General features: G+C 36.1%; 3 protein-coding genes across 3 annotated transcripts; 1 reads left to right on the forward strand and 2 right to left on the reverse strand.

Annotated features, from left to right (window-relative positions):
• Positions 1-4,790: 4,790 nt before the first annotated feature.
• LOC144449367 (uncharacterized) lies at positions 4,791-28,090 on the forward strand. Its single transcript, XM_078139895.1, has 33 exons — positions 4,791-4,830; positions 5,027-5,245; positions 5,889-5,982; positions 6,420-6,683; positions 6,837-6,973; positions 7,647-7,907; positions 8,508-8,793; positions 8,935-9,064; positions 9,555-9,812; positions 10,312-10,515; positions 10,923-11,097; positions 11,609-11,763; positions 12,048-12,170; positions 12,296-12,479; positions 12,916-13,134; positions 13,573-13,730; positions 14,725-14,906; positions 15,687-15,816; positions 16,067-16,262; positions 16,456-16,631; positions 17,368-17,557; positions 18,117-18,275; positions 19,203-19,425; positions 19,607-19,686; positions 19,864-20,028; positions 20,552-20,696; positions 21,824-21,975; positions 22,731-22,822; positions 23,539-24,630; positions 24,792-24,958; positions 25,463-25,589; positions 26,553-26,636; positions 26,845-28,090. The coding sequence occupies exons 1-33, from the start codon at positions 4,791-4,793 to the stop codon at positions 26,935-26,937; spliced, it is 6,360 nt and encodes a 2,119-aa protein (XP_077996021.1). The 3' UTR covers positions 26,938-28,090.
• A 550-nt stretch (positions 28,091-28,640) lies between these two features.
• LOC144449084 (uncharacterized) lies at positions 28,641-43,575 on the reverse strand. Its single transcript, XM_078139506.1, has 25 exons — positions 43,471-43,575; positions 43,111-43,259; positions 42,854-42,982; positions 42,384-42,522; positions 40,769-40,955; positions 40,396-40,601; positions 40,050-40,162; positions 39,622-39,741; positions 39,353-39,481; positions 38,679-38,900; positions 38,363-38,500; positions 38,051-38,228; positions 37,640-37,771; positions 37,183-37,320; positions 36,735-36,865; positions 36,318-36,462; positions 35,639-35,799; positions 34,690-34,933; positions 33,690-34,262; positions 32,637-32,840; positions 32,074-32,264; positions 31,735-31,843; positions 31,192-31,520; positions 30,795-31,002; positions 28,641-30,159 (listed from the first exon to the last, which is right to left on the reverse strand). The coding sequence occupies exons 1-25, from the start codon at positions 43,568-43,570 to the stop codon at positions 29,894-29,896; spliced, it is 4,641 nt and encodes a 1,546-aa protein (XP_077995632.1). The 5' UTR covers positions 43,571-43,575; the 3' UTR covers positions 28,641-29,893.
• Positions 43,576-43,823: 248 nt separating this feature from the next.
• LOC144449368 (uncharacterized) lies at positions 43,824-56,097 on the reverse strand. The gene is made up of 20 exons (XM_078139896.1): positions 56,080-56,097; positions 55,380-55,640; positions 53,872-54,080; positions 53,090-53,210; positions 52,644-52,835; positions 51,661-51,870; positions 51,054-51,328; positions 50,605-50,749; positions 50,224-50,442; positions 49,793-49,961; positions 48,817-49,103; positions 48,121-48,259; positions 47,829-48,012; positions 47,295-47,513; positions 46,974-47,163; positions 46,208-46,404; positions 45,425-45,656; positions 44,886-45,092; positions 44,238-44,343; positions 43,824-44,044 (listed from the first exon to the last, which is right to left on the reverse strand). Exons 1-20 carry the CDS (start codon positions 56,095-56,097, stop codon positions 43,824-43,826), a joined length of 3,801 nt encoding a protein of 1,266 aa, XP_077996022.1.
• Positions 56,098-72,089: the final 15,992 nt, after the last annotated feature.

Raw genomic sequence — 72,089 nt, forward strand, 5'->3', positions numbered from 1 at the left:
AGAAGAAAATCAAGTCGGGGTTTTCGTCTCTACAAGCCTGTTTCGTGAGTAAATCACTCGTCAGGAGATGTTGATGACGAGTGATTTACTCACGGAACAGGCTGACGAGTGATTTACTCACGAAACAGGCTTGTAGAGACGAAAAACCCGACTTGATTTTCTTCTACCCTCAACATATACTCCGCTCTGCGTGCAGACGTATCGAGCACTGTACTACGGACAAATCTTACCACTGACTTCCTATATATATATATATATATATATATATATATATATATATATATATATATATATATATATATATATATATATATATATATATATATATATATATATTTATATATAATCCCATGAAATCAATGTTAGTTTTACGTCATAATGCTCCGAGTATGATTCCGCGGACTAATACAAATTCGAGCCGGTAGGCGAGAATTTGTAGTTCGCGGAATCATACGAGGAGCATTATGACGTAAAACTAACATTGGTTTCATGGAATTATATATTTATCACATAACTAAGTATTTCCCCTTATTATTCTAAAATTTTAAATCGTATTTTACGAATACTGTATCTTTTCATCGCACTATATTCTTCATCGCGTATTAAAAATTGGAGCCCGACGGCTATGCAAATTACATAATCGCGTGACCTGTCGCGAGGTCAAGCTTACCATGGTATCGGTCGGGCCGGTCGCGGTTCTGTGGTTTCTCAACCAAAATTATCGGTTATAACCTTGCGATGTACATGTAATATCGAATTTAGTTTAAAACGTAAGTAGAATTTGTCTGAATACGACTTTTGTGCCGTCATTTTAATCATATTTTCTCGGGTTGTGTAAGTTCGGAGATCTGAGCGACGGAAAATCGTAAGTAAGCTTGCCGGCTGCTACATCGATAATCTACGTGATTTTTAAATATAATAAAATGTATCAAATAAAAATAAAAGGACTTCTACGTATCAAACTCATGCCATCCAAGGATATATGTAACGTAATGTATGCATTTACGTTTTGAAAGCACGTAATTATTACGATAAACTTGATCGTAGCGTAGGATTGACTCGAACAGTACGGAGAAAAAATAGTTCGGTAGAACAGGGGTGATATGCTCTGAAATCACCCCTGTTTGACGTCACACAGTAGAAGATATGCACGTATTTATGTGATAAATATATATATATATATATATATATATATATATATATATATATATATATATATATATATATATATATATATATATATATATATATATGACATGACTGAAGCAATTCAATGTCATTTTTGCATTACAGTGAAGACTTCGAGTCATTGGCTGGAACTCTGTTCACGTGGGCTTCACCTGACACATTGTCATTGGAAACAGGACGTCATTACAGTTTTAGGATTGCTGCCACCAACGGTGCAGGACTGACCAATGTTCAGGACACAGATGGAGTGACTGTTGATTCTTCACCGCCGATAGTGAGTATCCTAGATTAATATGATACGTGGATTTGTTTGAATACATACATTTTGTATTCTAAAATGATGTATAAAGGTATTAACATGCTGACGAATATATACCATCGCATCCACCACACGAAATGAGTAAGTACATTGATTCATATATTAAAATTAATTTACATATGAGAAGTACATGAAGTTTGACATGAATGATTGTAATCAGTTATGTATTGTATTTGCTACACACCTAATACTACTACAAATCGTGACGTCATAATGATTTTATAACCTATTCAGATGCGGGTATTAGCAGTAGGAAAACTTACACCAGGATCTGAAGAACTTTTTGATGGATTTGTTGTTGATTCTAATAAGGAAGGAATTAAAGCCTATTGGAAAGCTACGGACTTTGAGAGTGGAATAGACGCCTACTTTGTTGCTGTTGGTACTGCGATTGGTAAATAACTGTTATTTAACTACAGTGCAAAGCAACCCCTTTGGTTGTGATTCCATGGTTGTAATGAAACACAATGTTTCGTTGTATTGACTGATACATTGTATGCTATCATTTCCTAAGTTCACTTGTTCAGTTAGATATCATGTGTACTTAATTCCTGGGGCTTGTTATGTTTTTTCGTGACTGTACAGTTGAATGAAGTGCAAAAGTATTAAAACACAGGACTCGGGGTGTCAAAGTACTGCTGTTTTTGATTTTGGCGAATCATATAAATTTACCTTTGGCACTTGGATATTACGGTCCCTTTCAACGTTTTTGATATTGTGATATTTTAGTTGAATACTTTTAAATGACTTTAAGCTACTATCTTAGGCTCGACTGACATACTGGATTTCACCGATATGGGAACATCAACCGGTGGATACATTTGGAATCTTGATTTGTCACTGTTCGAGGAAGCTTCTGCTGGTCCAGTGTATTACGTGTCAGTGAAAGCTATGAATGGTGCAGGCTCCTATTCCAATGTCAAAGTTTCAAGGTATGCACACATTTTGAAAGCTTAATAAGTACATTAAAGTTGCGTTGATATCACTAGAGAACTGTTCGCACTATTCTGAGGTGGCACTGAAGCACATGTCATGCAATGTGATATTACACAGAAGAGAAACTGATATTTCTAATATGAATGTTTCAAATTACCTGAATATTTTTCTTGGCTATGCCAAGTGATATGATTTTTTTACATAGTCGCGCACGTTTTATCTATGGTACCGGATTAGGACAATAAATGCGCATCATGCTATTACTTCATTACACCTTTACCTCTATTGTTTATACGTGTAACTTCATTTGCAGTCCAATAAAAATTGTGTCTGGTGACAAAGTTGGTTTTGTTATTGATGGTCCTAATGATGATGACGATGAAGATAGTTATTCTACAATTGACGTGGACTATCAAATAGAGAGTGGAACTGTAACAGCTCAGTTTACTGGATTTGAAAGTGATCAACATGGAATTGTTCACTACGAATGGGCTGTAGGCACCGAACCTGAACTTGACGATGTCCAACCGTACATAAATGCCGGCATACTTGTATCTGATAAGCAAGATATCAAGGGAGAAGGTAAATGACTGGTGTATATATACTTGTTTTTAGCTGAACAGGTAGCTTTCATTTTACAGCACTATTTTAAACATGTCAGTAAACCGTGCATTTCTGACCTACACAAATCCGTGGTAGCGTTCATGGTTGCGATATTTTTATTTCAGCTGGCACTATTTATTCTCGCTATAATACATATAATTTTTCACAGGGCTCCATGGCTCAGGCAGTACACAGTCGCTGCTTCCTTTGGAATCTGGAATGCAATATTACACTACTATTCGTGCGTTAACCGGAGCTGGGAACGTCCTGGAAGCTTCTTCCGATGGGTTTACTGTCGATATCACCCCACCATCTATACATATTGAAACTATTGGAGTAACTGTTGATAATGACACGACAGTCTTGAACACAGAGACCGACCATTATCAAGTAAGCAATAAACGAAGGTTACAAAAATTGTAGTCACTTTGGTGCAAGTTGTGGTGATGGTGTCAAGATTGTTGGGACTAGATTCTGTTCTGACTGTTGTCCCTTGCTGAATGAAGAGACAACAGTCAGAATCGAGTACTAGTACGTACCTTATTACACTCGGTCAGAGAGCTGGACATGTGATCAATAGTATTGATTGTTCTGGATTTGACGGTTGTAGTAGAAGTAGTAATAACTTTATTATAAGTATATATTTTTAAAAAGCAACTCGCATTGTGATAAAGTCGGAGGGGCGATGGAGATTTCTTGAGTTTAGTACTGTGTACACTATTTACTGGCCTTGTTAAAGTATAACTTTGGTGTATTTTTCATTTGCATCTATTTGTGTATACAATCTTTATAATGTTTCTGTTGTTAAAAGCGTTGCTGTCTATACATATTGCATAAATCAGAGTTACCTGTAAGATTATCTGGTGCACTTTATCTTATCCGGTACTTTGCCAATATAAAGAAGTTACACTTATTTCCTTCAGAAATCACTTGATTCACTTATCGCATCCTGGACTATACTTGAGGAGGAAAGTGAAGTCACGTACACAGAATTTTGCTATGGAAGTTATCCGAGAGCTGCAGATATATTCAATTGTACGGAGATGACGCTTCAGAATAATGTACCAAATGCACTCGTGCAGCCATCCGAAAATTATCCAAATATACTGACGTTGAAGTCTATCAACAAGGTAGTGTGCAAATATAAATAATTACGCAAGTATACATACGTGCATGCACACACACACACACACACACACACACACACACACACACATACACGCACGCACGCACACACACACACATACATACATACATACATACATACATACATACAAACATACATAGAACATACATACATATACATACATACATACATACATACATACACACACACACACATACATACATACATACATACATACATACATACATACATACATACATACATACACTAGTTGTGAATGCTATAAGTGTGGCAAATAGAGAAAGTGCTTTAGTTCAATGCACATGGACATGCATATGTCTTACATTTGTTATATGGTCTTTAAATAAGGTTGGACTGTACGGAACGGTAACATCACGATCAATCACAGTGGATACAACTCCCCCAGTAGCAGGAAATATCACTTGCCCAAGGTATTCAAGAAGTGTAGACTATATAACCTGTACCTGGACTGATTATTCAGATAAGGAGAGTGGAATTGCTTACTATGAATTTGCGGTTGGACTGTCTGAAGGAGATGACTCAGTTTTCCCCTTTGCACAGGTTGACTCTTCAGTGAATGGATACAGTGCACAAGGTATGAAAAACAATACAAGCTGCCTTGACGTTGATTTCATTGGTAGAAACATGCTTCCTTTAACTGATTTCATGAATATCAAAGCTATTTTTTAAAGAACATTATGTACTGTAATTATATTATACGCATTAACTACTCTGTGTTTGGCTTTCCTTTCCTGTCTGTCTGCCTGTCTGTCTGTCTGTCCGTCCGTCCGTCTGTCTATCTGTCTGTCTGTCTGTCACCCTCTATTCTCTAGGATTTACAGGCGGCGCTTTGCAACATCGATCATATTACGTCACTGTGTCTGCAACGAATCATGTCGGCGAGACAACAAGAGCATACTCATCTGAGATCATTGTGGATGAAACAGGTCCTATTACTGGAAAGGTAATTCAACTCAGTGGAGTTGATGTAGTTGATGTTAATAATGCAAATCAAAATGGTCTAAATCTGAACGAATGTTTGACTACAGCAGGTAAGAAAGGAGTGTCATTTCTTCACTTAGCTAAATCTAGTGATTTGCTCTTTTAGAGTGGCCCTATATGATCCAATTTTTCAACCAGAAAAAAACATTTTGAAAAAAACATACACTGTCTGTTCTTGTACCTCAATAATTGCAAAAAGAAAACGTTTTAAAATGTGTGAAAGTTTGTTATTGTACACAAGGAAGTGATTTATAATTTATATGAATAATGGATGAGTATGACAGTGTATTTTGATATATTAGTTGATCTGAAAAGGTTAAACCACAATTACAGTAGAAAAGATGTTGACTTGCTGTTCACTGTGCTGCATAATGTTTTTAACACAAAGTTAGACACATTTGAACTCCAGACTAACATTAACACAGACACAACAAACAGAGCAGGACATTGAAAATTGATAAACATTGCTAATATCTCTGCTGAATACATTATTAGACATGGATTTGATGATTTTAATGGCTTCAATTGTTTACTTGTTTACTTTCCAAGTGATAATCAACATAATAAATTGTCTGCTGCTACATCCCCTACTGTGCACGACACCTATGTATTGGGGGTTGTTTTTGTCATGTGACATCAGTGAAACGCCAATGAAACATCGTTTGTACTGTAATACTCATGTCTGTACTTTAGATTGTGAAATTGTAGATGCAGTTTGTCAAACATCGGTGGACAGGATACATGTAGCATGGGAGCCTTTTATTGACCCCGACTCACCGATTGTAAGGTAAGTGTAATGGATGATAAAGCGCTCAATTTCCTTGGCAAGTGTTAAAGAATTTGCACTGTAGATTTGTGGCTTCTTCATTATATAACAGAGTGCTATGAAGCGACTGAATAAAAGAAATGCTATAAATGTTTAATAATTTTTTACCACTTTCAATTATATTGTGATTTGTTAGAGAGACCGCTGATATCACTGTTTTATTGTTTAACTTTATGATGACTAAGCAATAAAGTTAACATATTTCAACCGAAGCATGTTTATATCTTCCTTCGCCTCAGATTATTAATGTGTATTCATCAAGTCTTATTTGGCGATTCACGACATTTCATTGTATAGCTCCAACACAGTCTTGTCATGACTTGTATAGACAATTATCTCGTCTGACTAAAGTGTGAACGAGATGATTTCATTACTTTTTCATCAATTTTGCTTTATAGATACCAATTGGCCGTTGGTACAAATCCTGGGGGTACCCAAATAAAGAATTTCTATGATGTTGACACAAACAATGGTTTGGTTGCTGTGATTACAAACATTGATCTGTACAATGTAAGAGAGGCCTATGTGTCTGTCCGTGGGTTTAATGCTGCTGGTCTCTACTCAACGGCAACATCGAACGGCGTCTACATCAGTCGAGTTAGTGCTGGCCTACCATCGATAGGAAACAGCTATGTTTGGGAAGGAAATGAGGATAAAGACATGTAAGTGCATACGCAATATTATGATTATTTTGCTTGGAATTTCCGTAGACATTGCTATCAACAGTATTTGTCATAGTCTTGATCTTTTCGTGGTAAAAGAAAAATGATTTAAAACTGTGACTGTTAAATAAAGGTTTCATTCTTTCGATTTAGAAATTACCAGGACAACAGCGACGAATTGTCAGGACAGTGGAATTTCGATGGAGATCCTTGCCCGATTGTAAAGTATCAGTGGTCAATTATAAGATTCGACGGTTTAATTGTCCAGCCAATGGTGGAAGTACCTGATGGTAAGACACAACATAATAGTGACTTTATCCACCCAGATGTAAACTGAAAACCATGGATTTTTGTTCCTGCACATATTGTTCGAATGTAATATTCCGAGCTATATCTATTATACATGATGTACCCCTTTAATTGGAATATTGATTATATTAAACTATATTTAATTTGAAGCTTGCATACTTCAAATGTTACCTAAGTATTGAAAAAATAATACTTATACAAATGACAATTAGGATTATTGACAACATTAACCAGTTTTAAAGGACACGTGTACTTTTTTTACCATCAATGAATGTACAAAATCATCTTGCTTTAATTTATTCAAAGCTTGCATTATAAAGATATTGCCAAAATATTAAAAAATGATTATTTATGATAATTAAACACCACGGTTACAAAAGTACAGGCGCGGTTTGTTATGGTTGATGTATGTACCAAATTATATGAAATTTGAATTTTGCATTCTCAACTACCTAAAATCTGCAAATTAGTCATTTAACACTAAAAGCTACATGAACAATCTTTAAAGTACATGTTCAGTTTGTTATGTTTGATGTATGATGTACCGACCAAATTATATGAAATTTGAAGCTTGCATTCTGAAGATGCCGAAAATCATTATTTTTTGTCAATTATTCATTAAAACTAAAATCTTGGGCCTGTCGTTTTCTTCAGGTATGACGCGAGGGGTAAATGATGAACTCGACATGAGCGATGGAGAATCGTATTACCTTGTTGTCAGGGCAACCAACAAACTAGGATACTCTTACTCGCTACGTTCCGATGGGATCACTATTCAGAAAGAACCCCTTTTACCAGGTCATGTCAGGGATGGAGACATTCAAGGCTATGATATCAATTACCAGGAGTCGATTACGTCACTATCTGGTAACTGGGATAATTTTGGTGTCAACAGACAAAAGTACATGGATGAAGGTAATTGACTCCAAACATTACTTCTGATTTGTGATAATAAAAGGAATTGATCACAGATCATAAAATGTCTTGTTTCGTGCAAAAAAGATTTGGGTCTATAAGAGTATTTTTATTATTCATAACGGTATTTAGTAAAATAAATCATACATATTTAAAAAAGAAAGAAACAACCAGGTATTTCCCAAGCTGAAAATTATGACGTTAAACGTTTTATAACCGATTTTATATTTCGTTCTGATTTTATACTTCAAATTGTGAATGATGGTTTGTCGCAACCACACGATATGATATTTTACTTTGAAACACAAGTTTAATTGACATTGATATAAAATTTGCCCGTTGCACATTGTCACTCAAAAACATATTGTTTGAGTTTTAAAACAAAATAAGGACATGAAATATTACGCAATAATTCTATATAGCATAACTTCATTGGGTACGCAGCGATATCTCCATTATTGCACTGCTGTGCAAATATCAACAGTATACGAAGAGTTGCGAAACGATGCAAAAAATCATCGATATACATGTAATACTAACCATGACGGAAGTTTCAAAATGTCGAATACAGCGTAATGAGTTACACAAGTCTATTTTCAGCTTCCATGGAAATGGGATCACATCAGATCATTGATCACTATGAAGTAGCTGCTGGTACTGACAGACGGTACCCCTATACACGAGATGATGTCCATCCATTCGTGAATGTTGGATTGAATACCTCGCACACATTCTATGATCTTCATCTCGTGCCTCGAAAACTGACGTACTACATTACAGTGAGAGCATACAGTGTTTCCACAGCGACTGCCGAAATAACATCAAATGGACTTATGGTTGGTTATGGTGGCAAAATTGTATCTGTTGGAGACGCAAAAGTATCTAGGTATGTATGTAACTTCCAAAAATAAAATATACATTGGCATTTATCTTAAAAACTAGGGAAACATCTCCATAAACCGTAGACAGTCAAATGTGTTTCCATTAATTTTTACATTACAATATATTATCTATATTTCTTATTTAGGTATATTACATCAGCAACGTCCATGGCTATCTCTTGGACCAATTTTGTGTTTGGAATGCCAATCCTGTTCTATCAAGTTGGAATTGGAGAAAATCAAATGCATTCAAAAATACCGTCATGTCTTGAATTGGTAAGTCATGTTTGAGGGCCATCTACTTCTGTCTCGCTTTATCTATCTATCTATCTATCTATCTATCTATCTATCTATATATATATCTATCTATCTATCTGTCTGTCTGTCTATCTATCTATATGTCTGTATGTATGTATGTATGTATGTATGTATGTATGTCTGTCTGTCTGTCTGTCTGTCTGTCTTTGGCTTTCTCGATGGATGGCTGGAGATAGATAGATCGATAAATAGATATTAGATAGATAGATAGATAGATAGATAGATAGATAGATAGATAGATAGACGTTGTTCGTCCACCAAGTTCAATCTAAGTATACTGAAAACATTACAGATTATTATTAAATATCTATATCATAGACTTATCCTCTCACTGTCGAGAACACAGTTTACCAATCTTTTTTGATGAGCAACTAATGATCATTACTTGAATTTATGTAACTGGTAAATTGCTGTGAATAAATAAGTCATTTTTTTCCTTATTGCTTAGCAACACTTCGAGGAAGATGGAGAAGTGGAGCATATACTTGAATATGCACATCTATTTGACAAGTACCCATTGACAAATGTTGGTAAAAACACAATGTTGGAAGCGACTGGTCTAACTCTGGTTGATAAGGAGACGTACTTGGTTACAGTTATTGCAACTGACCAATCAGCACAATGCTCCCTGGCAACAGCAAATGTTACGGTTGACTTAACGCCACCAGTCGAAGGAAGTCTTTCTATTGGTGCCTTCGATGATGAGGTAGGAACTTTTTTCAGTTACTTGGCGAAGAATGAAATAGTAAATACCTTTGACTCGAGGTCTGTCCTCGAAAGTTATATTCGCAGTTCAATTACATACCCATTTGCAATCAAATTGAAATGTCACCAAGGAAGTCATGTTTATTAAATGATTTGTCTGAAGGCCTTTAGGTAATAAAGTTAAGGTAATAAGGTGGATTTAAGAATTAAGATATTCAAGTTTGATTTGATTGCTACGGCTGGAAAACATATTGTGAAGTTATAGGAAGTATATGATCCACGAAGAAGTGTTTGCTTTTAAAACTATATAATTTATACAGACTGAGTGTATATGGGCACAGCCTTTCAAATATGTTTAGTGTATGCTCATTTCAGTAATATAATTTATGCAGGTTGTACTTCACTGTCAAGATTGTACAGAATTACTGTACGAATTTGGACGTACTTTTCACTACAGTGTAATATTTCATCTGTAAAAAGTTTAACATTTTTGCTTTCAGGACATAACATACAATCATCGTGAAGATATGCTGTCTGTGTCTTGGAAGGGTTACCATGACGATGAAAGTGGGATTAAAGCTTACACCCTATCGATATATGACGGATTATTTTGTGGAAACGTAGATGGAACTGTTGTCTTGCAAGATGACATCGAAGTGTTAGCTAATGATACTGAATATACCTTCGTCGACTTGAGATTACAGGTGTGTTTCAATAGTATAATTTAACAAACATCATGACTTATTTTCTTTTCTATATTATCTGTAGTTTTGACTCCAATTGTCTAGAAAGTCGTCTTACTATATCATATGAAACTATAGTCCTTGCCATTTGTGAACATTGTCATCATCATCCATCATGTCCCCAGCAGTGGATTTGTTCACCAGTTTGATATGCTGCGTTGATCACATAACTCATCGTTGGAATCATGTGACGTATTAAGATGGAATCCCATTTTGTTAAAGTTCAAATCAATCAATATATCCTAACTTTCTTCCTGCATACTTCGTTCAAACGAGTTTTACTCCTTCCCTATAATGCACTTATACACTGTCACGAACTTGGATCAACATTCTTACCTTACATGTTCATTTCGTATAATGTATTCCAGCCGGATCATCCATATTTTGTTCGTTTGGTATGTATAAACGCAGCTGGGCTCACAACAGCAACTACATCAAAAGCGATTCTGGTAGATCTGACAGACCCAGTCGGAGGCGTAATAAAAGATGGCCAGACGTTTACAAATGACATTGAATACCAGAGTGTAACATCTAAACTTGAAGGTAAGTAACTACGTGATGTAAGAAGAATGACTTGCCACTCTACAATTGCAGATCAAATTTGCTTTGCCGCAAAATGCAAATATTGATTCCTCCCGCCCCAACCCACCACGACTCAAAACGATCTTGGAGCGATGAATTAGGAAAGTATGAAAGCTAGAGTTGATAATGCTCCAATTACATACTATACTTTACAGGGGAAGTGGTCCTGGCTAGCTTTTTAGATGTGGGCTTAAATCGACAGTATGACACAGTGATCATATGATGCACACTTCCGAACTGTTTTAAGGATTTACCCACCACTTACTGTAAAGATGCAGCGCGAGTCATCGAAGTAGTATCAATCTTAGAATTAACAAATTTAATACGAAATACTTCATAATCCCCAACAGAAAAATGCATATAATACACACTCATATAAACGCTTGACCACAAATACATAACATTACAAACATGACAAAGGGTTATGTAACAGAAAGTTAATTGCTTTTTCACAATATTTCTATTCGTACAGGTGTCTTCTTGCATTTACCGAATCCACGAGGTGCTTCTTGCACAAGACGTCAGATTTTATTCCAAGAGCCTTCTTCGGACAATGCATGGACTTCAGTCAGTTCAGAAGGAGTTTGGGATGTTTCTGAAAAATCTGTCATGTTTAGACCCCAGCAGGTAAATTCAAAGTACACACATATAAAATGTGTAAAACAAATTGTTAGTCACGAGTAATTAACATTGATTAATTACTAAAGAATGTTACATATAATAAACAAAGTTAGCGACAGTCGAATACCACAATTAATTAACAACCTAGCTAACAAGCAATCAATAGTTTGTCAGTTCGTAAGCAAGACTTTATGTATTGATCAGTTAATCAGTGGACAATAAAGTCAATCTATCAATTATATACATAACACAATATCATGTACATAATTCTTTATTTATGTCATACACAGCTTACCTTTGATGATAATGATATTTTATCATTAAACATGATTCGTGACGTCAAACGAGAGAGGATCTATTCTGCCGCATACTCCAACAGAAATCCAGATGTACGAGAAGGTGGTAAATATGAGGTAAGATTTTAAGTTGATGATAAGAGAAGATTGATGATTAATGAATTATAATATATAGGTTTGTGTCAATTTTGAGTTAGAACGTTTATAAATGTAAATCAACGACTCTCCTTCATCTCACATAGGTGGAAATACTTGCAGCTGCAGGTGGCATACCTGCTGTAACAAGTGTTGTCTTTTGGGGTGGTCCTGAAGGCGTTGTTGGTGATTTCGATGCCCCACTGAAGGAAAGGGATTGGGGAGCAGAAGACAGGGTTTACAATGAGTGTGAATTATGCTGCAAAGCAAACGACGACGATGTTGGTACTAGTGAGTACATTTATGGATATATCACTGTATATTTCCCCGGGTGATATGTTCCTGTCTACCCGGTTGTCAAGCTAACTTTCTAAGTGTATATCATTCTTTGGTGGTATATCTTTCTGAACTGATATCACTTACTTAGTTTTATAGTTCATTTTCATTGTATGAATTAACATATTGTACTAAGGTATATTCGTGTTAATCAGTATAATGTCACAATCTAGTCAAACACACTTCGACAACAACCATATTTTGTTGAATTTGTCCCAGCTGTCGACTGTCGCTGTCGTATTGTCAATATAATGATATTGATGATATGAATAATTACATGTTACATGAATACTTATAATAAAGTACAGATTAGTTCCTGTTTAATAGTCCATTATATGAGTATTTTGTAGGTAATATAGTAACATATTGTGGCATATTTCCTTACCTCCAGATGACACCTGCCAATGCAATTGCACGGAATATTTCCTGTCACCTACAGTTCCAGTGACAACAACAGCAACAACACCTAAACAACACCAACCATTGTTAAGCACAACACCCCCGTCGCCATGGAAAGTTATGGAAGATCCTGATCCTGATGAAACTTTCTCAGGAAACGACAGTCTAAAGTTGATTTCGTATCAGTCCATGGGATTCCAATTACATCCAGGTAATACGGAAATAACACCATATATCACCCCTTCTTGTACAACTGCTACGGCGACGGTGAAGAAGACGCCTTCTTCCTATATATATATACTAGGCATGAAACGTCTTCTATTAAAAATGAGCATTAATGAAACCACGTAAAAAAGCTTCAGTTAATTGTGACATCAAGTAGTTCCGTGATACTTTTTATATCAACGAAAAATATCAAACGTTTTCTCAATGACAATAGAGAAATTCATGTGAACGTTGAAAATACATAATTGTTTGAGGTTAGAACAAAACTCGAAGTTGCTGATGTGCGATTGATTATGTGTATGGCATAGTTGACAATTCTACCATAAAGTCTATCTTGCAAATTCACTGACATAAATTTCAACTCCAAAGTTTGAAATAATCCATCATATTGTATTCATAAAGTGTTAATATTTCATAATTGTAGGGGTAGAAGTGGAAGGACACATCAAGAACTATGCTGTATTGTGGTTCCGATTTAAAGACAGTCCCGAATCTGAATCCGTCAAATACGATATTGCAGAGTTAAACTTCAACCCTACCGAAGCTTGGCACTCGTACACTTTGAATGTTATTCCTGAAAAGGTAATAACATTATAATTATATCAAGAGATTGCAAATTAATGATGGAATACGTAAAACAGTCCAATTAGATGTTCTTTGCATGGAATGTTGATGGCAATTCAACAAAGAAAGGAAAATGCTTTCGCAATTGCAACAAATGTTTTACTACTAACCAACTGTGCTCTCAATTTCAGGGAAACCTTTACAGATAACGGGACACTTTGTACTCGAAGGAAGTGTCTGCATGCCGTTAATCCATGAATGAAATTGTCCACAGATTGTTAACCATTTCTATGGCACTGTCCCCACCTTGTCAACTGTTACAATGCCACCAACATGTACTGCCCTGCCTACCACACCGTGTACTACCGAGCCTAAATCTGCACCTGTCGTTCTATCAGTGTGCACAAATCGCTTACCTTCGTCAGGTCTCGAACACAGTACCTAGCTTTTGATAGTGCTGTACCCATCTATCCAAAGACATGCTCTATAACCACATCACTACAAAGTGATTTGCAAAGACTCGAGTTGTTTTCATATAGAATGTGTTCATTAACGTGACAATGCAACAGGGTTAGTAACAGAGCTAAGGGAGAAAATGCCGACGTTCACGAAAGGTACAATGCTCGAATTGGGATTGTAACTTTGTTACAGAATGTGTCCTTGCCAGGTTCATGGATTTCACATTGAACTTTTGGGTGGGATTTCATTAGTGAATTTTATCATGAACATCATAATGGATAGAGGACTCGGTTATGTATCAGACGGTAGATAACAAAGTTGACTTCTGGCGAAACACCTAAAATCACGTCGAATTCGAAAGATAACTTCGTTATACTACAAGTCCTATAACTAGCAGTTATTTGCAATAGTATTGTAGAGATTGTATTGTATTGTATTGTATTGTATTGTATTGTATTGTATTGTATTGTATTGTATTGTATTGTAAATATATAGTATAGTGTTGTGTTATGTAATAACAATATATCTATCATTTTGTTCTTCTCCCTTGAAGGGTCACGAACTTTCCATCGAACTGTCTGTCGACGGTGCGGCGAAAATGTACATGTCTGGTCTGACAATTTTTGATGCCGATGTAAAGTTCATCCTATCGGCTTGGAACAGAGGTGAACGGGTACCGAGCTTTAAGAACGTGTTTGATGTTCCCAAGGCAGTAGCGAAATTCAGAAATCTCAGGTAATATGCTGTGAAAAATTATTTTAAAATAATTATGCAATAATTCGTACATTGATGTTAGGTTGCCATAATTCTCTTAAATGTTTACCTTTTTCATACACTGCATTACAGTAACTATTCCATCCGTAATTTTGTAACGCAACAGGCCACCAAGACTCTTGTCTGTGTTCTTTCTCGCTTGGATTACTGCACTGTAATAGTCTGCTTTCTGGTTGTCCTAAAAATCTTATTAACAAGCTCCAGCACGTACAGAACGCAGCTGCACGCCTTGTGTGTAAAGCAACAAAGTTCGACCACGCTGAACCACTAGTACTTCTACACTCTTTGCATCTCTCTCACCCTCTTTATCTTTATGGTCCCCATAGACAACTTGGGTCTTCTTCCGACTCCCGCATACTAAAGAAACCATTTTTAATTAAGAAGCTCGGCGAGTGTCCTTCGCCTACACGGAAACTTCAGTTTGGAACAGTCTCCCCCACAGTCTTCGACACACTCACTCTAAGTCCTCCTTACACTCTGCCTTTAAAACTCACCTATTTCAGTCTTAAATCTCACTCACTTGCACACTTCTCTCTGCATCCTTCTTATGTTTTCAATTGTTTTTTTTTTCTGTTTCCTCTCGTTTTAGTTAATTAATAGTTCTGTGTCTGCGCCTAGAGCACTTCGGAGGACAGGGCATTAAACATTCGCTTTATTATTATTATCATTATTCACGAAAATTATGGAGGTCTTTCTGACTTGATAATAAGATTCAATTCAAATTATTATTGTATTTTCAAGGTTCCCACCAACATCAGACGCACTTTGCCGCTTTGGAAATCCATTCCGCAATGGGGACCACGGGATAGTCGCCTTTTTTGCTGGAGTTGGGTCAGAGAAACTGGCAGATGATGTTGTTCCTTTTAAAGAGGTATACATGTAACTTTTAAGTGTTTAAAGCGCAATCTATAAATAAATAATACATAAAGCTTTGCAGGCATTCATTCTCAGAAGTTCAGACCACTTTTTGGTGGTCTGAGTCTGAAGTGACTGAAACGGTGTCCACACATTTATGTTAAAGTCATCACGAATTGTGGTAACTACTATCAAATAGAAATACTACACTTTGCCAGAAAGGAATGTGATTGGGTGATTCGTGTGTTATGCGTTATGTGTTTCAGATTACACGTCCCTGCCTTGCTTGTATAACGCCATGTGATCAACTTAATTGCGACAATAGCTGCCACATGAATGATGTCAAAGCTTATCACGTTGAACTCGATGGTTTAGAATTGTCTCCGAATAGATCAGTGATAAAGAACGGTCAGGAGGAGATCGTACCAGCTGTGTATCATCTTACCGTAAAAGCAGTAGCAGGTACATGACAAAATTTTGGTACATTTACATCATTAATAAATGCATTAAGTGAGCTTAAATTCTATTCTTAAACAATATAAAACAAGTTACGAAAACCTAAAATCTTAGAACATTTTATATAATATTCATATGATATCTTTATGGCTAACAATTTATAATTAATTGAGATGTTTATTTTCCCAATTGTGTTAAGGTTCTGGGCGACACGTTGTGGCATCATCCGACGGAGTGTACGTTGATGACACTCCTCCAAAGTTCGACTATCTATACCACTTAGACTTAGAATATTCAGAGGATGAACCTGTCGAGTACCAACGAAGCAACTCAACTATAGCAATTAGATTCAGTGCCTTTGATATTGGAAGTCAGGTAATGTTAAAATTCTTTGAACATACACTATTTAATATAATTACAATCAAACTTTGCATTTGATATTACAGATAATTATGATGGTTAGGTTCAGCTATTCCAACAGAATCACAGCTACGTTTGATTCATTAAGTTCATTGTAAGTGTGGTTTTGCGCATGTAAGAAGGTGAAGGCGTTTTTACTATTACTGATAACACTGTTCACTATAAAGGAATAAACAGCGAATTGAAATTGACAAGAACGATGAAAGTCTTAGAGTATAATATAGTAGCGGAGAACAGTTACATAAACGCCATATTTGCTTTTGCGACTCTAGGCTCTTATACCTCTTTGTGCAAGAGGTCCTATGCACTTTCGATTTGCTTAAACACAAGCAATAAAAGTAAACACAGTTAATCATACTATTTATGCATGCAGTATTGTGATGTTTCAATATTATTGGGAGGAGACATACGTATACACTGACTGGAAGTGGCATAGTGAGTTAATACATAAATTTACTCAATTCGTTTACACGTCATTTCTTGTGTACAACAATAACACACATTCTTCACATTTCTAGTTTTTTGTAAGTATTTTGGTTGAAAACACGGACTTGATGTACGAGGGTTCACATTGTAGAAAAACGTAGTTGTCATATTAATGAGACATCCAAATCTGTATTTCTCATCAACGCTATCACATTAATAAACACTGTATATGTGTTATATTATAATTATACATATTACTTTATAGGTACGTGAGTTTAGATGGGCCATTGGAACACAACCATCATTGGCAGACATTCAAGACTTTGTATCAGTTGGTCTTGAAAAATTTCTCATCAATGATAATCTACTTGGAGTGATTAAAAACCGACAGACTTACTACGTCACCGTTGAAGCTATCAATAATGCTGGTCTTATTACTAAGCTGACAACAACAGGTAAATAACAAGTACCATCATGATATATCTTGAAAATAACTCATATCTTGAAAATAACTCGACCGAGTAGTACATGGGTACATGGTCAAATAAGGAAATCCAAAGCAAGGCCGAGGTATGCAGGATATGTAAATGAGGTAGCTCCTTTCGGACTGTAATTACACACTGATCTCTGCTCTCTGTATCATTTGGAACACTGTAACAGTAGCGACATGGAATTCCGTGGAAATCGAATCGACCCATGGCCACTCTGGAGGTGTAATCAGACAACGCCATGATCTTGGAAAAATCCTCATCTATTTTTCTAAGCGACTACTATAGTTATATATTAGGAACCCCCCCCCCCCCCCACCAATAATACTGCGATGAACGGTCAAAATTGGCTCAGTAAAACGATTAAAATAGAACCTGACATAATAGTCTTTCGTGAAATAAAAGAAAACGAATTTCCATTTACATACAGAGTTTGTTAAAATACGTATGTTGTTGTGTTTATAACAAACTAGCGAATTGTATTGTTGAATAATCTTTATGTTATGTACATTTTCGGCCTGTCCAGGAATCACCCTAATCTTGACAGCTCCAGATGCATCGCAAAGCAATACTACAACGGAATGTGGTGACACTAAAACATTAGATGGTGTAACATTGTGTGGCGATCAGTCATCAGTTGGAATGACGTGGACAAGAATCGACGACGACACCGTGGATGGCTATTGTAAGTCGATTCATTCATTCATTCATTCATTCATTTATTCATTAAATCACATCTTGTATATTATAATTAAACACCAAAGTACCTCAATTAATGATCACACGGTGTTATGGGTAGGTGGATTTCGATTGAGTATATTCATAAAAATAAAAGATCGACCGATCACCTTCTAAGGCAAAATATAAATAAAAAATGTTTGTTACCAATAACATGACTTAAGAAAATAGGGTAGATAGGTCGGAATTTTAATTCATTTTGCTTTTAAATTATGATAAAATCCTTCGAACCAAAGATAATATACTCGTCAGTCACAATACATTCCAGAAAGTTTGATGAGGTGTAAAAGAATTAAATGAAGACAGTTGAGGCTAAGTAGACGAACACGTTATGCAGTCTGCACTGCTATAGTCAAAACAGACCTTTCTCCCTAGAATAAGATTTTTTTTTAAATGACAATAGACAATAGACAATGATGAGGAAAAGACATGAAGGAGTACACGGAAATAGAAGTACATTTGTACCATTTTACCTTTTTGCATGCAAACAAATGTTTAGGGTCAGGGGCTTACACTAAGGTCGGTCAGGTTATCGGAAACAGGCTTTTTATTTGGCCTAAGTGAAGACATGGAAATACTCACGTATAGTGCAATGTACACAAAGGTACACACGTACGTATGAATGAACTTGTAAACGCACTTGGTGTACATACATGTACCTCCCTAAAACTACCTTGTATGACGCAGATATTCAAGTTAGTTTTAAAATTTTAAAGAAATTAACGTGTTACTTTAATTTACTACGGGTTACTACGGTTACTTTAATTAAACACTATTACTTGTATGTTATCAACCACTTTATGGGACATGTTATTTGAATAAACATTTTTTGACTATCAAAGAACTAATACATCATATTCATTGTAAAATAAAGTTTTTAGGATTGGTAGCTCAAAAGATTCTCAAGATATTTTTCCCGAGCTCCGAGTCGGTTACAACACGTCTGGCAATGTGTTAATCAAAGATGGATATGTATACATAGGAGATGAACCTCTAGTCAATATATCAGGCATGAGGCAAATTGCTGAAGGACAAGCTGGTACAGCAGGTCATGAAGACATAGTTTATCAGAATAGATTCAAAATGGAACCAGGGAGGTGAGTATTAATTATTGATGGACAGTTGTCAATTTATTCGTTCCATCACTCATCACTGTTTTTACACAAATTAAGTAATTTGAAAACATCTCGCTACCGATAGGTATATGTAATAGGTGTTACACAAATCTGATTACACATTTTGTTCATAACCTTTATGTTTTTGTTTTCTTTATTCCAGGACGTTGTATTCCGAACTAATTGCCTGCAATCGAGGACACAAATGTGATAAGCTCACCACAACGAAAGCAACAATTACACGTAAGTTTACGTCCTTTCATCTGACGAATATTGTATACACAGACATACATACAGACAGACAGACAGACAGACAGACAGGCAGACAGGCAAGCAGATTTAAAGCTTAAATAAAGTTAATGGCAAATCATTGCTGTTTACTAACAATTTCCATTTTGTACATGCTTATATATGTTTTAGGTGAACAGGATGTTCTGCAATCACAGGTGAACGACTCGGAAGTCGTCATACTGTTAAAAGACTCAGATGGTGGTTCAAACGGCAATTCTGGTTGGTTCGTAAAGATAGAAACAGACGAAGATTCAGAAGAAGCGATCACTAAACGCCAGGTTGAAGATGAACAAGGTCATAGTTCATGTATATTGTCAGCTATTGAACTACAGTTAACCAAGGGAACAAACTAGTTGTATATATTGTCCATGTCGAGTTGATTATACTTGATTCTTTTGTTCAGGACAGACATTTTCTATAGCTCTTCTAGACAACTGTTTTGTCACATAAAGAGTAATTCTAATATGACTAGGGCATGGCCTTTAATCATTAGCGACTTGTATCATGTAGGCGTCATGTTACTATCAGAGACTAAATTTGAGAAATTTCCCAATCTTTATAGAAGTTACTGATTTTAATATTAGATGATAAATACTACTTGTAGTTCACTATGTAGTCTGCTCCCAACCAGGTTATTGCATGCCTTGAAAGAAATATTTTGAAAAGTGTATCATGGTTTCTTATAGTTAACTACATTGTCATGATATCTAACGTAAATAATATATTTTGCTTCGAACTTCCTACCTTGCCGTTGAACTTAATATTTACACGGTTTCTGTTGTTTCACTGGACATGTTTTATATACTTCTTTTTATAGATGGAAAGCTTACATTATTGGCTGGCCTTTTGAGTGGCAGTGAGTTGGAGGAAGACTATGTTTCGGACGCTTCTCCACAATTCAAACCATATATCGTCAACCCAGAAACAAAACGTGACAAAACTGACAGATTTCTACGTCAAAGGCAAGTTATTCTTTGAACTTTGTTGTCACAGCTGCAGTTTGAAATATTTCCTTCCAATATTATAGTAACTATATGTATAATTTAAAATTTGTCAAGTATTTTTTTTTACGAGTGGGTATATAAATATATACAATGTAGATGAGTACATTACATTAATAGTAATTTAATTTAAATTGTATAATTATATATATGATTATATACCAGTTTATTAATGGTGCAAATCGAGAGATTTAGACATCATTCAAACTTGTCTAAAATATTGATATATGAACAGTTGGCACGCATCCAAGTTGTGATGTTTACAAATAGTACGTGTAGTTCACTGTGTAGTCTGCTCCGAACGTCGTCGTCTGCAGTCACGTGGCAGCAAACTCTACGATTTGTCAGAATAAGATTGTCCTATGTACATGAAACAGAGCAGTTTATCGGAAATTATGAAGGAAATTTCGACGGCATGAGTTATCGCAATCGCGGCATGCACATTACTCGACGAGGTGGGAGTCAAAACATGTACGTGTCCGGTCATAAAAATGAAGCAAGTGTAAGATCTTACACTGACAGACTTACCACAAATGAAAAATCTTAGGTTCATTCACAGCGTCATGAATTTTTTTGAGAAAGAAAAGGGGGATGGGTGCTGAAAACATTTTAACCAAAACATTTTTCTCCTCCCTGCCATTAATTCTGACCGCAGCTGAACTTGTATGTACGAAACACGGCGTTCGTGTTCAGAGTTGATTCGCGTCAGATCTGCTTTCAAAGTTCCTCTTGCTATGTAATTTATTCATATATGGGTAGGGCAAACAACACCATAAAACCTTAATTGTAATAATCTTGTTTTTCAATTTTTTAATATATCGGTATAGTGTAATAGCGATAAACCATCCCTGGGGCTGGTATACCACTCGGTTTTGACCATTGAACTCAATATATGCACTCGTTATAGCTCGGGCATATATTTCGATCAATGGTCAAAATGGACTGGTATACAATATCCTGGGGGGGGGGTATTGCTTAAGTGTGTGTTTTCTGTGTGTGTGTGTGTGTGTGTGTGTGTGTGTGTGTGTGTGTGTGTGTGTGTGTGTGTGATATTCGTATGACTAAATCAATTTCATTACACATTCCAGGATCAAAGACATTATAGGACCCTCTTTTTACTTGACAAGTATTGGAGAAAAACCCTTATCTGGACCTGTCTACGTTACTTTACATTTCAACGCAACATTATTCAATGATTCAAATGTTGAAAGATTTCCTACAATAATGTATTGGCACACAGGTATGTTTACGGAATTGTTAAAGTCATTCATATGAATCCTAGACTCTGGTTTAAGATATTTTGTACATAAACAATCTGGTCTGACTTTATAGGCAATATGCACACATACAAACACACACTAAACAGTTTCATTTGAACATATACAATATACAATAAACAGTAAAGTGTTTCCGGCCAAGGCGTTTCGGCCTCAGTATGCCCAATCCATCATGCTAATGATTGCTTATGTCCAGTCATGTGACTCAAAATGTTAATCAGAACAGTTGCTATTGTTTGCGATTATTCCATTTCTCCGTATGTGTTGAGGGTCTTTTTATTATACAGAGGCTTTCACGTGTTAGTCGGTATTATTCTTCCATATCTTTTCAAGTCTTATTATTTAAAGTCCGAAAGGCACTTGTTGGCTGAATTGAAATCATTTGGTATTGGATCTGTTTTGTTTTTATTCCTTATCAGTGGTATGTGGTTCTCCATGCGTGTGTAGATGGTATCTCCCGTTTCACCAGCATAATATTATTCGTCCACATTTCTCACAGTGTATACCATATATTGCGTTTCTTGTGTTGCAGTTTATAGTCTTCCTTGTTTGAACATAACCGTAAAGTACAAACACCACCAACGAATGATAAAAATAGAAGCCATAGATTTAGTACTAGGAAACAATCATTTTGAATTCTCGGGAGAACACTAAATCCAAACACAAGATGACAAAGAGTTGGTGTGATCGTTAATTATAGTTGCTCTTTCTCCTTCAGCTTTCCAAGAATGGCGGGACGCAAGTCATACATGCAAGTCCAATTTTGGAGAGTACCTTGTTGATCAGAAGAAAGGGGTAATAACTGTTAAGGTATGCCTACTTTATCATTTGAATTCTGTCCATGAACTGTAGTAATTTTTTCGATTTCATGTTTTCAACCAGGTACAGAAAATTTAATTGAATCGTTTACCATTTGTACAAAAGACGTGTTAGACTGTAAGTTACGTCGTGTTGTTCTCAGCCCTATTATGTTTCTTAACCACGATTGCACTAATCTGACCAATATCATGCACAGTCCAATCAGATTTGGTTGGCTCCATTCAAATATCGTTATGTTCTAAAAGGTGTCAAACTGACCATGATGTCAGCCTTACGTCAATAGTAAACATAAGTTTTTGGTTAAAGGCTGATATTTTATTAAGTACAAACAATGAACACCATAACAACAATCGTTCTTAACATCATCAGCAGAAATTATTCTGTCTATTTGATTTTAAACCTACATAATGACCTTTGTTTGAACTTCAAATCACAAGTTCAAGGCATGGCCTACATCTTTTGACCTAGCCGGCACAGACCAGTGATATAGTACAGACGTGGGTGCTGGCTGATAGTGTGGCACTGAGACATGTACATGTATCATGAAGGAGAGTATATACCACATAGACGAACATGCAAAGATAAGATCCTATAGTTCGAAAACATCTAAACATTATATACCGAATTAAAGAAACATTCGTGAAGAATTGAAGATATGGAGTAGGTCAATTAACATTCCATACATATATATTTACTGTCATTTCCAGGTGTGCTCAACAAATAAGCAGGAAGGGAGTGAACATAGATCAAAGAGAGGAATAGATTCGAACTACTTCGAGGGACCCACTGAATTTACTTTTGCTGGAATAGGGGGCTTCACAAACTCACCTCCCGTGATAACGTCCACTAGTAATATTTGGATCTATGAAGATGGGGGTACTTTACAATTCCAGGTCACTGCATTTGACGATGATGGCGACCCTATAATATTTAAATTGAACGAAACATCAAGCTCTCCACGAATAGGCATGGCTACACTTTCAACAAATGGGATGCTCACATATCGACCTTGCCTCGACTGCTTCGGAATCGACTTCATTCACTTTATTGCAATAGAAGACAGGAGTGATGAGTTCGACACACTTTCTACCATGGCAATGATTGAAATAGATGTTAGGGAGGAAAATGATAACCCATATATCTTCCTAGCTGTCGACAACGTCATTGTGGATGTCGACAATAAGCTCACCATAAGTGTAGAAGAACGAAATGCAAACATTTCTGAATACACTGGATTCAAGGCAATAGTTGGTGCATGGGATCCGGATACGTATGATCAGTTGACTCTGATTTTTGACCTCCCAAAACATGGACGATTAGTGGATGGTGTACAACACACGGAAGTTAGTTTTCTGTACATGGACTGCAATAACCAGACGAATGTAACAGATGACCATCTGTCGCCAAGTTCACCAGAAACGTCAACCGTTGTGTTTCCATGTGAGTTGACTATCCCCCATGAAGAGGATCGTCTATCGTGGGTGTTCAGTACTATCACGTATTTTCCTGAAGAGGGTTATTTCGGGGAAGACTTATTCCAGTTAAACGCATTAGACCAAGACGGATTCCCCTCAGAAGTGTTAACTGTTCATGTACATGTTTTGATCGATCCCTGCATGAATGGAGCAAGATGCATTGGACCAAAATCTGACCCTGATTGCACCAGTATACAACGTTCCTATGGATTTGACGGCTACCAATGTCAGTGTCCCCCAGGTTACATCGGAGAGTATTGCCAGACCTACTACAACCAATGTGACAACAATACCTGTGGATACAACTATACTTGTATTGATATGGTAGGTATAGTTTACTGACAAAGATGTAAATGCTTACACATTAATTAATTTAAAGAATAGGAACCTATTCTGATTTGAATGCTATCAATATTGTTGCAAAGGTCGTAAAAATAAGAGATTTCGTTTTAATCCTATTTGATGTTTCTGTGATCGTTACGCAGGTAGGGGACTTTGTGTGTCACTGTGAAAACTTGGAATGGCCATGTGGTGAGAATACGTTCGCTACTGCTTTAGCTACGACTGTTTGTGTTCTGACCCTTCTGTTAGTAATTATTGCACTTATTATCATTTGGCGAAGAAGTTGCTTAGCGAAGAGAGGGAAAGCATAGTGAGTATTATGAGTAACTGCTGGTCTATAGTAGTATTTAAGTGAACTTAGAAGTCCAAAATAAAGGTAATGAACCACCCCCTCTGTATGGTATACAAAGAGGTTTTGACCAGTGAACAATATAGAATATATATTTTGAGTTCGCTGGTCTTACACCACTCAACGTGCGTAAATCCATTTTCACGAGTGCATTATTTACATGATTGCATCAACGTTTTAACATTGTGTAATATTAACCAACTGTGTTAATTTGAGTGTATAATTTTATGAAGCCATGAATGGCCTACATTTACACAGCAAACGTCATGCTCAGCTTGCTATACTTGTGGTACTATCTTTTTTCTTGACTGCATCATGTGTGTGGTGTATATCAGGGGCTGTGAAATAGACATTTAACACGATGTTCTTGAGTATTTCTTTTCTTTCGGTCAGTTTACCAAAATGACAATTGTAAAGCAAGCTATTCACATTTGAATATTTTCTCCATTTTCTATAATGATGTAGTTTTCAAACAGATGATAGCAATACGATGAATGTAAAGGCCGATATTGAAATGGAGGACGCTGATGTTATCCTACCGGAGGACGGGACAAGCCTCCATTCTGGCGTTGGTATCACAAACCTTTCGATGGTAGGTACCCCTGATCAGAACTGTATTTTTGATCACCTAAGTATTAAACTTTTAAATTAAAGTGCTAATAACATAATATATATAGTCTCAATTAACACTTGTAGTAAAACTTGTAAGCCATTCAAATGATACATAATATAAACATAGAAATATCATGGCAGTAATTTTCAAATCGCAATGTCTGTAATTCACCAACGGCAAGGAGGTATGCTTGGTAATGAAGCCAAATAGGCAATAGGTGCGTTGTGATTTGCAGTCACTAGTTAATAATTACTATATCTATTATGATGTAATCTGTGACCAACAGGCTCGTGCCATTATTGATAGTGTCGTGCGTTTATCCGCCTTACCTTTCAGTGATGTAATGCATTTCAATTGAAGTTTGCTATTTGGAGTTCTGATATTCACCAGTGATTTATTCTTACACTAATGGGCGCCTTTTCTGAATCAACAAAATAGTCTTCATTCAAGACACACTCGGGAAACCAATTACAACACTTGTGGAAACAATTTAGTTTGGCGATCTTTCTTTTACTGTAAAATCAAAGATGAAGTGTAAAACAACTGACACTTACAATATAATTTAATTTTAGGCCCGAAATTTCAAAAATAACAGCACTCTATTTAAAGTATCAGTAGCAGTCTGGATGGTCAGCCTGGCAACCGTTCTCTTCTACACAGCATGCGAATTCAGGAATTAATGTTAGTACTTTTTTCATGGATACCATGGGCAGCTGATTGGTTGAATAATTCTCATGATGCCTATATAATGTTAATTAATTTTGCCTTAGGATTACCGATAATGAAGCATGGCCGAAATAGCAAATTTCCAGGTTGGCCATCCAGCCCTCTACGGAGGGGCTAGTCGGTGTTTTTTCTATTGAGAATTCTGTCAACTTCTGTCATCATAGTGTTATTAAAGTTACTTACTATAATAAACAGTTACATTGGTTTGTTGTTTAGGATATTGGGGATGAGAAACCCAAAGATCAACACCCTGAGGAGGCCAGTGTAGCCAAGACAGCTGAATCAGATGATGAAACTGGGGTAAGTTGTGTTCTCTTCACCAACGCGATTTGGGTTCGTTGACATGCCAGTAAGAAAGCTTGCGTTACACATTTTATTCGATATTTTATATCTGACTAAGGCAAATCAATTTTCAGCAATTAGGACACAAGGACACAAGTATAATGTCCCTGTGTATTTTTTTTTCAATTCAGTAACATTTATAAACCATCTTTCACATTATTTTCAGAGACACGCCTTGGGCCATGGCAAGGGGAAGGACAAGGGAAAACAATCTACCGCCGATGCTGATCTGGAAGATGAAGACGAAACAGAATTCTAGAATAGTTGCTATGCATCTGTAGTTTGTTATGCCACTAAATTATGGCGTTTTTCCATTGAATTGTCTTGAACTGCTAAGGGATGAGATTAATAGTTCAGTGTAGGATAAAATTGATAATTGTTTCATAAATCACAATAAATTCAAATGAGTATGTAGTAGTGTATAGTACTATGATTACAAAACCTATGTGTAATGTGAAAAATGATCTTCTATTTTAAAACATTTTCGTGCGGCCATGCATTTTCTCTAGCAAAAAATCTTCCATTTCTCGATTTGACGTTATTTTCCAGAAACATGTTTATTTAGGGGCACAAAACAGATGTCATGAAAAGTAAAATTGTTTTTGCCGGATGAGAACTAAAATGATTCAAATACCCCATCCCTAACTTAAAGAATTATACTTTTTATAATACATTGAAGAATTTATCTCGCTCTTAAGTAGCTTATTAATATTGTATTTCAGAAATGGTTCTAATTTAAATTAAACTTTATGCGGGGGGGGGGGGAGTACGCAAATAAATGTTAGATAGTGCTTTTCCGCACGGGTTTCAAAATTATACCCATTTCGATATATTTTTCCTGAAAAGGGGGATCTCTGATTTAGAATATACACACACCGCAGACCCTTATATGACGGGTAACACGACCATCTTAAAGCGTAGTGAGTGTAAGTTATTTGTAGGACTTTTTGAAGGCGAGTTTACCTTTAAGCTCAACGATTTGAGACGCTCCTAAAACATGTAATATGTACTTGTCAGTACCGAGCCGCATGTTGAGAGAATTTGTAAACAGAAAAGGGGATCCATGTTTAAGGATTTGTTGTAAAAACAAACAAACCTTAAGGTATCCATTTGGACGGCACACTCTGTTCCAATGTGAGCACCCCTCCCGTAACTTTAATGTAAGATTAGAGATCTAATTTGTTAGATTGGAGATCTAATTTGAGACGTACTTTAAATGTACACGCATGTAATTATTAGATTTCAATGCAATTTGATTAAGAGTTACCAGTTCGAAACATATTGATTATCAATCAAAATTGTTACGGCATTGATAATGTGTTAGAATTTATAGAAGTTGTTGTAGATTTTGACCTCTTTCCTAACATGTATTTTAGTGCTATGAATTCAATATTAAAGCAAACATTCTTCCATTTCTCGATTTGACGATATTTTGTTATAAAACATTTATATTTAGTGGTATAAAACAGATTCCATCAAAAAGTAAATCGTTTTCGTCGGATAAGAACTAAAAGGATCCTAAACCATCATTTCCAAACTAAAAAGTTACGTTTCCATGCCACGTTTAACTATTTAGTGGAGTACATGTGTGGTGATACGATCGACTAAATGTATTGAGAGAGAGAGAGAGAGAGAGAGAGAGAGAGAGAGAGAGAGAGAGAGAGAGAGAGAGAGAGAGAGAGAGAGAGAGAGAGAGAGAGAGAGAGGGAGGGAGGGAGGGAGGGAGGGAGGGAGGGAGGGAGGGAGGGAGGGAGGGAGGGAGGGAGGGAGGGAGGGAGGGAGGGAGGGAGGGAGAGAGAGAGAGAGAGAGAGAGAGAGAGAGAGAGAGAGAGAGAGAGAGAGAGAGAGAGAGAGAGAGAGAGAGAGAGAGAGAGAGAGAGGAGACGCTATGTATGTATGGGTGTATTCAAATTTATGTATGTATGTATGTATGTATGTTAAAATAACAGGCTATATTGGATGTTAGAATTATTTTATTTCAAAACGTTTTCTGCGCATTCATGTTGTTTGGTTATAGATCACATACAGATTGTTTCGTCAATGTCTGATTAAATTGGTTGTGATACCTCAATTTGTACTACAATTGACCAGAGAACTATAGTATATATTATAAAGACCATACTCAAAAGTTACAACCACTTACATTATGTGTTAATTTTGCTGAATATATAGCCTTTAGTTGATCTCTCAACATTTTCGTTCAAGTTTGCTGGTAGTTGATTAGCATCGTGTCAATTATCAAGTTCAATCTCAAATTACGGTTACGAATTCTTGCAAAATATATATTCCCGAACGTATTAATTACTAGTACATTTCATATTGAAATAATATATCGAAAAGGGACTATCTAACAAATGGCTGTGTACAATTTTAGATTTGTCTGGGTAAGCTGGCATGAACACACACGGCAGGAATACTTGGATTTTATGTATTTACCATCACTACCAAACCCCTCCGTTCATTAGTGCACAGGGCATTGCTAATTTATGTTAACCACGCTACCAAATATATATCCTCGAGAAAATGTCATTTCTAAACTCGGTAATTTTTCGTTATCTTCGATTTTCGTTTGACCCCACTTTAATTATCATACTTGTTTATTGAAAATAAGTCGCAATATCAACATACTTGAATGAAATCACAAATAAAAAGTTTCAAAGGTTTATGTATCGGTTATTCTGTTACACAGCAAAGGCTTTTACGAAAGAACTGTTACGATAATTTGTAAAACAGGTCTTCGTCACTTAATATTAATTATGGCATCATTTGCCTTGAAGAACAACTTAAACACTCCGTTGAACGCAAACATAAGGCAGTCCTTAGATTTACAACCGTTGTGCAGTATCACTTGTTAGAAATCTTAGAATGTTTGTATAGTTGCTACCTTCGAAACCAACCGTGACGTAATGAACACCAAGGGAAAAGTAAATTGGGCCTAGGATCTGCAACTTATAAAAGACGATAGATACAACATCTCCATCTTGATTATAAGACAAATTCAACTTTTGAAAAAAATATACTTTGAAAAAAAGACTCCCGTCATCACCAACAGCGCTAGGCTTAAATGCATACCAACTTCATATTATATATTGTATACCAGGTCTTTTAAAATACCGAGATTAAATATATTCTAATGTCAACACATTTTGTCCGTATATGTAATTCGAATTGAAGAGAAGCAGTCATAGTGTCTGCTGGAATCTTTGTCACCGTTCTTAAGTATAAGAAAGAACATCGTTGTAAAGGTTATGCAGCCCAGCCTCGTTAACAGCCACAATAGTGACGAAATACTCCATTGATCGGTCAGCACCATAGAAGTCGTATGTTGTCTGGCGTGTTTCATACCACTTGATGATATTACTTCCACCTAGTACAGTGCTGATGGTGATGTCATAGATCATTGTGGAGTTGCTTAGAAACACTTGATTCCAGTCCATTCGTATGATGTCAGAAGCAGACCACGTGTAATCCAATTCATTTCCTGAAAATATATAATCAAGAATAAAATGTACTTTAAAATTTCTTATCATGAAAATTATTAAACGATCGCGTAGCATGTTGACAATAAATAACACCACAATCATACTTAGTGGGCGAAATTACATAATTCCAGGGCGTAGGACCGCTACACGTTTTAGTTGTTCCATGTCTTTTTCATGAGTATCTATTACTCTTGTTAGTTTGTTACTTATAGACATATCTTACAATATCTGAAAAACTAATTTTTTTTTAACTGCCGATATATGGCGATATCAAAGATTTAACTAGGTGTTATACAATCAATCAAACGCACTGCTGCAATTTCGCAAGTTTTACTACTACACTCATTTGAAGTACTTTGATACCGGGGAAAACGTAAAGAAACGAAACACCAGATACCAGAGCTAAAGATAAACTTTTCCCGTATTAACGTTAAAATGGCACTGTGGCAATCTTTAAGATATTATCAATATACCTTTTAACGGTTTGAGACCATTTTTTTTAATAAACAATGACACCTTCAATATCAATTGCAAGTAACAATGCTCTCCCTACCATGATGTGATAAACACCGTGGAAAAAGATATGAGTCTTACTGTCACGGATAACTATCAACTAAGAACAATAGTTCTTTACCTGTAATTATTGGATGTGATGTTTCAACAGAAAGATTAGATGACAAAATATCACTCCTTATACCGCCATTATTAACAGCCCGTAACTGCAATTGATATAGGTTGTAGGAACGCATACTGATACCAGAGACCATTCCCGCCATTTGCCCGTCCTGACCAATAACATTCCAATCAGTATCAGCATTGTAACCCTCTCCAAGAAGTCGACACTACGTTAACACAAGAACATATAATATAATACAGTTAGGGTGAAGTGAATCATGCATTTCAGAAGATAGAAAAAAGTTGTCATTGGTAATACATTAACATAAAAAATATTCTGCATTCTTAAACTGAAAATATAATTGTTATGAAATGATTTTCCTTTATATATTTCCAAACCAAAAACAACATCTAACCTCATAGTAAGAAATGCCAGATATGTCTTCAAACCCATCCCAAACGATATTGATATTGTCTGTCCGTGATTGGTGGTTTCCTCTCGTCTCGTACATAGATGGGGAACTTGCAACCAATCGAATTGTAGCATCATCTATGGAGGGTCTTTGTTTGACTATGGTCACGCCACTAGATGTCACCTGACTGTACAAACCAGCAAAGTTCCTACATCGAATGGTACAGTACACTGTATGTCCGTGCATAAGGAAACCACTGAGGTCTTTCTCAGCTGTATGCAGCGTGTCAGTAACTGTAAATGGACTCAGCGTGGCAGAAGACGGACTTAGCCCTGAATGGAAACAAAGACGAATACATAATTATGTATTTATATCACATTACCTCTGGGTATTCTTCCTGTCACCAACTACGACAAAAATTAAATATATTCGTTTTGGTATTTTAATCATTCATTTCTAAAAACATAATTTCTGGATCGTATGTTGACTTCATAAATATTCCTGGACCAAAACACCCCCATTTAGTCATTCGAATTCTCTACTTACCTATTGCCCATTCACAGAATTCCACTCCACTTTCATCATCAACAACATGCCATCGTATTGTGATTACATCTGATGTTTGATACGACAAGTCTGCATCTTCATTCCCATCCTACAAAACAAAAAACAAAACAAAACAAATAACGTTATGAACGAACTGTATCCGTTTAATTAATGCATCAGGTATGAATATAAATTACATTTATATTATTAGTCATTAACAACTATTATAGTTTATACTGTAGAGTAATTGGTGATGATTAATTGGAATCACAAAATGTAGATGTAAATTGTAACGGTAGATGTAAATTGTAAATCTGGATGTAAAATGTCTGCATTCACCTTTACACAGCATACATTAGGAGGTGATACGTCAACCACTACTTCTTCAGAATAGAAAACAGATACCAAATCTGCTGCATTCCTAGCTGTCACCGTCACGTGAATGGGTATGCCATGGGTGAGAAGTATGTCGTCAGCAAAGGCGTGCGCAGATCTACCAATAACAGTAAAGGACTGGACCTGAGTTCCACCTGTTGTCAATGAAATGGAATTTGGTGCTTACTACTGTGTTGTGGATAGTTTTTTTATAATCACATAATTGTCATCATCATATTATCCCATTTCCCTTCTGTATTCATTTGCTTCTGTCCCCAGTAGAGGGTGTAAATTGATTTTTATATTATTTACTGATACTTCTTTATGCCACTACCTTATTCAGGTGTACATTTTACTTTGCAAGACTTGAAAAATTGCTACGACCTCTCAAAATAGGAACTCGTATCCCTTTCTAAAAGAAGATTGTTCTTAGGATGTTGTTTCTTATATTTGGTTCAATAAGTGTAAAAATATCTTAAATGTTGTTATAACATTTTTAAGAAAAGGACAATCTATAACTTTCTCACCTTTAATAGTTCCTATTGCCCAGGTGAATTCTATGATGGGAGACTCTGGATCCACAATATCCCAGCTTGCTGATACTGAATGTAGTTTGCCATTAGTTCTGGTGTGTACACGAATACAACTCTTTGCAATTGGTTGATTGACAACCAAATAATCATGGTCGTCAATGTGAAGATGTTGAACAGCCACGTTGTCAACTGCAAGACCTACAAGGGTATTGGTGATATCAGGGAGCTGTATCAACTGCTTCATGTTATTCAGCGTTGTTTTTTTTATTTTAGGAACAATGCATGTTTTGTTGGTAATGCACTCTGACACACACGGAAATCTTTAAGTATGTTCGCAAAACAAACAAGGTGTAACTGATAAAAAAATCCCAGGTTAGCAGAAATAATTCTCTTGACATTTATTTTGATGTATTACATGAAAGTTAAATTGACATTGCCTTGGCATTTCCCCAAGGTGACATAATATTTATCACACAGAGAAAACAATACTAATAGAGGTGCCACACAGTTTGGATGCAGAAGTAGAAAAGTAACTTCATGTTGATTATCAGTAGGAAAGTAACCAAGTAAAGCTATTAAATCATGACATGTCCATGTGTATTTCATTCAGCTGAAACCTGTTTTTTACAGTGTGACACTAAAGGAATAACTTATGCTTATCACTGTGTATCGATAAGGTGTCCTGCTCTGTGTGTGTGTGTGTGTGTGTGTGTGTGTGTGTGTGTGTGTCTGTCTGTCTGTCTGTCTGTCTGTCTGTCTGTTATTGTGTAGCTTATATGCTTGTATGTGTATGTAAAAAACGTCGTGTCCAATGAGTAAAACACCAAGGCAACTTCAATTTCCCTGTAAAACAACATCTAAGGACTTATGAATTGAACTGTATCAATTCATTGCCTACACGCTACAATGAGTTTTATGGCAATTCGTAGTATTTTGAAAAGAATTGTTTAAAGACTTAAAAAGAAAATTACAACCTTACTTACAGTCCAGAATATTTGAATCTGTTCATGCCTTAAACCCTGTCCAGTGTAAAGACATTACACTTACCATTTCTTTCACCAAGCGAACCAATTTTTACCATCGATGACCTCGATTTTGCAGTAAAATAATAGACATGCTCATACCAGTCAATGTTACCATTACCATGACTACCAGTTCGTTGATACAGTTTGAAGACACGATGTTGGCCAGGCATGTGTACGTATCCTTCTTGTGAAAGAATGGGAACACTTGAGTCACGTAGATGGCTGATGTAGAAGGAAACCTTGTATTTTTCACCTTCTGTTGTTGCAATAGTTTGTGACACACTTCCATGTAGGATAAGATACGCACTTCCTGATTGGGCGTCCAGATTTGCAGACTGTATCACATGACCTGTTCCTTCCATCTGCCAGTCTTTGGGAAGGCAGATGACGGAGGGATATTTACAGTCAGTGTCATTATTTTCATTTTGTGTCTCAAAGTCTTCAAAAGAGGGATTAAGTACCACATTCGAGTCACTAAGAAGCTTGAGTATGTTTTGCGGAGGAGTTGTATCTATGGTAACGCCATTCGAAACCGCTACACCAGACTGCAACCCAGCTGCATCCACCGCAACTACTTTGGAGTAGTACCGTACGCCTACAGACAAAATGCAAACAATTCTTAACTATGATATGCATTATTGTTCACATGCAAATTTGCATATTAAGTAGAGCACACGAAGGTGACCAATTTCTCTGAAAACCAAAGTTCTGGAGATTTAGTTACACCTTGCAAGATGAAAGTTGATTTCTGGTTCTTTCAATTTGGGTTTCCATCACCTTGTTTTCAAGGGAATTGACAATCTTTCATTTGTCACTTTAGGTAACAAAGTGTTTGGCCGCCAGATTCGATTCTAAAATGGCTTCATTTTTGGATCATTTTGACCTCATTATACTTTAATTTGACAAAGTAACAACAATTGAAATGTTTAAGAATTTATTTACGAGGCGAATACTACATTTTCAAAGAATAGCATATATAAGTGTTACACGTTCATTAAAGCTATAATGAGATGAATAATTACCAAGTGTCATAGGTGTTGTGATGTCCGTAGATTGTGCCAGATGAAGTCCAACGTCTTGACAAGGGAGTACATCTTCATGTCCAGGTTGACTACCAACACACCATAGATAATGATGAATTGAAGAGTGTAAATCCGAAAATCCATGCCATGATGCTGACACAACGGTGCTGGAATTTTGATAGTCTACGTCATGAATTCCAAGCCCATCGTATACAGAGCCAGAGCTGGGTGGTATTGTATCAATCTGGAAGACACAAAATTCTTAAGAAATGTCAGATCCTTGTTGGGGATAAACAGATGCTACATACAGATGATCACCATTCTAGATGTTTGCCTATGGCTGTAAACATCAGAATAGTTGTCAATACTCAAGTACTAAACGCTAGTCTGCTAGATTTTCCACAGTAATGGCCAGTCTAAAGGCAATTGTAACCACAGATGATAATATATTTTCTTCAAAGAGAAATACATGGTTGTGTATTTGTCTTTAGATTTGATTTTAGCTGGGATTTTGACCTATTCAAATATATCAGCTTGATATCCTTGGAGGAACTTTTAAGATCTATGTCAATGGTGTTGCCCTGCAATGATATCGTTACAACTATCCGTCGAGTGATGAGTGATAATGTGATCAGCCCCCCCCCCCTCCCCCATCACCATCTTCATCCAGTTTCCCCAGGTTTAATTGGGTAAAGGTATACATTTTGAATGAACATATTTTTTTTAAATATTTTAGCTTAAAAATACTTGCTGTCGACTTATTTTGTTCACACCTAAAGAGAATAAAGTTTCAGTTGTACATGTATAAAGTAGAGTTTTCTGAAGTCTAATAAGTCATGGAAAGTCATTGAGAAAAGAACCAAAAACAATTGTCTGCATTGTTTATTAATTATCGAAACATATGATAACTTGGTATTTAACTACAACAGCGTCTGAAACTTCATCTTACCAAGACGCCATCAGAAGATGCTATTGTATACAGCCCTGCATGATTTACAGCCATGACGTTAGAATAATAGGTATGTCCTGTTTGTAGATTTAGATCTGAAAAGATGACTTTGGATACATTGGCTTCATGGACACTTAAATTGAATGGTCTGACGTCTTCACCTGTAATATAGGAAGGTATTGTCTATCAGGTGGTTACGAGTTAAGAATAATTTATTTCGAATGACAAAAAAAAAACGTTATAGAGATACCACTTTAGGAAATAATTAATTAATCAATCAATCAATCAATCAATTAATCAATCAGCCAACCAACCAACCAACCAACCAACAAACCAACCAACCAATCAATCAATCAATCAATCAATCAATCAATCAATCAATCAATCAATCAAAAACATAGTCTTAATGTCATTCCTGAATTTCTCAACAACAGTGCGTTCCACAATAGTGGGGAGGCACGTGAAAATGAGCGTTCACCATAGAATTTCAGTTTACAATGAAGTACGTGTAGTAATCCTTATCATCGGAGCGAAGTACACGAGGGACGGGGGGTAGCACACATCACATCCAAGATGTAAACAGGTGCAGTATTGTTAGGTGCCTTGAAGGTGATTAAAAGTACTTTGTTTTGCTTTGATCTGTCTGCTATACGAATAACAGTGATTAATATCAACATACCTTGAATGTGGGAACTGATGGCTACCAAAAAGTGGCTTATTTCATCTTTATCCGGGAATACGTTTTTCCAGGAGACTCCAAGGGTCCAAGGATTACTGGAGTAGTCAATGTCAATAAGGGTACTCTCATCGGTAATATCCTTGACCTAGAAGGAAGGAATGTCACTTGAATTGTACATTTATCTGTAGTAACAACTCGTAAGTTATAAAACTTGTGTTATGTGTTGTGTAATTCATGACAGTTGGCGGGTATGTTCACTCTAAGACACAGGCACTCATTAAGGAAACATTTACCACGAGTTTCTAAATGTATTGTCAATGAATAAACTATAATTTGGGAAGAGTTAATTCACTGAGTAGTGAAGACAGAGAATTCCTTCCTTTATGGAATATTTGTTCTGCTATTGCAAGATTTTACCTTTCGTGAAGTTGAAATCTTAGGGTTTGTAATGTCTGCTTGTATCCCATCAGATTCAAAGACTGCATATGTTTGATCATCATACCATGCCTTCACATAGAACACATACTGTGTATCGTGGTCCAGGGAACCTTGGAAATGCAATACATAACTGGAATAAGTTGACTTGTATGGATTGTTACTCCAATTTCAGAAATACTGTATTGTCATCGTTGTACACGGCCGAATATACTTCGATTTTTGATAGAATATACACATTGTAGTAAATGGAGTGGTCAATTTGCGAAGCCTTGAGGTCATGTTTCAGCCACATCAACGCAGGGCCCCGCTAATCGCCAAGCGTTTTGATGACATTGTTGGGTGTTACATATTACATATTAAGTTATGTTCTCTCGCTAAAACTGACTTTAGTAGCAGATAACATGCTTGATTCTAAAATCTTACTTACCATCTTTCAGCGAGAATACTGCAATTGTATCCAAACCAGCTTCTTGCCATATTCTATCCATTGCTGGATCAAGCAATCCTGCACCAGGTGTTTCTCCCTTGCTGCCAGCCGTCCATTCATAGCGTTGAATTGCAATACCTACAGTTACGTAGCAAAATACGACACGAAATGGATGGCAGTGTATATGTATTTAAATATGTGTACTATCAAGTACACCAATTAATTGTATTGCATATAGCAAAACATTGTACATAACGATATAGAATAAACACTGAGACAACACTGATGGATAAAACCTGAGTGAGTGAGTGAGTGAGTGAGTGAGTGAGTGAGTGAGTGAGTGAGTGAGTGAGCGAGTGAGTGAGTGAGTGAACGTAGTATGTATTAAATGAAAAAAATAATAGTAATGATACATAAATAATAATTATAATAGATAAAGGTGTCATGAAAATCATACCTGAACCAATATGTCGCCATTTTGCTGCAATGGTGCATGTTGATGGCGTGTAATCATAATCTTTGAAATTATCGTGGTCATCATGGTAGTCTAACACATCAAATACCTCAATCTGCTGATGGTCGCTATCACCTACAAAAGAAAAACGGAGTCTCGCATCATGACTACCTAAACTAATGACTTAAACAAAATGTATACCTTTATACGTCTGTTGCAATATGTTGTAGTGATTCCATGCTTGGTTATTAGTTCAGTCACTTCACCGACATTTTGAAAATTATTTTCTACAGATATAATTAAACGTTATCTTCCGTAAAGACATAATCAACTGCATCTTCAGAAATAGCTGCAAACGTTTCCATGGCAACATCATTGTAAATACAGAAATACTGAGTGCATTTTGACAATTACCTGATACATCATTACAAGGTAAATAATCTTCTAGACAAAGCTGATTCTGTGGTGCACACGTACAGTGTCTAGCACATGATTGTACATCACAACGTCGAAGTAACGATAAAACACCACTGACATCGTTCGATCTGACAATCACAAATGTTTCATGAGCTTCGTAGCTTCGTAATCCAACCTGTGAGGAGATATGAAGTTTATAGCAAGAAATGTTGAGAAAATGTACGTGACTAGATAGCCCACAATTGTGTATCATTTATAATCGTTTGAAAGTACTGAATGCAAATAACTCTAACAGTAAATGCAGCTTACCCCATTCACTGCCCATATGGTGCAATATATATGTTCTCCAGGTACAAGATCTCTTATAAGAGGAATCTCCAATGTCTGAACACTTCCTTCGTCGTAATGTGAAACTCCATCAATGTAGTCTGTACTCGCACTTAAATCCTACGACATGCACATGGATAAAATAAGAGAATTATCTAAGTTTCAATCAAATAAATTTGGAGTAGTTTTCTTACAATATTAGAAAACAAAACCAGGTTAAGTTTATATATGATTGGTTTAAGTTAGATTGTAACACACAGCTCCCAATCAATGCATCTATCTTGAAGTCTAGGCTTACCTGGGTTAAATCCCATAAGCCAAAATTTGTACCAACTGTTACACCGTAATGGCTTATCCCTGAATGCAGGTCTGCAAAGCCTAGCCATGCTAAATTGACGGAAGTCGGTGTATCTTCTTGACTTTGGTGGTACGTCATCCAACCATCCCTGTGGCGTGTGAGACCGGCTGCATGATCAGTTTCAACAGCGAATGTTCCAACAGTCGGCGGGCTAGAATCAATCTGAGATAGAACAGGTTTCCAGTAAGTAATGATATTTGGTCATGATAGAGGCTCTAGTCATAAGTATTACAGGATGAGTACCTATAGATATTACAAAATGACATTCAAAATCGAGTAAATAGACCTTATGAATCACATATGTAAGTCAATGTTGTAATTGACTTCCAAATTGCGACAGTAACTGAATTAACATGGAATCTCTATACATAAGCAAATTAAAAAAATAGTATTTCTACTTCTAATTTTCCTGAACATTGTCAATCTCTTTTCCATATACTATAAACCTATAAAGGCATATGGCATTTACCTATGCAAAACAACGTATATATGAATAGTGGAAGTGGCTATCCAAAAATCCAATGCTGTACGTTAGTCAAATTGTTTTCATGTACAGAACTAGTCAAGTTCACGAATGCATTTAAACATCAGCAGAGAAAAATGACAGTGCTTACCAAAACTCCTTCTGTCTCGCTCTCTGTACAAAGTTTAGCAGCATTACAAGCCACTACCTTAACATAGTAGGTATCGCCATCGTGAAGTGTCAAGTTAGTGAAAGTATATTCACGGACACCTCCTGCGACCTGCAAATTTTGGACGATGATTTGTTTAGTATCAAACACTTCTATGTTTGAGGATAATACAATAAAAGAAAATAAACTTATACAAACAATGTGACAACTGCATCTCAGTTCATGTGGACTAGAAAATCAAACCAACATACCTTGACTGGAGGGATAGACATGTCTGACTGGTGATGTGTAAACACTGACAACAAATGGTTCTCTATTGGACTCTCTGGATCACTGAATTCCCACTGTACACGTAGTACGGAACGCCATACCTACGAAGAGTGTGTTGAATAATCAAAAGGAGATTCCATTAATTTAGTTCTCATGTCACAGATAACAGAGTATATGTAATTCAAATTAATACTAATATGTATATGTCTACACAAGAGAAATACTATCGACTTATACATCTATGTACAGTTTTTAGGCTATCAGGTTGATTGCTTACTTTAGTAAACAGTACTTGGTGCATATGCTAAAGGTGAACCTAAGCTTGACACTTAATACACTTGAAACGTTCCAAAGGGTATTTGTATAATAGGAAGGAAAAAAGTAATCAACAGTATATTGTTAATCCTACCTGTGTGTTTCTTGTTATTGAGCCAACTCCCTCAACGAACTGGATTCCATTTGCTATTGCTGGAGGCGATTGGTCAACTATTATGCCATTTGATGATGATGCGGTATATATTCCTGATAAAATAATTAGCAACATGGAATTACAATACAATTATGACTATTTAGTTCAACTTAAACAATTCGAGTAATCCGGATCTCTTTTCATCTTATGAGCTTAGGGGATATCAGCAAGAAGCATGTACGAATTTGCTTAATTCACTTGCTTAAAGGAGTTTATGATCGATTTCATAATCTAATGTAAAACTTACAAACTTCAAGTTATAAAATTAAAAATACAGGTTTCATACCTGCCCTGTTGTACGCCCTCACTGTCACATATAAAGGAGTGTTGACCGGTAAATTTAGTTGAGATATAAAAGCTTTTTCTGTCAGATGCAATCTGATTGGTTCAAATACGTCATCACCACCCGGTGTTGTACCAGCGAACCATTCATAGTGAGAAAGCTGGGTATGGGGATCATGGAAGTTGTACCAATGAGCTGCCAATGTTGTCCTGAAAAACAAATGCACATTAAATCTAAAGACAAAAACAAAGGTATAACAATTGTCGCAAATTCAAATTGAAATTGTCCTCTGGAAACGACTTTCCGATATTCTGAATGAGATCTGACAATAGTGAGAGTCTGGATTAGAAATTTATGAAAGATTCTGTAGTTTTACCTTGACGATTGAAAGGAGTGATCTACGTCACTAATCCCATCATACACCATTCCAGCAATTGGTGGTGAGTCATCAGCAATGATACCATCTGATGTCACTGTTGTACATAGATCAGCTGCATTACATGCTGTCACTGTTGTGTAGTATCTTATTCCAGGTTGAAGACCAAGATCTGTAGCCGTCATTTCTGAAGAAATAATTAGTATTGCACAATTTAAAATCAAACAAGTCTTCATCGAAGACATAGCACATATTGTACGGTTTGCAGATAAGTATAGGTTTCCTTCAGTGAAAATAGTATGGGCTTTAATATAATTTATGTGTATATATCCAATATTACTTATGTATATGATTTGAAAAAACAAACACAAATACTACAAATCTTAGAATCTGTTATGCCAAAAAGGGTTGTTTTTGATACTATAACGGTCAAATTCGGGGTCATACAAACTATACCAGACAAAATTACACACTATATTATCGAAGTACAGTCACTGTTGTAGTTTTCGGACAGACTCTGTTTTCGGACAGATATCGACTCGTCCCGCGATCGTCGCCGTTTTCTCCGGAACTGCCATATTGTCATGCTCAAGCATTTGTACGAAAGATCAGGTGATACTAAAGCTTTGATTCCGCACTAATTTTGTGGTATCGGTTTTGAGAGTACTGATATTGGCAATCACAAAGTATGTAACAACAATATGTTTTCGCTACAGCAAAGTATGCGGAAATGTTACAAAATCCCTTGAATAGCATTTCGCTCTTATTTAAATCTACAAATATTTCAGTAATAGTTTTCCCCAGTGCTCCGTTCAAACTAGAAGACATTTTCCATGAAATCTTGATGTTTTTTGAACGAAAATGTGTTACGTATCTGGAGCAAAGAAGCGTCTCAGATAACATACAGACAGTGCTCACGTTTACGCGCCCAAGACATAGACGTCCAAGCGGCGCCATGAACTGTGATCGAATCCCGGGGTCGAATTCGGTAGTAGGACAGTGTTCATGATATTTCCTTTGCAAAAACAATCAACTTTAGTGTAACGGTGATTAATATACCACAATACCAATGTTTTTGCCCAATATTTAAATCAAATGGAGTGGCAAAATTCTTAATTTACGCGACAAATACGTAAATCAGTGTTTAAGTTCGTGTCCGATTACCAATACTGTCGTCCGATTACTAAGTCATCGATGTAGGGTTATAAATTTGGGGGCTACGTCATCCACAAAGTTACTTCTGCCTATAAACACTAGTGTTGAAAAAGACCCTAAGGAAAATTTATAAGCAGCAATGATGGCTGTTACTTTTTTGCAGTGTTTATCCAACAGTAATGGTCGAATAACATGACCCTGTCCGAAAACTGCGACAGTGAGTGTATTATGTTTACTAAGCTGTTGTACAAATAGTTTAATTTATATTGTACGTATTTATATTATATGTTTCTTTTGATATATTTCTCTATTCCACAAATATTTTATTTTTATCACTTAGGATGTGCTTGTCCAATATCTCACAATGGTAAAAATAGCATTCCCAATCCTTATAAGCTGCTAAGTTTAGTTATGATATTACAATACTAAGATATACTCATTTCAATAAAGGCAACGATACCTGTCAATATTCCGACGTTATGTTCTTCTATGACGTCATCACATCCGGGACAGCTACCGATTTTAACCGAGTACCCGACTACTGTTGTATGAGGATCGTGGAAGCCATCCCATCTTGCACCGAGCGAATCTAAATTTGTCTTTAAATAGAGAATGTAAACATGATCATAGGACCAAAGCTTTCACTGGGGGCCATTGCCACTGCTAATTAGCCACTTTGCGGCATTTCATTTTCTAAACAAATTTCTTGGAAGACTTCTATTGCTGACCAAAAAATAAAATGATTTCTACTGTGATTTGCAAAGCAATATATTGATGGAAGCTACGTTCCATGTTATTGTCCGCAGTGTTGGCTTGTGGTACTACGATAAGGAGAACCGATAGGTATTAATAGCTGTGACTGTTAGGAGCCAAAATGGATTTTGAATTATGAAAGACTTGAAGAATCATAGCGTTTTATGACATCGGTACCTGGAAATCCTTGTCTGCAGAATCTTCTGACGCCACACCATCATAAATAGCACCCTCCTCTGGTGGTGTGCCGTCGACAACCACACCCCAGGATGTTACTGTGGTCGATAACCCCACGCCATTGTATGCCTATAATAGAAAATGTCCTTATTTTGTATTACACAATGACTTGAATGGGTGTCTCAAATTGCGCGACATACCACATATCACAAGATGACATTTTGCTGTCAGTAATGTGTGTGTCTAAACTTACTTACCTTAACTGTCACATAGTAAACGTGGCCTTGCAACAAAGTCATACTATTGGTATCGTCGGCCAGTATTTCTTCTTGGTTTGTAGCTGTACATGGGAACACATCTGCAATCCCAGGGTTTGATCCTATACACCATTCATAGTGGTCGATTCCTGGGGAAGACAACATTGCATATATTGTATAATGAAAACATATACTTAACCTTATTAGTAAATAATTCTTACAAAATTGTGGAATCTTTGGCCATCATGGTATATTTTACAAGGCAAGAAACTAAGGGTTGATGTCTCATACCAGGTTCGAAAATTGAACGTTCAACGGCAGAGGAAAGGGGAAAAAAGGAACAAAACTATTAGTACATACCACTTTCAACATCATCAAATACTCCATTCCACGTAGCTGGCAGTGATGAGGTAGACGTAACGAAAGAACCCCCAACGTCAATCTCTTTGCCAGAGGTCATTGGAGGAGTAACATCTACTGTGATTCCATCGGAGATACTTTCAGCCGTACGTCCAACAAAATCAAAAGCTACATTTAGAAATAGTAATAAATGAAAGCAAATAAGGTTATTACTATGAGCTCCACCCGAAGCCAGTGACATGCCAGTCTCCAGAGCAAATGTTGTGTGAAATTTATCTAAAAATGGCAGATGAAAGACAGTAGGCCTACTTCGAAACACTTGTATGCAGACGTATCAGAATGCCTCATCTGTTTCAGAATTTTCTCACATAAGACCAATTTGATTTGATATTCAGAGTTACTAATAATGCTTTTATGCCTTGTAAGAGATTTATATACAATACGTCAGAAGTATTACCTTTAACTGTAACGTAATATGTATGACCACCCTGTAAGTAGAGATTGTGCACCACAACCCAGTTCGTTACACCGACATCTTTAAAGTTTCTGACATCAACTCCATTAGGCGATGTTCCTGTGATAATAAATAATAAACGAGGATTTCCACTGGTATACCCTGCTATTTCAGTAAGTAACAGCTAATTCAAAGATGTGATATAAACGATTTTGTCTATTAAGTTAGGATTTACAAGTCTACGTTTTTCTAAGTCTAATTTGAAATAACTCAAATGCATTTTTTGATCCATTGATCACATTACGCAACTCACCTACTGCTATCTCATATTTTCTGATACCAGAACGATGAGTTGTTTGTCCATGTTCTTCAACATCATAAAAATCATCCCAGTGTACTACAAGGTCAGATGTGGATGTCTGTATAGGTACAAAGGTGGAAATTAGCTTTACGAAAAAAACCTTCGGTAGATTAATGGGGCCATATTTTCTTGCGTTTGAATGACAGCAGGACCTGGTATATTATTTAATAAGTTAGCTGAAACCTCTGTTCTTTAGCCTTTGTTTAGTATGAATATTATATAATTATAATAAATGTACACAGCTAGGAAGAATAAACAATATCAAAGTAACGAACTTTTTCTCACGAGTATATAAGATACTGTAACGATTGTTTTCCGTCATTAATATTAATTACCTACATTGTACACCACCATTTAACATTTTACAGTAGGATCTTTCCTGCTATGCAACTGTTAGTGACCCTATCGGTTATTTTCTCAGCTTTTGAAATAGCTAGTATAAATTCTTTCAACCAATGACTGGTATATATCTGTAGGTTATTCAATACTGACTTCGGATGTTTCAGTGATTATATAACTGCACATTATGCACAGATATGCGGCGTCCACTGACAAAAAACACAGTCCGGTTATTTCTCGTTTATGAAAAAATTAACTGACCTGATAAGCTGCTTTGTTCCACCCAATCCAAACTTTACCATGAGTAGGGGGTGTGAGATCAACAACGATTCCATCAGAACACAAAGATACGTCCGGTAGTATAAGCTCTGCTTTCTCGTAGACTTTCAGTGTTTCATTTGCACGTACACAAACGTAATATCTTTGTCCGTGTTGAAGCTGAAGGTTATCAACGTTCACGTAATTGTTCTGTGTTGAGGAGAACATATATTGGTTTACATTTACGACTGTGCTGAAAAAACCGCTGTGTCTTTTCCGAAATTTTATGAGCATGGGGATACAACTACAGTGGCAACATCAAAAAGACATTGTGGGCAAGTACGAGATTACAATCTTCTCGAGTTAATGTTATATATTAGTGGAGCCATGAGAATCACATGGGGGCCATTCTGTTGCTCTGGACCCATGTTTACCATAGAATGTAGACTACCAGACGATTGTTTTTTAAACATGAATTTTAATCCTAATCCGAACTGGGCTTTTATGTATTTTAATAAGTACAAATTACTAGTACAATTCACCTGTGTTTGTCCACAAGCCAACACCTCAGGTGCATCACACTGATAGGATTTGTATGTCAGACTGTTCCCTGACGTTTGATATGCTCTTCGATCAAGGCCTTCAGCCGCTACAATTTTCCAGTCATATACACCATGTCGTAGAGTTGGCCACACAGCTGACAGCTTATGCTGAGAGGGCGTATACTCAGCGTCTGAATATTGCCAATGAGCGTTTTCTTCCAAGATAATATCCCTGAATACAGAAAACGTATGATGGATATTACAAACGTTTTTTTCTGAACCATACGTGCTATCCTCTAAGTTTATGATTTACGCAAACTAATTCATAATTATATAGATGAATATTTATGTCCACGTGCACTATCTACTTTCTTACAGTCCAAAATTTATTCTTACTCGTTAATTTGGCAGTTTCACCAGTTTGTAGCCGGGTGTGTAGGCAACGTCTCAAGTCACCTCGTTTCTATATTACCGTTGTCTCTTAAATACATGGGAGAGGGAGGGTCGATGTTGATGTTATCTATGACAAAACTCTGTGCATTACTAACGTACGAAAATCACGCACCGACGCCTAACAGAACTCATCAATCCAAACGTAAAACATATTATATTTTTGTCCGTGATTTTACAGGCATCACAAACCAAAGAAGATAACCTGATGTCCATACGTGTTTGCAAAGTTCAACCACCTGACAATGGATAATCCTTACGGTAGAAACAACGCGTTTTTCATAGTTACTATAAAATAATGTGGTTATTCTGTACCTGATAAAAAATACTCACCTCACTTCTGACCCATCAAAATCCCCAACACTGTCGATCACAATATTCGGAATTACATGTCTTGGATCAAAGGCTTCACAATCTTTGATATCTTTGTAAATATCAGAGTACAATCCAGCTTTGTTGTAACCACGCAAACCAAGTCTTATACAATCCGTGAATTCCAAGTCAGCTGGTAACGACACAGTAGCTTGCAACTTGAACGGAAAATGAATATAGTTTAACTTTGATATTTCTATGAATACACACACACACATCACATTGATTGAGAGCAACCTTCGTGGACTTATTTGGTTTGTGAGTCGGTCAAACTAAAAACAGTGTTACCTGCATGGAACTACCAATGTGATGTGTATTGGTCTATAATATTACAATCATTTAATTGGGTAATCACAAATATCCACAATCCATAACGAATCCAAGTACTTGGTCTTGCATTGGTGAATGAATCATTCTAAATGTTGGCGTACCAAAAACGGTCGAAATATTACTTGGTATCTGTAAGTTTTTACGGATATAACAAAAGGCTGAACGATCACTCTCTGAAAAAGGGCACTCGTATTTTGGAAAATTCGAACCAATTCATGAATGTAAATGTCAATCTACTGTTTCGATAATAAAAACACGGTATACCAGAATACATTATCACGAAATGCTTTTGATTCATCAGGCATCAACAATTCACTAAAATGTTCTCTCCTTGTCTACGTATAAAGTTAAATTTGCACTTCTCCCAAATTTGTAAAATATCCCATAAAAAACTTACCATATCATTTCCATAATGAATCGAGTTGATTTGCTGCCATGGAAACAATAAATCGCCAAACCCTACCCAATTGGCAGTGGTCTTAACATTCAAACACCATTCGTAATATTCCAGTGGGTTTTCTTCAAGTAGATGACTGAGTTCTTGTTGTTCAAATGGATGCCATTCAAAGGCCAATGTTCCACTCTCACTAAAAGTAGATACGGCATAAACATACATTATTATTGATCACATGTGATTAGGTGTAAAGGTAAATGATAAACTCTGAACTAAATACATTATTGGACCGCTAACAAGTGTTAAGTAAGTGATTATACATACTTGTTGTAAGAAATATCTTGAATGTCCATCGTTAAAGGAGGTTGTGATATTATCCAAAATCCATCACTTATAACCGATTGAAAACATCCATCCGGATGACAATATCTTACAAATGATCGGTAGTGATGTCCTGGTAGTAACGATAGTCCGACTACGTTGATATATTGCTGAGTTCCGAAATCGTGAAATTCAGTCACGAAGTCCCAAAGTGTGTACGAACTGTTGATAAATTAAGGATATAAAAATAAAAATGAAGTTTGATGACTAATAACAAAACATTTGCTCTTAATACAGTAGCCATTAGAACAAATCATCTACTGCGCTGCCCAGGCACAAAAGTATCAAACCATGCCAATGTTGCAGTCATGCCCCTAGAATACTGGAAATATTACAGAGAATGAACTGGCCGTGGTATCACTTGCACCCAAATGTTGCGAGAAAAAAACTTTGTGCACCATGACATAATGTTTGTGCCCATTTCTATCCGGATTATTTACCGATCTTTTATTGCTTGTTTATATTAAAATATATTACCTGTTCAAGGTTTCTTCTCGTTGTAATGCCCACTCTGCACGTGTAATGAATTGCGAAAACTCCTCTGCCATTGTCCAGTAAGCAGATACCGAGTTTGTCGATGCTTGGAAATCAATATCCTCTTCACATTTCCCTCGCCTATCATAATCATGGTGTACAGGAGTGATTGGCCTCCAGTCCGATGCTTTGGTATATAACATAAATGATAGTGATTTGTCATTAGATGTTTAAGCTATAAAACAGATCAAATAAATTACATTGCCATGCACAGTCACAAGTAAGTTCAACTTACAGTTATCTAAAGCACACTTTTGACCATCATAGAGCTGGATGTCTTGTAAGATATCTGTACCATCTATGATAACAACACCATCAGAACTAACAGTCACATTTCCAACTTCTGTCGAGGCTTTAACAGTGACGTAGTATCTCTGTGGGTGACGAAAAAATTAGACGGGTGCATTTAAAAGTAATTTGTTTTGTGCATATGAATGTACATAGACGTTTAACATAAAAACATATATCCCAAACCCTCAATACAAACAATGACATATACAACATGAATTTTGATCTGAAGTTTTGTTTTATTTCGCGGACGAAATCGTGTTTCGCCAAGTTAGTCGTACTGTATGTTACAAATACCTGAAGGTTGTTCAAGGTCAATCCTTGAAATGTGTGGCTTGACTTTGATGGCTCAACACCGATGAAATTCACTGTGTCATCATTCCCTGGAGATGTACCAAGTGCTATTTCATAGAGTATGTCTTGATATGGATGGTGGAATCCTGACCAACGACAGTACAGCTCGGTTTTACTCGTCTGAAAGTCGATATCGTCTAGTTCCTACAGTGGCAAGATAACGACATCCGTGTCATGATCAACTCTAATAAATTCATTAATTCATGAGCGTGGAGGCAATATGCATACAGTTATGTTTTAGATGAGTCTAAAGTGGTCTTATCTTTTTTATAATTAGTACTTTAATTACCCCAATCGCAGAAGCCTCTATCGGGTCCTTTGTCTCGTAGACGTATCCTTCCATTGGCAAAAGTACGTCGTGTCTGTAGGGTTGTGACGTCACTATGACACTAAGTCCAGCGGTGTTCTCCACCTTAATAGAGACATAGTATACTTGTTGACCATGAAGACGCCAATGTAAAGAAGAGGTTGCTATGGCTACACAGGATGGTGGGGTTGTTGCTGATTGACAAGGATCACTCGATATGATTTCTATTGGAGTGAATGGTATAAGATTGGTTCCACCTTCGACGTCACCTAAAAAAAGATAGATAATAGTGATCATAGTTGAACACATAGTTTGTTGTAGTAATAACACAATCAGATTGTATAGTAGTGTATTTGGCCTGCATCTCACAGTAACTCTTTAACATATGCCAGCATTGTACATTTTTTAAATGTTTGTTCTGGGAATTCCTCCCAGCGATTTTCTGTTATGCAGACTAATACCCACAAACAAACACAAATGCTGCATAGATCCATTCGGGTTTGGGACTATGTGACAGAGCTATATATGTAGCACGCTCTATATCACGTTGCTGCGGAACTGTCAAGGCTTTCCCAGTCAGTCCACAGGCTATCCCAGAGTCACCCAGGCCCCCCCCCCCCGACTTTTCGAGTCATTACTCCAGGAGTCCCCCCAAATTCGCACTCGTCTTGTGAGTGAGCATTGTACTTACAGTATAGAAGTCAGGGACATTACAAATTAAGAGTATTGAGACACTGCTCATTTAAACGATTGCGTGGGCCTAGTTGACATTCTTTAAATGTGGATTATACATCCATCAGATCACACTCAACGACACAGTCTTCTGCAATATACTAGTCCAATCATTATTTTTCAAAGGAGTGTGACAACTCGATGGAATACACCAAGTATATGCAAACAAACACTGATTTCATAGGAACCTGTGTAACAATCGTCAAAATACTATATTTATGCTAACCAACAGCAGCATCATAGTTAAGTGGATCCATGTCTTCGTCATCATAGAACGCCCCCTGTGTCCATCTAGCCACAAGGAACTCCTCATCATGTACATCTACTTCTAGATTTACTAGTAAATCTCCAGAGAAAATAGGAGTCGTGATTTCAACAACCACTGGTCCAATGATCTGTCAATGATAGAGAACACTAATCAATCAATCAATCAATCAATCAATCAATCAATCAATCAACCAACCAACCAAAAACCCACCAACCCACCCAACCACCAACCAACCAACCAATCAATCAATCAATTAAGTTAAGTAACAGTCAAACGACCTGATGTATACAAATGTAGGATAAAGAGAGCTGTTAAGAAGATGGTATACTGATAGCAGAGTCCTTCATAAACTTACAAGGCATTTCCCTTTAGACGAACGTCAACCTTACCTCTTCTTTAGTTAGACCAGCTCTGTTTGTTGACTTTATGACAATGTAAAATTCAACACCTTCACCAAGGTTAGGATGATATCTGAGGAACTCTGTATGTCCTTTAGTTGATGTGAAGGGCATTATATCTGGATTCATTCCGGATGACGAACTGCTTAAACCAACTTTGTAGTCGAAGACTCCACTCTCTTCGTCATTTCCCTTCCATAACACATGGAGCTGAAAGTTGGCAAAGATATGATTGGAACTAGAAAAATAAAATTACATGAATAACTCTTTTCCAATTTTTCAAATCAAAACAAGAACAACATTGATATAAATAAGCAACCTTTAAATGACAGAGATTGGTTTTACTTGGAAGAATTAATTTTGTGAACTTACATGGTTTTCCTTTCGTAGAAACCAACGGGCACGGTAACTACCGAATGAGATGCACTGTGAGTCAGAGAATTTGATGTAGGTATTGTTTACACCGGTGTCGAGAATCGGGTATAAATCGATTGACGTTGAAATTACAGCAATGTCTCTGTTAAAACCAATGGATTAAAGTGATTAATTATCATTGTGTATTCATAAATACAGCTGGACTTACCGCTCTGTGCCAAAACTTATGATAAACTCGAAGTAAAATCAAGTGTTTCGCTCTGAAACTAAATTAACCCTTTTTGTACCATGATTCCATCAATACATACGGTTAAAAAAACTTACAATGAACAAACAAATGGCAAATTCATCTGAAAATGTCCATGAATGTTGATTCAATGATGAGTGACACTATAATAAGACTCAAATGTCCAGGATCGTAATGTCCCTGGTGGACTATTTTTTACCTGCATACTTGTGACACATTCATAATTGGTTGACGATATCTCCGTTCACTAACGAACCAGTATGAACCGCTAGCATCTTTTAGGATTCCGGGTTTTCCATACAATTCATCAATTTCAACAAGGCTAATACTTGGTTCAGTGATATCTATGGTAACACCGTCAGAACACACTGGCAGTGATGGCTCCATAGCTTTGTTGTATGCAATCACTGTACAGTGGTACTTGCCGGGACCTGGAGCTGTCCATTGAGCATATGTCGACGTTGTATTCTGCAGCTGTAAGAAAATATATTCACTTCACTTCACTTCATTTATCTATGTGGATCAAGTGTTGTGATCATAGTTGTGGCTAGAAAATCGTTATATTTTTAGCAGAACCATTGTAGTTTTATATGTATGACATGCAAGTACAAACTCTCACATTGACAGGAATGTTCTACGGTAGACTACATGCAAATATTCACCTGTATTTTAGCTGAATCCAATCTTGTGAATTGACGACTGTATCGATATGTATGTGTGTCATTATACAACAGCATGGTTCATTAAGAACTCTCGATACAACCCTGACGTGGTTCTTGTATTATATTTGATACTGTATTACTTACAGGATATTGAGTGGGAAATGATATATTGCTGTACTCCTCCAGACAACTTTCTCCGAAATAATAAACATACATCATGATACCACTTTCCCTGTCAAAGAATCCATCCCATGAAGAGAATATCCCATTATCTTGCTGGAAGTCAAGATCCACTTCACCAGGTCTACTGTCATGAACACTGCCCTCATGGGGTGGACTTGTGTCAACGCTGACCTGAGTTGAGAAAGTAAGCTATGCAGATTCGATATTCAGAACAGACTAGACTCTTGTAATTGTATTTCTTGTAGAGGGTAAACATACTAAAATATAGTCTGTAATAATGAATGATACCGCGCATTGATAAGACATGTGATATATAGATACCTATCGGCACGTGTGCAATTCTCATGTCTGATGACCTATCGGCATCGCTTTACTTTACTAAGTGAAGAGCATATGGCGCACATGGCATATTCCATACACAGTATACAATTACTAGTAATATAAGATGTAGTGCAAATTTTTGCAGAAATTGTCGGTCAAAACAGAGACGTCGACGCGCGATGTCCTTCAGGTTAATTGCATTGTGTATCATTGTATTACACCATATATACCATCAAATCATCATCCTCTGCAAGAAACAGACACATGCAACAATTGTATTACAATTACATTACACATGTATGAATGTGTGATGCAAAATCATCGTTGTAAGAGGCAGTCGTTCCGACTGTCAGATCTACACAGATTACTTTTTTTAGTGTATGGAATGCATGGTAAAACAGTGGTTAAAGAGTGTGGTTGGAATTTCGGGCAGTGCCGCAGTAGCATACTTTAATTAGTGCCAATCAAACACTTCGTTTCAAACAAATTGCACAAACTTTTACGCCTCTCAAGATGTGGAGCAATACTTGACAGGTAGGAACCTGGTGTATAGTCTGACGTAGCCTTGTGCCAGAAAGACAGCTACAACACATCAATGTTACAGTTATTTGCATGAAGATTACCTGAAACTGACGTGTTGTTTGCAGTCTGGCGTTGTTGGTGACTGTGATAGTAACAATATAATCATAATCATGGGTTCCTATGGGAATGCTCATCTTACTGTAATCCAGTGGAATCTCATAGTTTCTATGGTAACACTCCTTGTCCTTGGGTATACAAGCACAGTCTGGTGGATCACATTCCGGATTAAGAGCCTTAGGATTTGTACCAGATGTGTCATTGATTAGTTTTAAAAGTCTCAAGAATATAGCTTAGATATACATAATTCCACAGCTAATTATTGTACATGGGCTTTGATTCTTCAATGAAAATATCGGTTAATAAAGGAAACAAAAATAAATCGCAAAGGACAACACGTCGCTATATCTCTCGTTCTCTCTTATTCAAAAATACTTGTCCTAAAATGGATGTATTATTGCTATAAATGACATCTAGTATCTATACTCACTGATGGTTTTCTCACAGCTACAGTACCATTTCCATGTACTATATCTTCATCTTCCATGTCATGCAATGCCCAATGAATTGTGTACAAACCACTGTGGTCATCAAACGCTTCAAAAATGACCCTTGAACAGAATTGAAAGCAATACGTCATTATCAATTGCAATTAATTGTTCATACCTGTAATAAAATTAATCCTATTGGCATCATATAATTTGAATTTCACTTTGTCATTAATACAGCTAGCATTATATTTCATAGCACGACATTCAAAATTAATGTCATTGACCACGGTATACTCACGTCACGACAATAATTATATGAAATTATTTACATGCATTTATTTATCAATTAGTTTTTCAATCGTTTATATTTTGATTAATTTGCCTTTTTATTAGTTTATTTATATATTCATTTATTTATGTATCAAAATAGTCGCATAGAGTAATATTGTAGTTCGAAAAATTAATATTGTCAGGCAGCACTACCAGAGGATACTAATAATGATACAAAAGTATACATGAAGAACGTTGCTTAATGAAAGGACAGTAAACTATAGAAGATAAAATAACTATTTCTTGTATCAAAATGTTATCAGTGAAAGTCTGAAAGCTGAAAATTGATTAAGACTTAAATTAAAATTAATAAAATAAAACTGTACCGAAATAACGCATGGCAAATGATGCATCCCTATGTGACGCAATATTGTTCTGCGGTGCGCTAATGTCATATGCAAACAGAATGTCATATGCAAAGGGCCTTCTGAAATACATTTCTGACACCAACCTCATATTGTAGAGATCTGTAGAATCATGGACAGCCAAAAACGTGATTCCGTCCTTAGTCAGATATATGTCGCCAAGAACAGGAGGGGAAGAATCAATGTGAACTGTTACGTTGTCAGTAGCTGCATTGCCCATAACATCGAACACCTTCACCCAAATTCGAACGGTATCACCATCAGCACGAGGAATGTCCAGCTCTATTTCTTCATCCTGCAATCAAGTACGGGGTTAATTAATTTTCCAGGCTTGTAATGCAATCATTGTTTTATATTATCAAATGTTAAAGCAATCGATAGTAACCTAGTACATGATCATAAACATATGTTTACATGATCGTAAACATAAATTCCTCAACTTGGTAAAGATATCAAATTTACCGCCACAGAGAGGTGGAATGGCAGTTTGTTTTGCTAAACTAGAACAACAAAGTATATTATTATGACTTATTACAGTTCTATGCGCTTAATCAATGCTGTGCGTAACACCAGGATGCACCCATTTTCCAGTTAAAGGATGTTTGTTTGAATCTGTTCATGTTGAGTGAAAGGCAAATAGTAAACATTACGTCATTACCATGGCGCGCACTCTGATTTGATGATAAATTTAAGCTGAATGTAATAACCGAATTACTATCATCAGAAACATGCATAATACTAGGTTCGATGATATAACGTGGAGGGACTTCATTTTGAAATGAAATAGAAATAGTATTTCGGACATTCTCGACTCGAGGTCATTTCACCCCTCGTAGCAAGATGTGGATCGAACGGTACCGGTATTTGGCAAATAACGTAAACGCCTTATTCTTTTACTTAAAATGCACTCTCTTTACAGACTAAAGAAAGTCACTTTAAGTTGCCTTCTTCCAATCTTAGGAAAACCCCATATCTAAATGAAACATATCCTATAAATTCGCGTATCAGTTACACCTTCCATCACAACATTTTGAGGTTCACCCTAAAGGATAGACAATCATCCGAATGATTTTTACATGTTTTAAGTTAGTCAAATACGATGTGATTGAATGCTTATCTGGAAGGATAATCTCGAAAGATTCATGTGCAATGTGAATTGCCAGTAATTCATACGAGGGTAGTTTAATATAAGGTGATCAATTTTCCATTCAAATTAGAAGCTGTAATAGGGGTGTAAGAACGGACAAAGTTGTAATTCAAAATAAAATGAAATCTTTTGAAATCATTGTTTTGCTTTCAGTATTATTTTTTGGTAACGAAATCTGATTAATATTTGCTGAAAACTGATTATTTAACAGTAATAAAACCAAACAATTTCGTATGTATTAATTACTTTTGGCATTATTTTATTGTTAACCACCACTTTCTGGAATTTCTGGAATTTTCAATATTTTCTTCATACAATCAGTCTAAATGATATTTGCAATCGATTTATGAGAATCATGTAAGATAAACATACAAATAGGGTATGATTCTAGTACATATAATATTCATGAAAATGTTGATCTTTTAAATTCGATATTACTGTACTCACTAAGAAGTTTTCCACAGCTGTGTAATCAGCAGGTGATGATAAAGTATCTCCTCCTTGATGATCGACACTAAATGAAATGTGTGCACGGACTGTTCCATTGGCATTTGGTATGGCCTGGCGTGACCTAGTGACAGGTGGTTGTCCAACCGGGTCGTCATACTCCTCATCAATGTAATATAAATGGTCAATGTTAATCGAGCCAAGGAATCCATTCAGGTAATGATGCTCATTTTTGAAGTGGCCTGGCCATTTAACATGTACCTGTAATATTTTAAGAAGCGATGTGATTACTTAGACTCACAAACTCATTTTTTTCTCACGCACGTATACGTAGGTTTACGATTGTTTAAAATACCCGTTTAGAATATATTGTGTGTGCCATAGTCAAATATACACAAAAACGCGCGCACACGCACACACATACATACAGACACATAATTACAATGTATCTTGATGTAAAAACATAAGATACTACCAAGATCAGAAAACAAAACGTTAAAAAAGAATTACGTTAAAAAAATGTGTCTTTTACAACGTTTTCGTTGAGTAGCCTCAAATAAGATAAGGAAGAGTAATACGAAATCATGGAAATGCAATTACTTACGGCTTACAAAGAGAATGCGATATTAATGTCATGCAATAGTGGAAGTTGATCAAAAAAAAGTATGTGGATCATCAAAAAGAATAGCAAGTTTATTACTTTGGAATCAAATCTCATTTTAAAATGAAGAGGCTCCAATAAAGTTAGCTTAGAAATGAAATCATTCCGAATATGGCCATATCTTATTTGTTTTAAACATGACACTTTACAGCATTCTCACCTTAGGACGTACTGGAAGAGAATCATGTGTATCTGTTTGCCATACCAGGTCAGAATCTTTTGAAGCCGATGCAACCCATAATGGATAATGTCCAATCTGGTCTAATTCAACAGAATACGTATCGTCGAATAACACATACCGTATAGCAGATCTGTGGTTCTCGGCATTGTCAGTAACAGTTAATTCTACACAATAATTGCCTAGGGAGGAAATGAAGAACATAACAGTATCCATTACAGAAATTGAAATGTTACTGAATAGTTACTACCAAACCAGAGTGACTATAGAGATTCAATTTGGCGACACATAGTCTTTTAGGTCTCACACAAGGCTTTTTGTCAGGAATGATTTCATGAGACAAAATACAGGCACTGATAGTGCGCAAGTATATACCAGATTTAAACTGAATGCCTCCCATTACGGCAAACCATAGGTTTTTGTTCCTATTCATTCTTGTTAAGATATAACCTAATTGCTGAAAAGTATTAATTATGCACATCAATCATTAGAAATAAAATGAAAACTAAGCCAACATGCTTTATAGGATATGTGTGCTTATGGTTGATGTATGTGCCAAACTATATTAAATTTGAAACTTGCATTCTTAATATATAGCCTAATTACCATAACTAATTATGCAAATTATACATTAAAAGTAAACATACTTTATAGGGCATTCATGCTTACTATTGTTGATGTATGTACCGAATTGGCAGAATTTGAAGTATGCATTCTTTAGATATGACCTAATTACTGAAATCATAAATTATGCAAATTAATCATTAAAACTAAAACTATGCCAACATGCTTTGACGATATGTGTGCTTTGTTATGGTTGATGTATGTGCCATATTATATGGAAGCATTTCATGTGCATGCGCACTACCGGTGTCTGTATTTTGTTTGTGTAATTGGTAGGAAACAAACGTTGTGTGAGATGTAATTTAAAAAAAGAATCGTGTCGCATAATTGAAACTCTTAGTCGTTCTGGTTTGGTAATAAGTTAATAAGTACCATACATTAAATTTGGAGGGGATAATTGGCGAGGCTTACATAAGCCAGTGTTACATTAATTGCAGCTTTCTTGGTTAAATTAATTTCGTAGTGGATTGCAAAATGAATGAATGAAGGGATGAGAGAATGAACAAGCAAACGAAAGATCGCTTGAAACCGTAGACAATGACTAAAAGCAATGATATTATTGCTCGAAGTGTCTTCAAGAGAAATCATTCATAAAATATTGCGAATTTAGGTATATTTATGTTACTTAACATTTAATCTATGTACTGAGAGAGATCGAGATCAGAGAGAGCGAGAAACACACACACAGCGAGAGACAGACAGAGAGAGAGAGAGAGAGAGAGAGAGAGAGAGAGAGAGAGAGAGAGAGAGAGAGAGAGAGAGAGGGAGAGAGAGAGAGAGAGAGAGAGAGAGAGAGAGAGAGACAAAGACAGACAGACAGGCAGACAGGGACGGACAGACAGACAGACAGACAGACAGACAGACAGGCATTTAAAGGGAGAACTGGGAGATATAGTGAACAATGAGCGACAGCCAATGTTATTTTCTAATTATTAGTGTACATCATCATAATGGACTTGTAGCATGTTTACCGCTATAAATGGTTAAAATACTGATATTTACTTATGTATATTAGTAACAATTACCTGGGTCAGTAACAGTAATTGAGCAATCGGATGCTGGTGCTTCCTCCTCACATATTTCAGCATTGGTTTCGCTAGTATCACATGTGAGTTCACCGTTATTTGACTGGGTTGGCATGACCTTAACTCTGTACTTGTTAATTCTTGATAAATCATCTTCCCATCCAGACCATGTAATCCGTAAGGTGGCCTGTCAAATTTATCATAATTGATTAAATCTTCCAATTCTAATTAAACTAATTAACTAATTAAACACTAGCTATGTACAAAAAAGTTGAACTGTGAGCTAGTATTACTATTTTACATTCCAACTATTTTTATGTTGTTGTATATATCTTCTTAAAATAATGTTGTAGCAGCAACCTTCCGTTATACCCTATCAGAAATTTAAGAGATTATATACGGCAGTAAAGAAAAGACATGTTTACGAAATGTATTACTAAATAAAGTTTTCAATGATGTTTATTTACCCGACAGTCGTACATCTTAATACGACTATAGACTTTCTCAACATGCTATTTCATAAGGTATTCCGCCATCGATATACTATACTAGTACTCGTCAGTTAGGAAATAGGCAGCATTTACGAGTGGTGGGCTAGGAAGAAAATGGGGGGGGGGGATACCGGGTGGTTGCACAAACAATTTTTTTGGTGTGATCGTTAAAGTGACCATATGGATGTGGATTGGGTATTTATTTTGGATATTTGATTTATAAAACAATTTTCTCATGGCTTCCAACTTGAAAAATCAATGTGAAACAACATATGCCAAGTCCTTGTTTGTAACTCAATAATTGCAAGAAATTAATAAAATATGTGTAAAATGTTTGTTATTGTACGTACAATAACAAACTTTTTACACATTCTTTGACTTGTTGCAATGTAATGAGTTACAAACACAGACCTGGTCTATATTGTTTTACATTATTTTTCTAGTAGGAACCCAAGATAACAATGTCACATAAATTATAAATCCAAAGTATATACTCAATCCTCATCCATATGGCCACTTTAAGGGAGGGGAGTTGAAAATTTTGATGGTCCAAAAGAGGCCCACGAAATTGTATACTCATGTTCTGAGCCAAAGTAAACCTCAAGACTAGTCGTTTACCTTGTACGTGTGCAAAAGTGTCCACTCTTACTACAACTGCCGACGTCAGACCATGGACAAATGGAACCCCTTACAAAAAGAGAAAGTGAACAACTGTATTGGGATAATAACACTAAGCGCAGCATGTTGGAAGTGCAAAGACTTGTATTACATTCAATCATTTGATGAGAACACAGTTTTATGGCACTTTACATAATAATTCAAGTTCACAAACAAATTTCGGGGTCCCCTGAGACCATAAAACTGTACTTATCAAACATTGGTGTGTAATACAAGTCTCTGCTGTTCCAACATGCTGAGCCGAGTGTTATTAATCCAATTCTTTTGTTTACTTTCCATGTTTGTAAAAGGTTGTTTATCCACGCTCTAATGTCGGCAGTTGTACCATATACTAAGTATTTATTTTTGAAGCAATAACCAAAGGATACTATCTATTTATAGGATCTAATGCATAGGATAGAATCATGTGGTAATATATTGAGAGCAAAATTGGGGTATCGAAGACAATATTCAAGTACTCTTAGGTTTTCAATAATGTGTATGGTTTGAAATTGTATGCCTCTAAATGGCTTCCTACAGTACATGTATGTCCTTACTTTAAAAAAAAAGGACTTGCCGTGGAAGTGGGACTACCCTCCCCACTAGCGATCGTGGTGATGCTGTTTCTCACCCAAATCAAGATTGCAATGGAAAGTCCCGCTTGCAAAGTATATACAAAATGGGAGATCTGTCATTGAAAAGCCCGTGAACATCCATTGTAAAGAATTCTCTTATTATGTATAGACGGCGAAGTCGATTGACTGTTATCTTAATGTAGTGTACCATATATACACTTGTGCATCTCTAGAATACGTGATGTGAGGGAGGGGTACAGTATAACTTCAGATGTAGCATTTGGGTAGGGAAGCTACGAAAATCCTTGGTCCATTTCGTGTGCCATGAAATTCAACATTTTTGAGTAAGTGAAGGGGGGGGGGCGCTGTGAAACAATTTGACCAAATTATTTTCTCGTCAGCCCCCGGCCGGCGCCCTTGTCGTAAATACTACTTGTTCCCGTACAATGGTTACCGAACTAGTCATACAGAAACCATATGTATTCATATCAACCTGTTTGGTAAATGGTGGTCCTCTATCCAACATCACATTGGTGCAAGTGGTTGTTAGAGCACAATGATATGGCAGGTCAGTATCGAAAATAAAACCCCCAGTGTAAGACAACGTTCTACCGCTGTAATTCTCTCTTCGCCAGTTACTTGGGGTCGGATGTCCAGTCATTTTAATACACCCACCATTGGTTGCCGTGATAGTCACGTCGACCCTGCCCAAATTGAATAAACATTATATGACCACATGCAACACTTTGTGACATCGATTAGATTTTATTTAGCATCATTTCAACAGGATTTAACTACTGTTTCTACTAATCGATGCAGTTGCAATCATAAATACGTTGTTTTTTCCAGTACAGATTTGATGTATTTATCAAAGAACAAACTATAATTAGCCAACCGATACAGGTAATGCCACATAAAGGCATTCGAAAAATTAAATGTTCCACTTTCTTACATGGTTGACATCAACTATGCAGAGTAGAAGACATTGTCATTTGAGACAAGGTCAGTATGAACGCACAGTTTTATTCTGAAAATATGGACGTTATAATAACAAATAAAATACATTCACATGTAAGTATAGTACATACATATCAGGAAGAAAAACGGAGATACATACCTATCACCATGCTGGAACGTATGTCTTATGTCGTCGAATATATTGTAACTTTTTGGACTCCTTAATGGATTAACCTGACTTAATGGAAGACTGTTGTCGGGATGAATGTTTTGATCTTCCATATTCCATGATTGCCTGTGGCCTTTCAAATAAAAATCAATTTGATCAGTCATTCACCAGGCTGATTGCCAATGTCATGTTAAGGACTACCTGGCTGAGATCACTCAATGACAAATGACAAAATGTTTTCATTAACGTGTCTCGTTTGAATGATATGCTATTTCTCAATCGCTCTTATATTACATAGTGTGACAGTTACTTTAGATAGGAGGTGTATATTATTTTGTAGTACAGTAATACAAAAATAATTTCACCTTTTAGAATCAAATGTACTACATACCGTACCGAATTACATAATCAATATGTTGTTACTATATCATGAAGGTGTGTTTTTTTCCAATGTCATCGGCTATTCATTTTTTCAGGAACAACTGTCAAAATTGCTGGTATAATATAAGACCAGTATATAAATCGTGATTACAATTAAGCATGTGTATGAAGATTTTTTAACTATATATATTATAATGGGACTATTGAAGTTTATGCCTACATGTAGAATTTCTAATTTACCTTCTGATGATATTATAGTGTATGAAGAAGAAGAATTTATCAATCCTACTGCAAATTCTTGTACATAGGCAGGACGAGTTGGAAAGGTGTCGGCTCCTGTAAACTGTGCTGACCACGTTACTTGTAACGTATTCATATTCAGGGCGTTAAGGTAGATAACAAGATCTGTAGCATTGACTTGGACATCTTTTGCTCCTCCATTTGCTGATCTTAACGTTGCACGTCCATTCAAAACATCACTGGATTTAGAAACTTAGAATTGAAATAAAAATGCATTTAAACTTTTTTTTCAAATGTAATGCAACTAAACTTTTTTTTTCAAATGTAGAGTCTTGAAGAGTCCTTATCCATATTAGGGAGTGTGAAAATGACCAAGATGGCGTTTTGTGTACACACGTATAATACCCTGTCTTTCAAAATCTAAAATTTATGTTCAGTGTATGAAGTTCTAAACCAATACAGTGATTTAAAATGAGATGAAGAACGTCTTTACGGGGAGAAGAATACAAACTAAGGGGTAAAATAGTCACACTAGAAGTTAAACACTCACTTGTGAGGCAGTCGGTACCTGAGAAACCATCTGTACACTGGCATGTAGATGGAGGTCCATTAAAATTACATGTACCGGGATAGCAAAATGACCGACCAGTTCCAGGAAGCCAGTTACATTTCTCTGTATCGACAATACAACATTGTTTGGATGAACTGAGTGTATGTTCATGTTAACATCCAGAAATAGTAATATCCAAACAGGATGTACAGAAAATAATTCAAGTTTGAATCACATGTACACAAGTGCTCACAAGATTGACAAAAGCAAAATGTTACATAGTAAATATGACAACTGAACTTGTTGATCTAGATGTATTAGTAAAGAGTATCACTGTGTTTTGTTCTGTCATATAAAATATATATGTGGGGTATCCGCTTTGAAAATGTCACTGATAATTCTGCAGATAACAGTTTCGCAATTTCAAATACCATGTAATTTCAAAACGTGCGAAAATGCATTTCATTTAAACTGGCTTTACCTTGACATATGCCGTTGCTAACACTGCCACGAGTTAGCAGAGCATAGGCGGATTCATCTGTACTCAGAGTATGTTGACATTCAAGGCAGTAGTGATTACTTGCAGTGGTGCATCGAACACCACCAACATTACAGTGGTTTATACCATTACAAGCTATAAAGAAATTCAACAATTTATTACTCCTTTGATCATATCTTTTAACTTTAAAAATCCAAGTATCTTTTTGTCTCTTTTTTTTGTCTGTCTGACAGTGATATGAATTGCTTTCCACAGATCTAGACGGATGGGCGGACAGTGGCTATTCTTGTGACTCCATCCAGACTATGCGGTTGGAGCTAATCCGTAAACGGGTACCAAACAACGTATCTAAGCGTCGAAATGATATCCTACTCTCTTACGTATTTCAATCATTATATTTGCGTAAAATACATGTTAATGATGAAACTGACGTTGATAATAGGAGGCCATTGTATTTCACCACAACTCTTTGGAGTCGTGATGGATGAATGGTTAGCGTGGCCGGCTTGGAATCTACAGGTCGGAGGTTATAGCCCCATCGCTGCCGATTGTTTCTGAGTGGCTAAAGACCTTGGGCAAGATTTGAACCACGACTGTGCCTCAGTCAACCCAGCTGTATAATTAGGATGTATGTTGCAATATGAATGCTTTAATCCTATGTGCTTAAATGCTGCAATGGATTGTATGCTCCCCGGGGAGTTGAGGAAGTAAAGGGCCATTGTGCCGTTCTGATCCGATCCAGGGGTAATAATTGTAAGCACTATGAGCACAGAGTGGGAAAGCGTTATATAAAAAACTAACATTATTATCTATTATTTAATATATTATATTGAATTGAAGTGCGCATTCATAAGTTATAGCCTAATTTCTGAAAATCATTAGTTATCCAAATGAGCCATTACAGCTACAAGCTATATTATGAAAATTTAAACACAGAACTGCCCTATATAAAGAGGATTATGGCTAATCTATGCAAAGACGGGAAATTCAAACTAGCTTCTGGGTCTTGTTTTCAGCATTTTTTCTGTACTCCGAGAAACACACAGGTCATGAATCATGTACAAATTGTTTGTGAATGTCGTAGGATGGTAACTTGATACACAAATTAGTTGAAAATCAATCAGTTTGTATCATACAATCCTTTCAAAATGAAACAAATTGTCCTTCAAACAGCTGTTTAGATTGTGTGTCACTCAGGATTATTCAAATATGCAACATTTGCATGTTAACAACCCAGATAGGGAATGTTTATATTTTGGTGATTACTTGCCAGTGAGTCATCACAAGTTCTCCAAAACATACAGTCAGTCATATGCAAAATAGGGTGCCAGGCACAGACAGTCATGCCTTTAAGATATAGCCATTAATATTAATGGTTTGTTTACCAAATCCTTATCAGTTCTTGCCATTACCCTACAGAATACGTGCACCAGATTTCGTTCAAATTGAGTCAGCCGTGTTTGAGGCAGACAGACAGACAGACAGACAGACAGACAGACAGACAGACAGATAGACAGACAGTCAGTCAGACAGTCAGTCAGTCAGTCAGTCAGTCAGTCAGAAAGACAGACCTTTCAGCCCCATGCCAATATAATCTTCCTTACAGATGGTAAAAATCATACATTATGCAATTCAAATGACTCATTACAACAAAAAGTTACATTATCAAACTTTATAGGACTCATGAAATTGGTTACCATCAACTCTTAAGATAGCTCCTAATTATTGAAAATCACTGTTTATGCAAATAACTTGTTAATATTCATGGCATATTTACCAAAACCTAAATCAGTTCTATCCATTTCCCTAAAGAATAAGCACCAAATGAACTGAGCCATGTTTTTTCAGAAAACTACGAGCCTAAAAGACAGTAGTCAGTCAGACAGACAGACGGACGGACGGACGGACGGACGGACGGACGGACAGACAGACAGACAGACAGACAGACAGACAGACAGACAGACAGACAGACAGACAGACATTCAAACAGACAGTCACACAAACACAGCCAGATAGACATAGATCCAAAACACAGGCATTCCCTTAGAAGCCAAAAATGAAATCGGTATTTCATTTTGGGCAGTGCATATAACATTAAGATTGATTGATTATGAGAAATGATAGCTTTGTGATATTCTATCTCACAAATGCTCTTCGACCAAACGGAGATTTATATTTAATACACAGTGGTACGATTCTTGCAGAAATGATTATAGGCTTAAACGCATATAACAACTAAGTCTCCACATTGCGACTGTGACCCAGCAACAGCTTAGACTATCCACTACAACATGTGCATGAAAAGTGGCGGATATCACAATGTAACTGTACATGTCTCTGCATTCCTTTGAACGCGTAAAGATTTGATAAGGCCTAATATTAATAATGTGCGAGTGTCTAGTTCAGGTTTTCCATTATTTCCAAATGCTATCTGTGTATGTGTTATTTATTTCTTCTTATCATATGTACAGCATTACAGATTGGAAGAACGGTTTTATATTGTCTTGTTACTTTCATGTCAGTTTCCTCATCCATTGTTTCTCGTGAGACTTCACAATTTTTGCGATTGTATTGTTTTATTCTCGAATGTGGCTAATATAATATTCAAAGGATTTCATACAAATTCATGGGTGAATAGTATGAGGTAACAGCATGTAAGCAAACAAGAACAATGGTATATTAATACGATTACGTTTAGAAGAGTGGAATTTATCCCACCTAATAGCCTTTTTTTTCTATACAATGTAAGCTTACATGTTCAATACAAATCTCATATAAGTAAACACCAACTTATAATTTAAGAATAGATATAAAACACCTATTTGCCACACTCAAAGCAATTTCAAGGCAATTTATTTTAAGTGTTTTCATTATAGCCAATTACTGTTTGGCCTCTAATGTAATCAAGTTTTATGCAAGGTAAACAGCAGGCTTATTTCAGAGAATGATAAGTCACAGCAGTGATTATACTTAGCTCTTAAAGAGAGCTTGACAATGTTGTATCTTTATTGACACTCGTCAATGCCTGTAATGTTTACTTGCTTTGCGCTGGTAACAATGATTGCAGATAAATTACTTAGAAAAACAGCACATACTGGGCTAATAATGACAACAATTGAAATGGTAATATATACTTTTACACTTGGTGCGGATGCTACAGCCAATTCTGGCAATTCATACATATGTTTTACTGAATGTTACGAGTTATAACATTGTCTATAATAACGGAATGTAAAGTACCTTTGCATTGTAATGAAGAACAGTAACCATTGCAGTCTCTGACTTCGGATCTATACATAACCGTTGGTACAGAGCTAACTAAGCTTGACCGGTACTTTGTCCTGGTAAAGTAAAAAATAAGCATCAGAAGCTGTCGATCACAGGACGAGCTGTGTACGTTATGTAAACAATCTCCATAGGATATGGCGTAACAACATATACCAAGTCTGTGTTTGTAACTGAATACATTGCAAAAAAATGTAAAAGGTTTGTAATTGTACATACAATAACAAATATTTTACACATTTATTTATCTCTAGCAATTTATGAGTAACAAATAAGGACTTTGCATATGTTGTTTCACATAGATTTGTTATGTAGGAAGCCATGATGCAATTATTTTATAAATACCCAATCCTCATCGATAGGGCCATTTTAAGATATAGTTTAATTACCAACCAGATGTAAGCTGAATGTTTCGTAATTGTAGTCTTCAGTTTTGTGTTCCTACACATAATAACTGCTGGAATGCAAAATCCTTGGGTATATTACATGATGTACCCTTCAATTCCCCAATTGGCAAAAAGGTGTACCAAACTATAAGATATCTGAAAGGACTTTGTGATATCAATCGAAGTATGTCGTGGAACAGGTGTAATGTTTTTTTAAATGAAGTTATTATACATACATATTGCATATAGTGTTCTAGAACAAATGTTATGGTTGCTTATGTCATTTGAACATAATGAATTTCTGTTTAGAGTGTTCATTCTTTTGATGGATTCAATGTATTATCTATATCAAAATTGAATATTGTTACGAGTCAGCAACGTTTCAATTTTACATTGAAATTCCAAACTTGGAAATGAAAGTAGGAGTTGCATAAACCGGAGTTGAGTGCAGTGATTTCTAATCTTGCGATGAATCTGAAAATAAACAGAATTTACCGCACAACACCAGAGTGTCAATAAAACGGCATAGTGTTTTTAGAGAATTACACCTATGTGTATGATGTGACGTGACATGACGTGATGCTGTGCGATTAGGTCAAATTAACGCAACTAAAAATGTCATGATTTAAGCAAGACATTTAGCTCTATGTCTGTGATTTTTTAAGTCCCAGTGAGAGTTAGTTGTCGAAAAAGTTGTTCAAATGCGCACTACATATTCTCAATACAGGAAAGCTTGCCATGCTTGACTTCACTCGGCGCTTGCGATACTCTCGTTTCCAAGGCAAATAATTATAAACAAAATTCAAACCCCCGTAACGTCGCTAGGACGCATCAGAAAGTTTACACATTTCATGGTAAACATTATAATTGATTCTATACAACTCGTTTACGGCAACATCCTTATTATATAACACTCAGTTCAAGAATTTCGCAATGAAGTGAATTTCCATGACTCTCAAGTTCGTTTGGTTTCTCGAAATTTAAAAATCAAATCTGGACAGAAAGTTACATATATATAATCGATATACGTACCGTTTAATACAAACAACCCGAAAACTTTGAATGGTTTAGAACGAAGTCAATCAATGTCGGAAAATTGGGGAAAATTTCACCCAAATTCAAGCGCTGCGTACAGAGCCCAACATTGCAAAGCAGTAACAACATTTACATTTGCGCGATCGAATTGCATCGTGACAATATGTTACGAATAAATGCACTGTGTTCTAGCAGCAAACTCGCTCCTATTATGTATGGAATGGTTTATACTTAAAAAAAGAGAGAGGATTTTCAATTTTGATCGAGGAAAAGATCATATCGATTTATCCAGGCAAATTCTCCAGCAAGAATTTTCAGTGGAAAGCATGTGATTGATCCAGAAATTGAAGTTGACCTGATTTGACTGACGATCTTCTCATGCATGCATTCAGCGATTAGAAACACGCGGGAGTATTGAACAAAGTAAAAAGAAGATCTTTCAATTTTGAAATAGTGAAGAGATCATATGAACTTATGTCAGTGCATGACTGCCCACAGTTGCGATCTTACGGCCAACCACAACATGTAATGTGACGTTTCTATAGAACGTTGTAGCATAGGTCTCAATGTAGAAGGTGTCTTTAAGAAAAAAAAAAAGAATTGTTTCTGGCCAGTTCACATCACTTGAAAACCCCTGCTTAGATCTCTCTTTTTCCGTGTTTGTCCAGCCAATGTAGTCTGCAGATCCAAGGGAAAACACAAAAATAATTCTCCCTATATTACTTGCTACTTCAGTGAAGAAAACTGCAGAACTACTCTTCGCCAATTTTGTTATTTTTTTTTAAAACTCCGCGTTCTCGCACCACTTTAGACAACATGTCCTGACCTGAAACAATGCTTTTCTTTTATTTGCCCTAAAGATCTAATTTGCGAAAATATGCAAATAACTTATAAACACTAAAAGCTACATCAATAATATTTTCAGGACAGACGCGCTTTGGTATTGCAAATGTATTACCATGTTATATTGAATTTGAAGCGTGCATTCTTAAGATATAGCCTAATTACTGAACACCATTAATTACATAAATTATTAATTAATATTCATGAAATGTTTACCAAAACCTAATCTCTTCTTGCCGTTACCTTACCGAATACGTTCCTCAAATGTCATTTGAGTTGAACGTCATTTTTTACAAAATGGTGATACAGACACACCAACAGACAGACACACACACACAGAGACATACATACATACATACATACATACATACATACAGACAGACAGACAGACAGACAGACAGACACACACACACACACATAGACTTTTCAACCCCAATACAATACCTTCCTTACGAAAAGTAAAAATAAACTATACAAATTAATCATTAAAACTACTTTGTCAACAGTCTTTATAGGATACGAGTGCTTTGTTTTGGTTGATGTATGTGCAAAATTATAAAGAATTTGAAGTTTTCGTTCTTAAGATATAGCTTAGTTACTGAAGATCATTAATTATTCAAATGACTAAAATCAGTAATTATTCAAATTACTCATTAACACTTCAAACCCTACCAAGGCAAATTACTCATCAAAACTATAAAGATTATCGGACCTATAGACTTTATTATGTTTAATGTAAATACCAAATTATATCGAATTTATATTCTTAAGATATGGCCTATAATTACGTGAAATTATGTTATGTAAGTGACTAATTAATATTCATTGGATGTCACCAAAACATTAATTTCTTGTAGCATTTTCGTGTTTTCTCAAAGAATATATTACTGAGAGCTTTGTGTATACGATAAGTTAGAATTTCGCTGACGATCGCATTTCAAGTTAATTATCACCGACGATCGCAACTTCACCGTTTACTATAATCCAATCGTACAGAAGATATTGTCGTGGAAATACACAGCTGTCAACGCCAGTATTCAGACCAAAAGGATCAGACTTCGTCGTTTGTATACAAAAGTGCGGCCCTACAAGCATTTAGAATGAGTCCAAACGTTCCTTAGTCCTGTTGAACTTTCACCGAACGGGTTCAGTGATAAGAGCTTAGTTGGATGACTTCATATGAGGGAATTTCTACAGCACTCATCAGTTGCCGGCGTCCTCAAGGGCATCCCTTAATGCAAGAGGACATGCAAACAGAGAAAGACCATGTTGCCACAACCTGGTTGGGCAATCCCAGTCACATATTAAACCTTTGTACAATAGCCAAGTAATCACAGGGGGACGTGGGGTTTTCCCAAATACATAATCTCAATCTAAGTCAATTTTATGACATCTCTCCCTTTCTTGTCTTTTCGGTCCCCCGAAAAATCCATCACATCACATAACCTCATCCAACAGGTCAGGCAATAAAACAAACCTCTCATATAATGTGAGATGCCCTGCCGTCACAGTCTTACCGACAAAATAACACGTAATGCGTCTTGTAGCCTAACCCAAGTCTGTCACTAAAAGGCGGCCGTTGGTACCAGTTGGTTGCTTTCGATTAGAATCAACTCAGTCACAGAGCAAATCAACGCTCATATTGTTGTATCACTATGCCAATCAAGGTATTAGAAAACCAGATTTAAACTGAATGCCTCCCGTAAGGGAATCGCTAATTTTACAAATAACTCATTAAATTTTTTTTTAAATGGTAACAGGCTTTGTTTTTAGACAAGCGTGCTTTCTTAAGTTAATGCATGTAAGAGTGTATGATACTACTTAATTACTGAATATCGTTCATTATTCAAAATAATCATTAAAGGTAAAAGTTGTAGCAACAAACTTCATAAGACAGGTCACTGGTGTATTATCATGGTTGATATATGTATCATATTATACGAAATTTGAAGCTTGAATTTTAAAGATACAACCTAGTTACCTAAAATCATTAATTATGTAAATTTTTCATTAAAACTGTAAGCTATATCAAAAGTTTTATAGGACATATCCGCTTTGTTATGGTTAACGTATGTACTAAATTGTATTGAAATTGAAGTATGCAGTCTTAAGATATAGCCTAATTACCGAAAATCATTAATTATGCAAATTATTCATTAACACTGTAAGGTACATCAACTAACTTTATAGGACATACACAATGTGTTATGGTTAATGTATGTACTGAATTATATTGAAATTGAAGTATGCAGTCGTAAGATATAGCCTAATTACCAAGAATCATTAATTATGCAAATTATTCATTAACATTGAAAATTACATCAACAAGCTTTACAGGACATATGCGATTGTTAAGGTTAACGTGTGTACTGAATTATATTGAAATTGAAGTATGTATTCTTAAGATATAGCCTAATTACCGAAAATCATTAATTATGCAAATTATTCATTAACAGTGAAAGGTACATGTACATCAACAAACTTGACATGACATATGTGTTTTCTTATGGTTAAAGTATGTTCTAAATTATGTTGAATTTGAAGTATGCATTCTTAAGATATAGCCTAATTACCAAAATTAATTAATTATACAAATTATTCATTAACGCTGTAAGGTACATCAACACATTTTATAGGACAAATGTATGTTGCTATGTTTAACGAATATACTGAATTATATTGAAATTGAAGTATGCAGTCTTAAGATATTGCATAATTATTGATTTCATTAATATGCAAATTTCTCTAATTAAACATTAACAGATCTGGCTCAAAACCTAATCAGGTCTAGCCATTACCCTAAGTATTATATATTCCAAATTTCATTACAATTGAGCCAATCAATTTTTAGAAAATGATGACACGGACAGACAGACAGACAGACAGACAGACAGACAGACAGACAGACAGACAGACACACACACCTTCCCCTTTTAATACCTCCCGTACCCTTAAGGGAGGTAATAAGTTTTGGTAGCGAGCCACTAGCATACAACAAACCACTAAATAAAATTAAATCACCAAGCGAGATTTATCGTGACATCAGCAAATATTTCTGGTCCATGGTCTCTAGGAGCTAACATGCATGATTATTTTTTAAAAGTCACATCGTCGTTAACCACAATTATTTCGCAGTGTCGACGGAAGAAATAACAGCTCTAGTTTGCGAGAATGTTAAGTCGCAGTGATGTACATCTATCGCAGCTACCAACAACAAAAAGAAAACTATGCACTAGCTCATAAATCTGTTCTTGCAATGTCTACCATTTATAACAATATCTGGTGACTTTACCAAAATGCTCCCTCCGACCAGGTATATTTTTAATTAGTTATTACCAGTTAATTAACATAACATTGCGTAATAACCCATGGCTCCTTAAAACAACGAGTAACACAACTCGGAAACACAGCAAAAATGTAAACATTATATTTTCCAAACTCAACAGGAAAACTACTACTCTCTTCAAAAAGCTGCTTCAACTATTCGTTGGGTCTATCAAAAAGGTACTTCCAACTGCATCGTCGGTCAACCAACTAACTCCAATTTCAATATCATCATGATTCACAAGGTTAAATTAGGGTCACAGAAGAATAATCTACTTCTGAGTCAGATTTAATACTAGCCGGCCTGAGCTCATGCCTAATAAAACGAGCGATCTATCTATCGAAAGAGCTCCGCTTTTTTGTACATAGTCGAAATTTGCAAATTTAGTTGAATGCCAGTGATGATAAAATATAATTAAGGATAACAAAATGCTAATTTTGCAATGAGATATGAGATAAATAAAACAATATAAATCCTGCATTATATTCAATGTATAATTAATATCATATAATATGAATCCTAAACGAAATCTCTGTAACATGTTAGCCAGTTTGGCCAAGTACTAGGATCACCATTTTATGAAGTTTTTCTTAATATAATGTTATTAATCGACTGCCGTGAGGTTCCATTCCTTCGGCTGTAACCTCGACATAGCAAGCACTGATCTTCTGTGTAATGGCCATTGTTGAGAGTTTTGACAAAGTAACTGTGTCGTTGTCATTCGTTATTTAGAGTGTGTAAACTAAATACTGGTCCAGGGATCATGTCATCCATGTGTGATGTGTACAAATCGTCCAGAATCTGTCAATTTGAACCCAATATCTGCCCT

This window comes from Glandiceps talaboti, chromosome 18, assembly GCF_964340395.1.
Source record: "Glandiceps talaboti chromosome 18, keGlaTala1.1, whole genome shotgun sequence".
Classification (NCBI taxonomy): domain Eukaryota; kingdom Metazoa; phylum Hemichordata; class Enteropneusta; family Spengelidae; genus Glandiceps; species Glandiceps talaboti.

Bases quoted from the DNA above. Each gene is read 5' to 3' on its own strand.
- LOC144449367 (XM_078139895.1), top strand. From the start codon at position 4,791: ATGAAAAACAATACAAGCTGCCTTGACGTTGATTTCATTG. The intron at 12,480-12,915 runs GTGAGTACATTT...CCTTACCTCCAG, and splicing joins CGACGACGATGTTGGTACTA to ATGACACCTGCCAATGCAAT. The intron at 16,263-16,455 runs GTACATGACAAA...AATTGTGTTAAG, and splicing joins TACCGTAAAAGCAGTAGCAG to GTTCTGGGCGACACGTTGTG.
- LOC144449084 (XM_078139506.1), bottom strand. From the start codon at position 43,570: ATGACCTCTGGCAAAGAGATTGACGTTGGGGGTTCTTTCGTTACGTCT. The intron at 32,265-32,636 runs GTGAGAAAGTTA...CATTGACAACAG, and splicing joins GGCAATAGGAACTATTAAAG to GTGGAACTCAGGTCCAGTCC. The intron at 31,844-32,073 runs GTGAATGCAGAC...TTTGTTTTGTAG, and splicing joins CTAATGTATGCTGTGTAAAG to GATGGGAATGAAGATGCAGA.
- LOC144449368 (XM_078139896.1), bottom strand. The intron at 48,013-48,120 runs GTAAGTTGAACT...TATATACCAAAG, and splicing joins AAAGTGTGCTTTAGATAACT to CATCGGACTGGAGGCCAATC. The intron at 45,657-46,207 runs GTGAGTATTTTT...TTCTGTATTCAG, and splicing joins TTTGATGGGTCAGAAGTGAG to GGATATTATCTTGGAAGAAA.